General features: G+C 50.7%; 5 protein-coding genes across 5 annotated transcripts in view; all 5 read right to left on the reverse strand.

The window, feature by feature from the left end:
• The window catches only part of LOC147648009 (serine/threonine-protein kinase PAK 3-like), a 5,870-nt gene extending 4,978 nt beyond the window's left edge, over positions 1–892 (reverse strand). The window contains exon 1 of the mRNA XM_086867996.1: positions 652–892. Within this exon, the coding sequence (XP_086724122.1) occupies positions 652–730 (79 nt within the window). The 5' untranslated portion in view covers positions 731–892. The remainder of the gene's footprint in view (positions 1–651) is intronic.
• Positions 893–8,898: 8,006 nt separating this feature from the next.
• Positions 8,899–14,767, reverse strand: LOC147648010 (serine/threonine-protein kinase PAK 3-like). The gene is made up of 11 exons (XM_086868227.1): positions 14,527–14,767; positions 13,563–13,600; positions 12,925–13,120; positions 12,598–12,661; positions 11,921–11,969; positions 11,495–11,607; positions 11,117–11,234; positions 10,263–10,362; positions 9,779–9,975; positions 9,546–9,683; positions 8,899–9,296 (listed from the first exon to the last, which is right to left on the reverse strand). Exons 1-11 carry the CDS (start codon positions 14,603–14,605, stop codon positions 9,195–9,197), a joined length of 1,194 nt encoding a protein of 397 aa, XP_086724353.1. The 5' UTR covers positions 14,606–14,767; the 3' UTR covers positions 8,899–9,194.
• A 16,604-nt stretch (positions 14,768–31,371) lies between these two features.
• LOC111940928 (serine/threonine-protein kinase PAK 3-like) lies at positions 31,372–37,277 on the reverse strand. Its single transcript, XM_023943832.2, has 11 exons — positions 37,006–37,277; positions 36,046–36,083; positions 35,412–35,607; positions 35,085–35,148; positions 34,408–34,456; positions 33,982–34,094; positions 33,604–33,721; positions 32,750–32,849; positions 32,266–32,462; positions 32,033–32,170; positions 31,372–31,775 (listed from the first exon to the last, which is right to left on the reverse strand). Exons 1-11 carry the CDS (start codon positions 37,082–37,084, stop codon positions 31,674–31,676), a joined length of 1,194 nt encoding a protein of 397 aa, XP_023799600.2. The 5' UTR covers positions 37,085–37,277; the 3' UTR covers positions 31,372–31,673.
• A 7,991-nt stretch (positions 37,278–45,268) lies between these two features.
• Positions 45,269–51,130, reverse strand: LOC147648011 (serine/threonine-protein kinase PAK 3-like). The gene is made up of 11 exons (XM_086868076.1): positions 50,898–51,130; positions 49,938–49,975; positions 49,300–49,495; positions 48,973–49,036; positions 48,296–48,344; positions 47,870–47,982; positions 47,492–47,609; positions 46,644–46,743; positions 46,160–46,356; positions 45,926–46,063; positions 45,269–45,668 (listed from the first exon to the last, which is right to left on the reverse strand). The coding sequence occupies exons 1-11, from the start codon at positions 50,974–50,976 to the stop codon at positions 45,567–45,569; spliced, it is 1,194 nt and encodes a 397-aa protein (XP_086724202.1). The 5' UTR covers positions 50,977–51,130; the 3' UTR covers positions 45,269–45,566.
• Positions 51,131–59,153: 8,023 nt separating this feature from the next.
• On the reverse strand, positions 59,154–65,010 carry LOC147648012 (serine/threonine-protein kinase PAK 3-like). Its single transcript, XM_086868263.1, has 11 exons — positions 64,783–65,010; positions 63,823–63,860; positions 63,185–63,380; positions 62,858–62,921; positions 62,181–62,229; positions 61,755–61,867; positions 61,377–61,494; positions 60,529–60,628; positions 60,045–60,241; positions 59,811–59,948; positions 59,154–59,553 (listed from the first exon to the last, which is right to left on the reverse strand). The coding sequence occupies exons 1-11, from the start codon at positions 64,859–64,861 to the stop codon at positions 59,452–59,454; spliced, it is 1,194 nt and encodes a 397-aa protein (XP_086724389.1). The 5' UTR covers positions 64,862–65,010; the 3' UTR covers positions 59,154–59,451.
• Between the last annotated feature and the right edge of the window lie 3,040 nt (positions 65,011–68,050).

Raw genomic sequence — 68,050 nt, forward strand, 5'->3', positions numbered from 1 at the left:
CAGAGCTTCTGTTCTGCCCAGAAGCACAAGCAGCTTTTCACATCAATTGCATGCAGGGATTCCCATGCATTGGCTGAAGACACTAGCTCAGCCAAGCGGCCCCAAAGGGCCCCTCAGCTGTGGCAGCCCTCTGCTCGAGCAGCCCGGGAACAGCTCCCGGCTTCAGCAGCAAAGCCTAACTGGCTTTGGAGTTTGCGCTTGGTGGCCAAGGCAATCGCTCTCTTTGGCACACCAGAAAGGCTCAAGCCACACAGCCAAGGCTTCTCACGGCAGGAGTTGGAGCAAAAGACGCTTTCCCTCAGCCCTGGAGAGAATCCCGGAGTTTTAACAGGTCCTACTGAGCATCTCTCCTTCGAGTCTGCAATTTGCAGCTTGAAGCAGCAAGCTGAGGAAATGACAGACTGCGCTGCCACGCGCTCTCCCGTGGAGAGAGCACGGCCGCAGCAGGTTCCAATGCAAATACTCTCCGCCCTGCAGCGAGTACAGACACCCCCTTTGCAGCCGATGCCCCTGGCAGGAGCTTTAGCAAAGGAAAGCTGGCATCTTCATGGCAATTTTGTTGCCAGCTATACTGGCTCCCTCCATGGGCATAATGAGCAGAGTGAAGCACAAGTCAAGGAGATGTTCCCTCCAGGAGTGAGCTTTCCTTACCTGTCAGGTGAGCCAGGAAGTAGCCAGAATATGCCACGGAGAAAACACTGCAAACCACGGCACAGACTTGCTCGATCATTTTAGCAGTGCTGTGTGGGTTTGCACAATGCGCAATGGCACCCAAGGGAAATAGCAAGACTCCTCTCGGGGTGCAGGCCGTCTGCTGAGAACTCCTTGCTCACAAGGGTCCTCCTGCAGCGAGCCAGCGAGCGCAAGAGCTGCCCTGGAACAACGGGGCCTTGCGCGCACCGGGACAACGCCGCGCTGACGGCACTGTGACGTGGCAGCGCTCCCTTGACCTCACAATAGCAGCAGCTCTGGCTTTGCTGCTGTCGTTGTGCCCGGCAACCCAATCTTGTTTCCAGCCGAGGCAAAAGAGGAGCCTGGGAAATTGCCCTCAGTCATAAAGCAGCCAAAGAAATCCTTACAGGGCGTGCTGCAGTGTTCCAGGCTTGCTGGGGCAGCTCAGCAAATGCAGCCATCCTGCAGCTCCCTAGCCCAAGGAGAGGCCTGGGAAGGAAGAAGGATGTCAAGAAAGCAAAGCAAACCCCACTTCTGGGCCCCAAGGCTATGACGAAGAGCAAGTGTGCTTCTTCCGGCTGGCCTCTTAGTTGCTTCTCAAAAGCCGAACTTTTGCTCTGAGAATTAAACCCTCTGATCTTGTTTTCATAGTTTTTACCCACTTTCTGAGGATATTATCTATAAACATAGATGTTCATCCATTCCATTAAAGGTATGCCTTGTAATAGATATTTCTCACGACCAGTGTGGTTGGGAAGGCAGTAACCTACCTGTCCAAGCCCTGGTCGTTGTCGAGGATCACTAAATACTGAAACAACGGAATAAATCTCTCTCTTTTTCTATCACACATTGAGCTGTGTTTGTGGGAATCATTCTGTGTCCAACATCGACACCGAACTTCTTCCATGACACGTGGGGGACAAAAGAAGCAAAGCAAATGAATTTCCAGCAGTATTGCAGTGCGCAGCTGCTTCTTGAGCACGAAGGTGCCTGCTGACCTTTGCTGTGACTGCGCTGGGAGCCCGAGCTCCATTTGTGGCAGGGAGGTGTTGGCTTATCTCCTGACACCAAGCTCCTCTCCTCCCTCGTGCCATTTCTCTGGCAAATGAAGGGCAGAGAACACCCAGAGGAGCTGTCGGCTGATTCTTGGGCTGCCTCAGTTTTGTTGTGTTGGAGCTCGGGTAGCAGCCACCGCTCTGCAATGCCACGCAGATGTGGAGCCCAAAGAAGGCCCCTTTTGAACGGTCCAAATCCCCACTCTCTCACAGATGTTTGCCCAGGCTCCATGCTCCCTGCAAGATTCCTTGCAGACATTTGGATGGCCACAGCCCAAAGCAAAGGAGATGCCGTCGTTCCCTTCTCTGGCAAAGGCCCGAGTTAAACGCAGGGTGCAGCTGCATGGACTGGCTGGGAGAGGGGGAAAAAGGGAATGCAATGCAAGTCTCTGGAAATCAACTCTGCTCCCGGTGGAATGATGATCCGAGGCTTAGCTTACTTTCCTGCTGACTCAGCCCAGACACATGCCCTGCTGCTGGGGGGCAGCACAGTGTCTTGGAGGAGCTTTCCACTGGGCTCTTCACACTTGGCATGCTGAGGGGGGCATTTGAAACTTTCAGCAATTGCTGAATGGCTCGGCTCTACCCTGCAATTCTAGTGCTGCAAATCTGCAGTAGTTCGCCAGAAGAAATGGATCCTCCATTTGAAAGCATCTCTTTGGCCCCAGTTTCTAGGTGCTGCGCTGACCGAGAGACGGGACTCTAAAGGAGGGCAGCTAAAAGTAGCTTAAGCAGGAAGCTTTGCTAAAGGAAATGCAAGGCCGAGCAAAAAGAAGTCCGAGGTTGATTGGAAGTGCAAGCAGAAAAAAGGTTGAAGTGGTTTCTTGAAGTGCTTGAAGTCACTGAAGTCATCTCTTGATTTCAAGGTTCAGATGATGTCCCATTGCAGCCCCAAGCAGTGAGAGCCCTAAGTAGTGAGAACCCCAAGCAACAAATTTCCCATCCCTTACAGAATCATTTGTGTTCCAAAACCACATGGTTTTAAACACATTGATACTTTGAAAGCTTGTGCCTTGATAGAGAACATGCTGTTCTTTGCCCAGCTCTTCCCTTCTCATCAACGGGTGCCTATGCCATGGGCTGTAGCTCTGCAAGGCCAGGACAGAAGCTCAAGTGTGCTCTCTGTTGCGTCCCCCATTTGTTTTCCCATACCCAGGCAGCTCACATCAAGCAGCTGTAGGGCTGAAGGGCTGTAGGGCTGAGGGAAGGAAGAAGGACACCTCAGCACGGAAAAGCATGTGCAGGGCCTTGAGTAGAGCGCTTTGGTGCCCCAGAGGTTTACAGGAGGGAAGCCTTAGGAAGCCTTAGTGCCATTGCAGCCCTCCTTTCCTCTCCCATGCCAAGTGATGGCCTGGAGCGGGGGACAAGCAGGGACTGCTCCCTCCTGCTGCCCCGCCATCAGCTGCAGCTGGCCCTGGGGGACACCAGGTCACGGGGGACAACATCTCTACAGGGCAGGTGGGCTGGGCTGGGGCAGGGCCCCAGTGTGAGGGGGAGAGCCTTGGGCCGCTGGCAAGCAGCACAAAGCCACGAAGGCCACAGCTCGGCCGGAGCGCACAGCTCCGAAGGCACCGTCTGCCTTAGGTGCGGTGTGGCAAGGAAAGGAAGGTGGCAGAGCTCTGGAGGCTTTTGGGTTTTTATTGCCAGTCTTGCTGAAATCCAGGGCAGAAACAGAGCCTCTTCTGGCTACTTCATCATCTTCACCTTCATCATTCTCTCCTCTGGGTGGCCTGTTCAGGCTGACAGCTCGTAGCACGTGCATGCTCCGCTTCTACTGAGTCCCAGCTTTTGCTTTGATAGCTTCATTCTCACTATGACAATTCTCTCTTTTCTCCTAAAAGGCTACTCCTGAGCTTCCCTACAACAACAAAACTCTACTCTTATCTAAACATTATTGAAGCTTGCTATGCTCTAGCGTCCTCACTAAAAGCAGCTAAGGTAAGAAACGGACAAAACCTTAGCTGAGCGTGGCTCAGCTCCTCATAAAGAGCAGCGGATGGCTGACTCTCTGCCTAAACACCATCCATCCCTAGCTGCCGGCCAATAGAGGTTGTGGTGGGCGCAAGGGGACGCCAGCGGCCAATGAGAGATGTGCACCTTGGGGGCGGAGCCAAAGCCGAGGAGGCGGGTAGGGCGTGGAAAGGGGCAGAGTCACATGGGGCGAGTCAAGGGGAAGGGGGCGTGGTGAGCGTTGTCTCCACACGTGTTGTGTCCCCCGCAGGGCTGTGACTGGAGGGGACACTCGGTGACCCCTGATGGCCCTCATGTGTCACCTGCAGGGCAGTAAACTTACACTCTAACACCACCCTGAAAACCAGGCCAAGGTGCTGAGAGACACATCCAGTCATAAGAAACTCAGGCGGAAATCTTGGTCGAGTTACTTTTCCTTCGAGGCGCTTGTGAAGGGTCTGCTCTGTTTACCAGCTGAAAACTCTGATTTCTGTCTTAAACTTAACCCAAATCAGTTCATTGCCACTTGTGCGTATGGACACTTGATTTCTTTGCACTTTTTACATTGAATCCCTGGTGTTTATTCCCTCTGTGTTTCCAGCCTGCCTCACTATCCCCTACAAGGAGGGATAACATGATTTTGGGGATCCGAAGGCAGAGGGGTGAGGTGTTGATGGCCTGGCGGTCCTGATGAGCCCACCCCACTCACAAGGGGTGTCATTACCATGGGGATCCCATGGAGAGGGGGTGTAATCACTACAGGAGGGACTCAGAATTTGGGGAGGTGTCGTAGTTTTAAACTAAGAAAATTACTTATTTCTTGCTGTGAGATATGGATTAGAAGAAGAGCAAAACAGGCATAAAACTTAAAAGGAAAAAAAAAAATAATTTATTGACAAACTACAATAATAAGAACACCACAATGAACTTCCAGAAAAACCTTTTCATCTTCTATCTACCCACTATTTTTTTGTTCACATGATAACAGAGACAAAAACTTTGGAACTTTGATGGTTAAAACAGTCCCAATTCTTGCTACAGTCTTTTCACCAGTCTCTGGAGAGAAACAGAAGTTTCTTCCTGTTAATTTATGGAGTTTCTCACAAGAAAACTATTTTTGTTATAGTTTTCCATTGCCCTAATGTCAGCTGCCCAGAGCTGCTATTATTAGAGCCCACTCCTCCCATTTTCACATCACTCTGAAGTGTGTATGAGCCATGAGCCTAGGGATAGCATTTTTAAGGATAAGTTATTCAAAGGCAAAAAAAGTCTTCTTCATCTGTTTCTGTGAGCTTCACGAAAAAACAGTTTTCTCATTGCCTCTCAAGGCTTCAAATCTCTCAGCACTTCACTATACCATAATTACTCTACTTTTTACTCAAAATTTACACTTTGAACACTTTATTCCTCCCTAGATACTGTATCATGAATTAAAGGAGTTCTTTTCAGGACTTCATTGTCCATCTCCATAGTTTTAACAGAGAGATATTTCAGCTTAATTAAAGCATCTGCTTAATTCTCTACCTCTTCTGAAGCTTCTTTTCTTTCCTGTCACTGGTAGTTTATAAAGTCTCTTTTCATGTTGATCTCTCTCTCTCTCTCTCTCTGGATAAAAAGATTAATCCGCAAGTCTCATCTGAGTAATAAAAGAGTTAAAATCTTGCCCAGGCTTTTGTAGATGCTTTGGGGATCTCTGCCGAACAGGAGCTGAAGCCGTCTGCGATGGAAGGTTCTTCATAGCTGCTCTGAAGAGTGTGGTCGCTGTCTCTGCTTGCTGCAGGTCCAGAGCCTCTCTCCTTCACTCGGCAGTTTCTAGTGAATTTAGTTACAGCAAAACCTGCAGCCGAGCCAGAGATGGGCCCAGCCCGGGCTTGGGGAAAGCCTTCCCCAGGCCCTCCCCATCTCCCGGCCAGGAGACAGAGCAGGCCCGGCTCCCGTCCCCGCCCAACCGCATGGCCTGGGCAGGGAACGGGAGGCCTGGAGCTCTGCCACCCTTCACAGCCAGGAAAACAAAGAGAACCAAGAGAGTTCTGGTTTTACACTTTAAGGTAGGGTTCACAAGTTGATCTCACTTTTCAATGGCCTAAACTGCTGTCAGTTCTCAGCAATGACCGATAATTGGTCAGGAGAAAAGACTCCAGGCAGTTCCCAGCAACTCCAACTTCCTTAAAGGTAAAGTAACTCCATGACAGGAGGTTAATGCTCCCGAGTGTCCTGATGTCCTGTGTCCCCCGTGGCCTGACCCCCAAACCGGGGGTTGCCATAGTTCTGGGAGTCCTACTGAGCTCAAGCTCCCCTCAGGAATCAAGTGTCCCAAACCTGTGGGTGCTGCAAAGTTCAGGAGACAAATAGGAAAAGACAGGATCCTGGTTGTGGGGGTCCCACAGCCACCCCAAGTGTCCCAGAGGTCCTGCCAGGCCCAGCATGCCCAGGACAGAGGGTCCCATGGGGGTCCCAGAGCCATTCTTCTGCTACCCCAGCAGGCAGGAACAGCAGCCAGGGGGTCAACATTTGCCCTTGCTTCCACCCATTTGTTCTTGGGGAAGCCACCACACCCCACAGGGAAGCCATCGCCCGCAGCCCTGTGTAAGAGACGGTCCGAAGATTCTCCCATTTGTCTCACGACTGCCGCAAGGAAAGACCCTGAATATCACCAGGGACTCGGTACAGGGGCTCTGGCCTGCTTGAGGTGGATGTTTGCCAAGTGATTGTTTGCAGGTGTGCTGGCTGTGCTGACTTGGTACACTGACCTCGTTCCTGCTGGCGTTACTTACTTCTTGCTGTGAGATATGGATTAGAACAAGAGCAAAACAGGCTCAAAACTTAAAAGGAATAAAGGAAGTTTATTAACAAAACTACAAGAATAAGAACACCAGAATAAACCTCCAGAAAACCCTTTTATCCCCCACTACCCACCATTCCCTTGTTCACATGACAACATAGAGACAAACAACTTTGGAACTTTGGTGTTTAAAACAGTCCCAATTCCTGCTAGAGTCTTTTCATCAGCCTTTGTAGAAAAACAGAAGTCTTCTTCTGCTAATCTGTGGAGTTTCTCACAAGAAAACTATTTTTCTGTTATAGTTTTCCATTTTTTCTGATGCCAGCTGCACGGAAATCCTGCCACCAGTTCACTCTTCCCATTTCACATCACTCTGAGGTGTGTATGGGTCAGTGAGTCTAGGGATGTCATTTTTTAAGGATGAGTTATTCAAAGGCAAAAGTTCTCTTCATCTGTCTCGGTGAGCTTCTCTGGAAAACAGTTTTCTCATTGCCCTCAAGGCCTCAAATCTTCACTTCACTCTGTTCCAGCACCTCACTGTATTACAATTACTCTCCCTTTTGCTCAAAATCCACACTTTGAACACTCCATTCCTCCCAATATAGTCTTTCATGAATAAAAGGAGTCTTTTCAAAACACAATTGTCCATCTCCATAACTTTAACAGAAAAATATTTCAGCTTACAAAGCATCTCCTTATTCTCTCTTCCCCATCTAAAACTTAACTCTTTTCTTCATTGTCTTCTTCATGTTGATTCTCTCTCTCTCTCTCTCTTGAAAAAAGGAGTAATCTGTACGTTTTATCCAGGTTGTAAAAGAATTAAAGTCTTGGAAAAGCTGCGAGTGTTCATGGTGTGAGGTTTCAGTTCAGCAGCAGAAACTGAAAACTAAGCCAGGCTGGCCGGCTCTGTTTCTCCCCCCGCCGCCCTCTGCGGCCTTGTCCGGCCTGGACGGGGGGAGGAGGCCGAGACAGAGCCTCGTTACCTTGTCAGAAGCCAGAAACCCAAAGAGAACTAGAGAGCTCTGGCTTTAAATCTTCAGGTGGTGTTCAAAAGTTGATCTCACTTTTCAATGGCCAAAACTGCTGTCAATTCTTAGAAATGACTGATAATTGGTCAGGAGAAAAGACTTCCATCAGCCACCAGCAGCTTCAACTTCCATAGCTCCCAGAGCTATCTTAAAGGTAAAGTCACCCATGACAGTGATGAAACTTAAAAGATGACAGCCAAGGCAAATCAACAGATACACTGCTACTGTGTGAAGAGGAAAGAGACTTGCAGATTCACTTCAAAGCTGCACGGAAAGCTTCTCTACTTTTTTCAGTTGCTTCAAATTTTAAATGGCAAAATATTGGAATACTTCAACTTATTTTTATTAGTTCTAGAATAAAGACAATCAAAAGCATATCCTGCTTCCATGAAGTGAAGCAGAAGAAGCCATTAGACTAAGCCAAATTGTGTTTAGAAGGCGGAGACAGCCTTAGAGGTAAGAGGAGTGGAGAGGTGTGGCAATTGGGCATGTGGGCACCACTCAAGGAGCATCCAGTCCATAAGCAGCCCCTGGCTGTGGGTGTCTGAGCACACAGAGTCCAAATGGAGTGAGAGCTTGGTGGGGAAAGTGCTGGGGGGTGAGCTGTGGGTAGTGGGGACCTGTTTGATGAGCTCCTCCGTCCAACTGGTCACTGATAGGTGTGACACGTTGTGTGCTATCCAACAGGCGGCAACAGCAGCTGGGCCAAGATGTGGGAAGAGGCCAAGCATGCAGCAGAGTGGGAACCATGCTGTAGGCCTTGGCGGCAGCCCACACCTGTAGGGCATGAGGTTGGCCCAGAGGGTCCCTGGAGTGTGTGTGGGGTGAAAAGGGAGGAAATGAGGAGCAGGGAGGAAGGGCCAGATGTCACTAGGAGAATGCCATTATATGCCACTGGTGACATATTGAGAAGAGAGTGGGAACAAAATCGTAATTCGTGCAGATCACCCTCACATCTTCAGAACCAGAGGCCACCAAGAAGGACTGCACATCTGCCTCCTGGTGTTGTCCTGAATGTGACTTCATTACCTGATGTACATTACCTGGGAGTGTCTCTCACCAGCCCATGGGCATTCCCCAGTTCAGGTTCGCAAACCTGTTCACCTCAGCCTATTCTTTGGGCCGCTGACAGGGACTGTCCAGCTCAGCTACACCATGGAAGGGAAGGGAGCCACCCAACACTCTGCATATTTGAGAGTTTTCTTGCCAGGCCGGTTGAAATAAATGTATGAAACAAAGTATCCTCTAATTCTACATCTTCATCATTCTGTACTCCAAGTGACCTCTTCATCCTCACTGCTTGTGACACAGGTATGACCCAGTTCCACGGCATAACAGCTTTTCCTCTCGCAGCTTATATACAACTAGGAAAATACATCCATTTCCAGAAAAGAAAGCACAGAGATACCTCTGTTAATAACAATTTATTCCAAGGAAAACAATCTTCCACTATCTCCATTTTCTAAAATCTATAGCTCTAAGAAGTTGCTCCCTATTTTCCCTAAATTATAAACTAAGCATTTGAGAAAAAAAAAAACGAAAAACGGAGGTATGAACTAAAAACAGCTAAATGGACAAATTCCATGCAACAAAAACTTCCAAACAAATGAACACCTCCTTAAAAAACTGAATGGATGGCTGACTCTCTGTCCAAACACCATCCATCCCCTTTGAACTCCTTGTGGCTGGCGCGGCACAAAGGCTTCCTCAGGCGCAAGCCTCTCCTCTCCGGTCTTCCTGCGCTTGCTTGGCTGAGAGGATCAGAGCAGCCAGGCTGGAGGCAGGCTGGCCTGAGGTCACAAACGGATGCTGCCCAGAGAGAAAACAAACAGGAAAGGGAGCCTTACTTTCCAAGATGACAGATTTCTCTTCAGCCTCTGGCACTCAAGCACCATTCCTGGGCTAGCAGCAAGACACAGCAAGAGGAGCCAGAGCAGCCTCTGCCCCTGCGCCTTCCTGCGCCGCTCACCTGGCTCAGCCAGGCCCACGTGGCCCTTTCATCCCTTCCTGCGGCTGTCCTCAGCTCCCAGGGCTTCTTGCCGCTTCCCTTTTGCTTACCTGCAGGAGCTCCTGGGCAGACCAGCGCCTGTCTTGGTCCGCCTGCAGGCAGCAGCGCAGAAAGTCGCGCAGGAGAGCCGAGTGGTGCCTGGGCTTTTGCAGTTTTGGGGGCCCGTTCCTTTCGATCAGTTCAAAAACCTACGAGAAAGGCAAGGGGACAAAGCTCAAGCTGCTCCTTTCCTAGGCACAACAGCTCTCTCCACACACAGCCCCCTTGGGAAGCTGCAGCTTACCCTGAACTTGGGCTCCCTCTGGTAAGGAGCTTCCCCTTCCACCATCTCCAGCCCCGTGATGCCCAGGGACCAGATGTCCACTTTGGGGCCGTAGGCTTCTCCTCTCACCACTTCTGGTGCCATCCAGCTGGGAGTGCCGACGCTGGAGTGGCAGCTGCTGCACTCAGGGCTGAGCCGAGCACAGAGACCAAAGTCAGCTGAGGAGAAAGACAAAGCCTGTCAAAGACAGCGACCGCTGGCAAACCAGCCACAAGCATTGCCCATTCCAAGCCTGACAAGGCCATGCTCGATCTTTATCCGGGCTGGAAAAGCTGCGGTGCTCTGCTTCCACACGTCTGCAGCCCGGGAAATGAGAAACTTCACTTGAGAACTGCCCTCAGCATGCCCCTGCTGGCCAAGCAGCGCTTCTGGGCGACTGGCAGTCACCCCAAAAGCAGCCCCACAGCACATGCTGGCTACGCTGCGCCTGACCGGCCATACCCACCCAATTTGACCGATCCGTCGGTGCCCATAAGAACGTTGCTGCTCTTGATGTCTCTGTGGATGACTCGGCGGGAATGAAGGAAATGCAGACCTTGCAGGCACTGAGAGAGAAAGGAGGGAGGCAAAGGGAAAAAGTTCAGGCCACCAGATTTCATGCCACAAGAAAGGAAAGGGCTGGAGGAGATTGACAGCTTTCTCAGGGAATTTGTGAGCACAGCATCATGCTGTCAGCAAGAGGAAGAGTTTGCTGCTTCAGCACTCTTACAAGTGTTTTCTGTCTTCTGAAGCAAAGGCATCTGAGCTTCCAAGAGCCCCTCCTGCCTTTGGTAGGAAGCACGGGACTTTTGGCTGTATCTTTGACTGGACCAGTGGCATGGCAAAGATTTTATTGGCAGAGCTGCGGCAGCAGAGGAGGAAGCAGCACGATAGACCTGTTGCAGAATCCAGTGCCATCTGGGCTGCAGTGCTATCCTTTGAAGCTCAGCACATCCCTTCTAATCCCTTTAGAAATTCAGCCAGCAGCACGCTGCCTTGGAGCAGCAAGGGGCTCAGGAGAGACAGACACGCTCCAGGCAAACGCAGAGAGGCAGAGGTGCCAAGAGGAAACAAGTGAAAGCAAGCGAGTGAGCGAGCACGAGCGTCAGAGGACAGACGCCACATAAGAGAGTGAGAAGAGAGCCTGGACAAGTGCGGGGACAACGGCAGGCAGTTCCCTTCAGATGCTCGCTCTTCTCCTGGTGTCGTGACAGCAGCACCAAAACAAAGGTGTGAGCAAGAAACCTCTGCTCTTCTTCCCCACCGGCTGACAAGGACCATCCTGTGCAGGCCAGGGCCGGCACAGGCGCCATCCCTCACCTCCCGACAGACAGCGCCTATCTGTCCTTCCTCCAGGTACACTGCCCTGAGCACATCAAACAGCGTGCCGCCGTCCATGAACTCCATCGCCAGCCAGAGTTCCTCGTTGACGAGGTAGCTGCAAGAAGAAAAAGCACGGCATGGAGAGAGAGCAACGGGCGCAGCTCAGTCACCCGAGGGCCTGAGCCAGGCTTTTGCCACTGCTCTCCAAGCTACATGTGCCAGAAGAGATTCTTGCACACCAAGGGCAACCTTCTCCCATGTGCTGGACACGACTAGAGAAAGCACAAGCAGCTCTGCTTTGTGCCCCTGACCAAAGGGCTTGCTCATTTCTGCCTTGCACTATCTGAAGGAACGCTGACATGCCAACAGCCCAACCTGTCTAAGTAGATGACAATATTGGGATTCCTGTTGTCCCTCATGGCCACGATTTCATTGACAGCCAGCTCCTCGCAATCCTCCTCTTCCAACATCATTTTCTTGATGGCCACCTAAAAGGAAATAGAGGACAGCTCACTTGACCAGTTGCTCCTTGCAGCAGATCACAAGGAACACGGAGTGAGTGCTTGTGCAACGACGCAGCCGAGCTCTGCCAAACTGCCTTGTTACTAGACAGCAGAGCTTAAGACAAGCACCAAATCCCATCCCCAATGCAGCATTCTGCACACTGAGCCCAATCTGTGCTTCTGACGAGCAGCCTCTGCTGCAGAGACGGAGCGGCCGGCCAAAGCTCCAGCCACGGTTTCCAGCAGCGGGGGAAGCACTCCGGAGCTGCACAATCCGCCGGGGCTGCTGACCCTTTACCTGTTTGCCTGTGCTGGCGTCCAGGGCTCTATAAACAGCTCCAAAGCCCCTAGAAAGAAAAGGGCAGCAGAAAAAGCCCTTTAGTCCCTGGCATTGAAAGCCAGCCTAGGCAGGGGATCTCCCCACGCTGCCTGCTGCACTCTTTCCAAAGAGCCTGGCTGCAGTGTCTCTTCAGCCAAGAGCACATCAGCCCAGCCGCCCTGGGACCTTCAGGGTGTCCAAGAGAACACTCGGGTCTAACATGAAGACCAAGAGCTGCTGCAAATCTCCAAGGCACACACGCACTTGCTTCCGAAGCAAACGCACAAGAAAGTGGGGCTCTTAAGCCTGTGTGTCTGTGTGTGTGTGTGGGTGTATAAAGTGGACAAGACAGACTTTGGAAACACTGTCTTTGAGAACTATTATCTGGCAGCTCTTGTTTGGCAAGGTGCTCTGCTGGCCCATCAAGCTTGCAGGGCCAGCAGATCCTCCAGCTCCTGCTCCTTGCCACAAGCAAGACACTGCCAGCACCAGGTTGTCTTGGATGATGCCATCTGCTTGCTCTTGACTCGGCAGTCATGAGAGGTGGCAGGAGGAAAAGCCAGCGCTGGACCGTGTTTGGACTTGGCGCTGGATATGGCAGCAGCGAAAGCCCTGGCCCACGCTGTTGTACAAGGAGCAGACCTTGTCACGCTTACCCTCGTCCAAGTTCTTCAAGGGCCGTGTATTTGCTCCTTGGCTCACCCGGGCTCACAACGCTCCCTGAAAGACAGAAGCAGTGCAAGGCGCACTGCAGAGACGCCGCTTTCCAGACCATCCAAAATGCAGCCCCCACTGCCAGTCGGCAGCTTGAGAGCTCCCTGGGGCCGAGCCACTGGCTAAGTGCCAGCCTTGTGCTCAAGCAGAAACAATCGCTGCCTGTGTCTTTGCCGCAGAAGGCAGCTCAGGCAGAGGCAAGCCAATCCCATCTGCCTGAAAGAACAGCAGCATTCTACTCTAACCCGCCAGAAATGCAGCAGACGTACTCAGTCTCATCAGCCTCTGCTCCTCTCTCGTCTCGGCCGGCTGGGCGGGGCTGCCGGACCCAGTGCCGGCAGCTGCGGGAGCCTTTTGGGGCCGTGGAGGGACAGCAGCTGGGGGCTTGATGTGCTCTTGCTCCTCTTCAGCCTCTTCCTCCACAAGAGAGGGAGCCAGAGGAGGTGCCGACCCTGCCCTTGAGCCCTGCAGACAGACAGCAGTGAGACACACTGGCAGCAGCCAATCCTTCAGGAGCTGCTTGCTCTTCAGCTGCCCAAGCACCTGGACTAAGGGGAAATCCTAGACTTTGATACAAATGGCATTCTGAGCCATCCAAAGCCTATGGAGATGGCTGAATTGGGTGCTCCTCCATCTTGCCATGCATTTCATCTTGCACCCCGGCTACAATCAGCAAGACACCTTTTGGGCTGCCACACTTGGCTTTCCTCTCTTGGAAGGCTCTTAATGGGAAAATTAGGAAAGAGCCAGTGCTGCCTTTGCTCCCGCTGATGCCAACAGGCAGCTGGGCTTTCCTTCAGCCTCCCCGCCTGCCGCTCTCCACTCCAGTGCAACAGGCCAAGCTCACAGCTTGCTGCACAATTCTTACACGCCAGCAAGGTCAGAGGCTCCTTTGCCACTCACTCACCAAAGGACACGCTTGTCTCCATCCACGGGTGAAGTGACCTGCAGCCAGCAAGGGGAAAGGAAGCAGAGGCCCTCAGAGAAGCGCCTGTGCTGGCGACTCCCACCAGACAAGTCAGTCCCAACAGAGAGCATTTCCCTTCCCCAACATCCCTCCCATCTGAGGGGACCAAGAGCTCTGTCCCACAGCAAGCAAGCAAGCAAGCAAGCAAGCGAAGGACAAGGACACCGTACTATGCTCTGTCTACATTTGGATGTCTTTTGCCAGGGGAGAAATAGAAAGAGAGGCATGGAAATGCCAGTTGTTCATTAACAGCCAGAGCTTCTGTTCTGCCCAGAAGCACAAGCAGCTTTTCACATCAGTTGCATGCAGGGATTCCCATGCATTGGCTGAAGACACTAGCTCAGCCAAGCGGCCCCAAAGGGCCCCTCAGCTGTGGCAGCCCTCTGCTCGAGCAGCCCGGGAACAGCTCCCGGCTTCAGCAGCAAAGCCTAACTGGCTTTGGAGTTTGCGCTTGGTGGCCAAGGCAATCGCTCTCTTTGGCACACCAGAAAGGCTCAAGCCACACAGCCAAGGCTTCTCACGGCAGGAGCTGGAGCAAACGACGCTTTCCCTCAGCCCTGGAGAGAATCCCGGAGTTTTTACAGGTCCTACTGAGCATCTCTCCTTCGAGTCTGCAATTTGCAGCTTGAAGCAGCAAGCTGAGGAAATGACAGACTGCGCTGCCACGCGCTCTCCCGTGGAGAGAGCACGGCCGCAGCAGGTTCCAATGCAAATACTCTCCGCCCTGCAGCGAGTACAGACACCCCCTTTGCAGCCGATGCCCCTGGCAGGAGCTTTAGCAAAGGAAAGCTGGCATCTTCATGGCAATTTTGTTGCCAGCTATACTGGCTCCCTCCATGGGCATAAGGAGCAGAGTGAAGCACAAGGCAAGGAGATGTTCCCCCCAGGAGTGAGCTTTCCTTACCTGTCAGGTGAGCCAGGAAGTAGCCAGAATATGCCACGGAGAAAACACTGCAAACCACGGCACAGACTTGCTCGATCATTTTAGCAGTGCTGTGTGGGTTTGCACAATGCGCAATGGCACCCAAGGGAAATAGCAAGACTCCTCTCGGGGTGCAGGCCGTCTGCTGAGAACTCCTTGCTCACAAGGGTCCTCCTGCAGCGAGCCAGCGAGCGCAAGAGCTGCCCTGGAACAACGGGGCCTTGAGCGCACCGGGACAACGCCGCGCTGACAGCACTGTGACGTGGCAGCGCTCCCTTGACCTCACAATAGCAGCAGCTCTGGCTTTGCTGCTGTCGTTGTGCCCAGCAACCCAATCTTGTGTCCAGCCGAGGCAAAAGAGGAGCCTGGGAAATTGCCCTCAGTCATAAAGCAGCCAAAGAAATCCTTACAGGGCGTGCTGCAGTGCTCCAGGCTTGCTGGGGCAGCTCAGCAAATGCAGCCATCCTGCAGCTCCCTAGCCCAAGGAGAGGCCTGGGAAGGAAGAAGGATGTCAAGAAAGCAAAGCAAACCCCACTTCTGGGCCCCAAGGCTATGACGAAGAGCAAGTGTGCTTCTTCCGGCTGGCCTCTTAGTTGCTTCTCAAAAGCCGAACTTTTGCTCTGAGAATTAAACCCTCTGATCTTGTTTTCATAGTTTTTACCCACTTTCTGAGGATATTATCTATAAACATAGATGTTCATCCATTCCATTAAAGGTATGCCTTGTAATAGATATTTCTCACGACCAGTGTGGTTGGGAAGGCAGTAACCTACCTATCCAAGCCCTGGTCGTTGTCGAGGATCACTAAATACTGAAACAACGGAATAAATCTCTCTCTTTTTCTATCACACATTGAGCTGTGTTTGTGGGAATCATTCTGTGTCCAACAACGACACCGAACTTCTTCCATGACACGTGGGGGACAAAAGAAGCAAAGCAAATGAATTTCCAGCAGTATTGCAGTGCGCAGCTGCTTCTTGAGCACGTAGGTGCCTGCTGACCTTTGCTGTGACTGCGCTGGGAGCCCGAGCTCCATTTGTGGCAGGGAGGTGTTGGCTTATCTCCTGACACCAAGCTCCTCTTGTCCCTCGTGCCGTTTCTCTGGAAAATGAAGGGCAGAGAACACCCAGAGGAGCTGTCTGCTGATTCTCGGGCTGCCTCAGTTTTGTTGTGTTGGAGCTCGGGTAGCAGCCACCGCTCTGCAATGCCACGCAGATGTGGAGCCCAAAGAAGGCCCCTTTTGAACGGTCCAAATCCCCACCCTCACAGATGTTTGCCCAGACACATGGGCAGCACAGTGTCTTGGAGGAGCTTTCCACTGGGCTCTTCACACTTGGCATGCTGAGGGTGGCATTTGAAACTTTCAGCAATTGCTGAATGGCTCGGCTCTACCCTGCAATTCTAGTGCTGCAAATCTGCAGTAGTTCGCCAGAAGAAATGGATCCTCCATTTGAAAGCATCTCTTTGGCCCCAGTTTCTAGGTGCTGCGCTGACCGAGAGACGGGACTCTAAAGGAGGGCAGCAAAAAGTAGCCTAAGCAGGAAGCTTTGGCCAAAAGAAATGCGAGGCCAAGCAAGAAGAAGTCCAAGGTTGATTGGAAGTGCAAGCAGAAAAGAGGTTGAAGTGGTTTCATGAAGTCCTTGACGTCATCTCTTGATTTCAAGGTTCAGATGATGTCCCATTGCAGCCCCAAGCAGTGAGAGCCTGTCATGGAGTTACTTTACCTTTAAGGGAGTTGGAGTTGCTGGGAACTGCCTGGAGTCTTTGCTCCTGACCAATTATCGGTCATTGCTGAGAATTGACAGCAGTTTAGGCCATTGAAAAGTGGGATCAACTTGTGAACCCTACCTTAAAGTGTAAAAGCAGAGCTCTCTTGGTTCTCTTTCTTTCCTGGCTGTGAAGGGTGGCAGAGCTCCCGGTTTCCCGTTCCTTGCCCAGGCCATGCGGCCGGCGGGGGACTGGGCCCGTTCTGCTGTGCCTCCCGGCCGGGAGATGGGGCCTGTGGAAGGTTTTCCCCGGGCTCTGGTCGGGCCGGGCTGGGCCCATCTCTGGCTCGGCTGCAGGTTTTGCTGTAACTACATTCACTAGAAACTGCCGAGTGAATAAGGAGAGAGGCTCTGGACCTGCAGCAAGCAGAGACAGACACACTCTCCAGAGCAGCTATGAAGAACTTTCCATCGCAGACGGCTCCAGCTCCTGTTCGGCAGAGATCACTAAACCACCTACAAAAGCCTGGGCAAGATTTTAACTCTTTTATTACCCAGATGAGACTTGCGGATTAATCTTTTTATCCAGAGAGAGAGAGAGAGAGTGATCAACATGAAAAGAGACTTTATAAACTACCAGTGACAAGAAAGAAAAGAAGCTTCAGAAGAGGTAGAGAATTAAGCAGATGCTTTAACTAAGCTGAAATATCTTTCTGTTAAAACTATGGAGATGGACAATGAAGTCCTGAAAAGAACTCCTTTAATACATGATACAGTATCTAGGGAGGAATAAAGTGTTCAAAGTGTAAATTTGAGTAAAAAGCAGAGTAATTATGGTATAGTGAAGTGCTGGGAGATTTGAAGCCTTGAGAGGCAATGAGAAAACTGTTTTCTAGTGAAGCTCACAGAAACAGATGAAGAAGTCTTTTTTGCCTTTGAATAACATCCTTAAAATGCCATCCCTAGACTCATGGCTCATACACACTTCAGAGTGATGTGAAAATGGGAGGAGTGGGCTCTGATAACAGCAGCTCTGGGCAGCTGACATTAGGGCAATGGAAAACTATAACAAAAATAGTTTTCTTGTGAGAAACTCCATAAATTAACAGGAAGAAACTTCTGTTTCCCTACAAAGGCTGGTAAAAAGACTGTAGCAAGAATTGGGACTGTTTTAACCACCAAATTTCCAAGTTTTTTGTCTCTGTTATCATGTGAAAAAGGAAAAGTGGGTAGATAGGGGATGAAAAGGTTTTTCTGGAAGTTTATTCTGGTGTTCTTATTATTGTAGTTTGTCAATAAACCTTTTTTTTTTCCCTTTTAAGTTTTATGCCTGTTTTGCTCTTGTTCTAATCCATATCTCACAGCAAGAAATAAGTAATTTTCTTAGTTATTGGTTTAAAAGCACGACAGAGCCCTAAGTAGTGAGAGCCCGAAGCAACAAATTTCCCACCACTCACAGAATCATTTGTGTTCCAAAACCACATGGTTTTAAACACCTTGATACTTTGAAAGCTTGTGCCTTGATAGAGAACATGCTGTTCTTTGCCCAGCTCTTCCCTTCCCATCCACGGGTGCCTATGCCATGGGCTGTAGCTCTGCAAGGCCAGGACAGAAGCTCAAGTGTGCTCTCTGTTGCGTCCCCCATTTGTTTTCCCATACCCAGGCAGCTCACATCAAGCAGCTGTAGGGCTGTAGCGCTGAGGGAAGGAAGAAGGACACCTCAGCACGGAAAAGCATGTGCAGGGCCCCAGACCCCCTTGAGTAGAGCGCTTTGGTGCCCCAGAGGTTTACAGGAGGGAAGCCTTAGAAAGCCTTAGTGCCATTTCAGCCCTCCTTTCCTCTCCCATGCCAAGTGATGGCCTGGAGCGGGGGACAAGAAGGGACTGCTCCCTCCTGCTGCCCCGCCATCAGCTGCAGCTGGCCCTGGGGGACACCAGGTCACGGGGGACAACATCTCTACAGGGCAGGTGGGCTGGGCTGGGGCAGGGCCCCAGTGTGAGGGGGAGAGCCTTGGGCCGCTGGCAAGCAGCGCAGAGCCACGAAGGCCACAGCTCGGCCGGAGCGCACAGCTCCGAAGGCACCGTCTGCCTTAGGTGCGGTGTGGCAAGGAAAGGAAGCTGGCAGGGCTCTGGAGGCTTTTGGGCTTTTATTGCCAGTCTTGCTGAAATCCAGGGCAGAAACAGAGCCTCTTCTGGCTCCTTCATCATCTTCACCTTCATCATTCTCTCCTCTGGGTGGCCTGTTCAGGGTTAGGGTTAGCTCGTAGCACGTGCATGCTCAGCTTCTACTGAGTCTCAGCTTTTGCTTTGATAGCTTCATTCTTACTATGACAATTCTCTCTTTTCTCCTAAAAGGCTACTCCTGAGCTTCCCTACAACAACAAAACTCTGCTCTTAGCTAAACATTACTGAAGCTTGCTATGCTCTCGCGTCCTAACTAAAAGCGGCTAAGCTAAGAAAAGGACAAAACATTAAATTTTCCTCTGCGTGGCTCAGCTCCTCATAAAGTGCAGGGGATGGCTGACTCTCTGCCTAAACACCATCCATCACTAGCTGACGGCCAATGAGAGGTGGCGGTGGGCATGAGGGGACACCGCCGGCCAATGGGAGATGTGCGGGGTGTTTGGAGGCGCAGCCGAAGCCGAGGGGGTGGTTACGGCATGGAAAGGGGCGGAGTCATATGGGGCAAGTCAAGGGTAACGAGGCGTGGTCAGCGTTGTCCCCTACGGGGCTGTGGCTGGAGGGGACACTCGGTGACCCCTGATGGCCCTCATGTGTCACCTGCAGGGCAGTAAACTTATGCTCTAACACCACCCTGACAACCAGGCCAGGGCACCGAGAGACACATCCAGTCACAAGAAACCAAGGTCAAAATCTTGGTAGAGTTTCTTTTCCTTAACGGCACTTGTGAATGGCCTGCTCTGTTTATCAGCTGAAAACTCTGATTTCTGCCTTAAACTTAACCAAAATTGGTTAATTGACACTTGTACTTACGGACACTTGATTTCTTTGCAACCCTTACACTGAGTCCCTGGTGTTTATTTCCCCAGTGGTTCCAGCCTGCCTCAGTATCCCCTACAAGGAGGGATAACATGGTTTTGGGGATCCGAAGGCAGAGGGGTGAGGTGTTGATGGCCTGGGGGTCCTGATGAGCCCACCCCACTCACAAGGGGTGTCATTACCATGGGGATCCTGTTACAATGGGGTTAAATGTTTCTGAAAATATTTCTTATAATCATGGAAAAGTAGGCCACAAGAATGCTTGGTATTATGGATGGTGTAGCAAGCTGAAATGTTTATGGTAATGGGAGCTGGTCCTTGGGGTCTCCAAGATACCCACCCAGAGATAAGATTCATACATGTTCGTAAAAGGATGAGCTAACTCTCATGAAACAATATCAATAAAGTTAATGAAGATTTAATAATGAAGCAATATTGATAAGCTTGTTATAGTGATTACAGCTACAGCTGAAATTGTAGAAACATGTGCACTTTGGACAAAGACGATGGAGCTAGATTTGGGTTGCTGATACCCCTAGTTCCCACACACTTCAATAAAGCACCTGCATATAATCAAACCATGATTATGTGTGTTCCTGAACGCTGACATTTTGGTGACCCAGATGGGACCCTGTGAGTGCTGCTGAGCGAGTTCACGACCCGATCACGCTCCAGCCGGCACCGAGGGATTCTCGGGGAGCCCATCAGCCGTGACCGTCTCTGCCGCTCACAGCGTCCCTCTGAGAGAGGTAGGGTGCTTTTCAGTCTGCTCTGGTGCCTGCCGATAAGACACAGTGAAATCTCCGCACGGTTGGGCTGGAGGAATTCCTGGTATTGCCCAGGCGCCGTCTGTCAGACAAGTGCGAAAGCTTTGCAGATTCAGCATCAGTGGTGTGTGCTGTATTGTAACTGTAACATGGAGAAGCTTAAAGGGATTTGAGGTGGCAGTGGCCCTATACCACGTACTTCTCCTCTGGGGTGCTTATTGGCACATTGGAAACTGGGTAACTTTGGGCAAGATTTACATAAAGTTGATTGATTATTGTAATATCAGGTGGCCAGGATATGACCTGGACAGTGGGGAGAAGTGGCCGAGAAATGGATTTTTGCAGTGTAACACCATTTTACAGTTGATGTTGTTCTGTAAGTCAGAGGGAAATTGGGATTAAGTTCTGTAGGTTGATTTGCTTTTCTATTTGCGAGACAAGCCAGAATGGAAGGCTGAGTGTGGATTGATGGCAGTTAAGGCATGTGTGAGTGATAAATGTGAGGTTTGTGTAAAAGGAAAAAGTTGTTCAGAGCACCTGGCACTAGAAGAAAGTTTGCGTCGGGGGAGAGAGATGGTTGTTGATTTACAAGTGGTTTCAGCAGAACCAACAGGACCTGATTCTGTTTTGTCTGCCCCCACTTCACCCAATCCTCTTTCACCTAACCCTATCTCGCCTCACCCCACTTCACCTTTCCCTCTTTATCCTCCTCTACCGCTGTTGGGGAGGGGGAAACAGGGAAACCTTAGGAATGTGATTGTTTGGCAGAAGATTCTGAAAATATGAAGGTTAGAATCAAAGTAGAAATGAAAGCCTGCTTTGAGTCATAGGATACAGAGTACTGGTTACTATATAACCAAAGAAAATAGCCTAGCCAGCTAGAGGAGAATCCTGTTGATAAAACAATGTCCTTCTCCTGATGGAAAGTCCAAAGGTCATGAAGCAAGGAAAGAACTTGTAAAGCTTGTAGAGCCTAAAATGCAACACTGTATGTAAAATCTCTAGTGGGTGTATCTCGTAGTGATTGGTTACTGAGAATTAGAATATTCACTATAGAAAAAGATATATTGGATTGTAACAAGAACTTTGCTTGCTTAACCTCTCTCATACCTCTTGGCTCTTCTCTCTTACCCCTTTACCCCTCTCACAGCTCCTCTCTCCCCATCTCTTACCTCTTCCATTCTTTCCTTCTCTTATTCTTACCCTCTTGGATTTTCCCCTCTTATCCCCCTCTCTCATAAGCCACCCTGGTTTTTCCCTCATTCCCTCTGTTGCTCTTACGCCCTCCCTCCCCTTTTCCAACCTCTCCTCCCTGCTCTCCACGCTCTCACCTACCCCTCCAACCTGACCACGTGAGCGCCGAGGCTGGTGGCTGACACAGGTCTCCCTTCTTTTTAGCCTTATAATAAATTGCTTATACTTGAACTGGAGACTTCTCCAGTTTGATCCTGGAGAAGTCTCTCACCGCAAGAGAGTTTTTACACAGCAATATACTGCCTTCACCTGATCTTTCTTCTCCAGGAGATGATCAAAATCTAACTGTGATACAAAGGAATGTGAAAAATGCTGGGCAGGGGGATAGCAGTAGCGGTATAATAATGATGATAATAAATCAACAACACCGGTGTCCCATCGGACTCGGTCACAGCTTGCTCCGGTTCTGGGTAGAAGGGGAGAAGATTTGGGCAGACAAAGGCGGACTGTGATAGTCCCCTTGGGACAAGGAGTAGGAGTAGAGGGGCCAGTGTTTGTGAATGTTCCTTTTTCACCCGCAGACTTGATAATTTGGAAACAATCAGCTGGAACTTAGAGAGAAAATCCTGATCAAGTAGCAAGGGTGGTAAAAATGATTATGAAAACTCAGAATGAAGATTGGGAAGATATACAAGTAATATGGGATAATTGAATGGACTCTGTTGAGAAAGAGATGGTGCTTAGAGCAGCCAAGGAGAAGGTGAGAGAAGATCTCAGAATTGGGGTGGTGACAGGGACTTTGGATGAGAACTTTCCGATCGAGGATCCAGGGTGGGATCCCAGTGCCTTTGGGGACATGCGGAGGCTGAAGAGATATCAAGAGTGGCTCCAGATAGAGGTTGGGAATGCTATAGCTAAGGCTGTGAATTGGTCTAAATTGTATGAGGTAAGAGAGGAAAAGAAAGAATCCCCTGCTGCATTTTTGGAAAGGCTTAAGGAGGCAGCGTGAAAGTCTACAGATCTTCAATTAGAAAGAGAACAAGTGAATGTTCAGCTTGTGTTCATTTTTCTTGGGCAGTCGCAGGATGATATTAGGAGAAAATTGCAGAAGTTAGAAGGAGAGGACTTCAGGAATTTGAATAAATTACTTGAAGTGGCTTGGAAAGTATACAATAAGAGGGCAAAGGAAGTTAGTAAAAAGCAGCAGCAAAATCTTTTGGCAGTGATCCAAGGAAGAGAGAATCCAGGTTTCAGAGAACGTGGCAGAGGTGGTCGAGGACTGGGGAGGGGAGGACTTGGCAGAGGACGAGGGGGATGGGTTTTGCCAAGATTAGGGTTAAATCAATGTGCTTATTGTAGACAAGAGGGGCACTGGAAAAATGAATGCCGGAATTGGTTTAACCAGGGCAATCAGTTCAATCAGAATCAGGATGCTTCAAATTTAATGGTGCTGGGGGAGTACAGCAGCTGACACGAATCGGAGCAACAACCAATACCAGAACCTTTAGTAACTATACAATTGGGAGATAAAGAAGTAAAATTTCAGGTGGATATGGGGGCTACATATTCTGTGCTAAATGATGTAAAAGGGCAAATTGGAGACAAAACAGCAAGAATAGTGGGAGCCACAGGGAAGGAGGAGAATCGACCATTCCTGCAACCCCTGGATTTGTGTTTTGGAAACAAAGTGTCAACACATGAATTTTTATATATGCCTGAGTCTCCAATTCCACTTTTAGGATGAGATTTATTGCAAAACTTGATGGCAGTGATAACTTTTGAGAACGGGGAACTTTTAATGAAAATGCCTGATTCAAAGACAGGACAAATATTAAAGATAAAACCAGTCCCTGCTATCTCTTGGGAAGTAGAGGATGCAGTAATTCCCTCTGTATGGGTGTCATGGAGTTACTTTACCTTTAAGGGAGTTGGAGTTGCTGGGAAGTGCTTGGAGCCTTTTCTCCTGACCAATTATCGGTCATTGCTGGGAATTGACAGCAGTTTAGGCCATTGAAAAGTGGGATCAACTTGTGAACCCTACCTTAAAATGTAAAAGCAGAGCTCTCTGAGTTGTCTTTGTTTCCTGGCTGTGGAGGGTGGTGGAGCTCCAGGCCTCCCGTCCCTGCCCAGGCCATGCGGTTGGGCGGGGATGGGGCCGGGCCTGCCCCGTCTCCAGGCCGGGAGATGGGGGGGCCTGGGGAAGGTTTTCCTCGAGCCCGGGCCGAGCCAATCTCTGGCTCGGCTGCAGGTTTTGCTGTAACTACATTCACTAGAAACTGCCCAGTGAAGAAAGGAGGAGGCCCTGGACTTGCAGCGGGTTGGAGCAGAGACTACACGCTCCAGAACAGCCATGAGGAACTTTCCATCGCAGACGGCTCCAGCTCCTGTTCGGCAGAGATCTCCGAACCATCTACAAAAGCCTAGGCAAGATGTTAACTCTTTCATTACCCAGATGAGACTTGCGGATTAATCTTTTTATCCAGAGAGAGAGAGAGAGAGAGATCAACATGAAAAGAGACTTTATAAACTACCAGTGACAGGAAAGAAAAGAAGCTTCAGAAGAGGTAGAGAATTAAGAAGATGCTTTAATTAAGCTGAAATATCTCCCTGTTAAAACTATGGAGATGGACAATGAAGTCTTGAAAAGAACTCCTTTAATTCATGATATAAGATCTAGAGAGGAATAGTGTTCAAAGTGTAAATTTGAGTAAAGAGTAATTGTAGTATAGTGAAGTACTGGGAGATTAAAAGCCTTGAGAGGCCATGAAAAAAACTGTTGAGAGATTTGAAGCCCTGAGAGGCCATGAGAAAACTGTTTTCTGGTGAAGCTCACAGAAACAGATGAAGAAGACTTTTTTTGCCTTTGAATAACTTATCCTTAAAAATGCTATCTCTAGACGCATGGCCCATACACACTTCAGAGTGATGTGAAAATGGGAGGAGTGAACTCTAATAATAGCAGCTCTGAGCAGCTAACATTAGGGCAATAGAAAACTATAACAAAAATAGTTTTCTTGTGAGAAACTCCATAAATTAACAGGAAGAAACTTCTGTTTCTCTATAAAGATTAGTAAAAAGACTAGCAAGAATTGGGACTGTTTTAACCATCAGAGTTCCAGAGTTTTTGTCTCTGTTGTCATGTGAACAAGTGAATAGTGGGTAGATAAGAGATGGAAAGGTTTTTCTGGAAGTTTATTCTGGTGTTCTTATTATTGTAGTTTGTCAATAAAATGTCTTTTTTTTTTTTCCCTTTTAAGTTGTATGCCTGTTTTGCTCTTATTCTAATCCATATCTCACAGCAAGAAGTAAGTAATTTTCTTAGTTAGTGGTTTAAAACCACGACAATGGGAAACAGACATACCAGGAAAATCTAAATTGGCACAACCAGTACATGGAGAATGAAAGGAAGGAGCAAAAGCTGTACAGGTTAAACAGTATCCCATAAAGCCAGAAGCATGGCAAGGAATAGTAAAGATTATTGAAAAATTCTGAAGTACCAAATTTTAGAAGAATGTGAATCAGAATTTAATACACCGTTATTTCCAGTGAAGAAACCAAATGGCGAGTACAGACTTGTACAGGATTTGAGAGCAATAAATGGAATAACTAAAGGTATTTACCCAGTGGTAGATAATCCCTACACATTGTTAACATCTGTGAAAGGGAAATATAAACGGTTTACTGTACTTGATTTAAAAGATGCCTTTTTCTGCATACCCCTTGACAAAGAAAGTAGGAAACTGTTTGCCTTTGAGCAGGAAAATCCAGAAAATGGAAGGAAAACCCAGCTCACCTGGACACGACTCCCACAACGATACAAGAACAGTCCAACACTATTTGGAAGCCAGCTGGCTAAAGATCTGGAGATTTGGATTGAAAAAGGGCAAGTTCTGAGAGAACAATACCTGCTGTTACAGTATGTTGATGATACACTGAAAATTACAGAGGAAAAGACAACCTGCATAGAGGTAACAATTGAAATTTTAAATCAGCTGGGAATGGGAGGATATAAGGTATCTAAAGAGAAGGCACAAATTGCCCAGCAGACTGTGATTTACCTGGGATGTGAAATACCACAAGGGCCATGTAAGCTGGGTACTAATCGTATTCAAGCTATTTGTGCCATTCCAGAGCCCCAGAACCTGCCTGAGCTGCGAGTCTTCCTTGGGATGACAAGAGCGGTGCTGCCTGTGGATCATGGACTATGGACTAATTGCAGAGCCCCTGTATGAAGCCCAGAAGACACAGCTGATTACCTGGGGCAGACCAGAGAAGGAGGCCTTCCTCAAACTGAAGGAAGCATTGACAACGGATTTGGTATTAAGGTTGCCTGGTTTGTCCAAAGAGTTTCAGCTGTTTGTACATGAAAGACTACACGTAGCACTGGGAGTGCTGACCCAATGTTTGGGAAGCTGGAAAGGGCCGGTAGGCTGCTTCTCCAAACAACCTGACAACGTGAGTGCCGGATGGCCTTCATGCCTTTGGGCAGTTGCAGCCACTGTGATGCTGATCCAAGAAGCCAGGAAACTCACGATGGGTAGACACATAAATGTCTATGTGCCACACATGGTAACCACTGTTTCACAACCAAAGGGGGGCCATTGGCTATCTCCAAGCAGAAAGATGAAATTCCAGGTAATCCTGACTGAGCAGGATTCCTGCAGTCCACAACTTAAGGATCTCATCCAGGGAAGCCGCAGGGTTCTGGGGACCAGAATGGAACACCAACGAGACGGGGCTTTGTTCATGAAACCATTTATTCGGCATTCATATATTCCCATATTCATGTATGGGAACAAACTCAGATCCAGAACAGAGAGCCCCGAACAGAGGCTGAGCATGGGTTTTTGAGGGACAGAACTCTTGAGGGTCTCCACCCTTGAGGGTGAGAGACCCTTCAGGGTCAGGAACCACTAGAAACACAGCAAGGGAGAAACCCCCCAGGGACTCAAACCTAATCAGAACTCCTGGGCCTCTCCCCACAAGGGGTTTGGGGTGGGACAATGTACCTCTTTATTTTCCTCGACGCACGTGGCCACATCTGCTCCTTTTTTCTTTTTTTTTTTCAAATTTGAATTAGAAGCTTAAAATGTTTCTAAAACTTACACTCTAAAATCTCACCTCCTTCCCAGAGCACCCGATTTGCTTTGTGGGACACTAATACTCAATAACAAAACACATTCAGCAAACAAACAAAAAAAACAAAATTAAAAACACTTAAACATCGGTAAACAGTGATGGTATTCAATACAAATATAATGTTTTTTTAGTTCAGTCTCTTGCAGTTCGGGATTTTCTTTCAGGAATGGTGCAGCTCTTAGATCTCCTCTCATGAGGAGCAGAGTTCTTAGATCTCCAGCTTCGGCTCTGGTTCCAAAGGTGTAGGTGTCGCCTCTTTAGATGTTCTTGGTGAAACGCTGGCTTTCCAGCTCCGGTTCCAGTTTTGATTTCCCCAGAGGGGGTGTTGCCCACAATGGAAAAGGCACAGCCCCCAGGGATGGAGAAGCCGATGAAGGGGGTGGGACCGCAGCAGGAGTTCCTGGGGGAAGGGAAGGTTCAGGGCCAGAAAAGAAGGAGCAAGGTGGGAAACAAGGGATCCCAGACCGTGTGGCCAGTGGCATCTTAGGAAGGGGGGGTGGTCCGGGACGGACTTTCCCAGAGAGGGAACAGGGAATATGGAAAGACAGGGGTGAAGGAGGACACGGAACGGCGGGCAGACGGCAGCAGACCTGCATCACTCTGAATGTTCTCCGTCCCTTGCCTGCCTTCAGGAAAACAGGGGATGGGATGGCAGAGAGACACCGGGGTGACGGGGAGACGGCAGCAACCCTGAGCCATCTTGGCATTTTTCACCCTTTGTCCTGCCCTTAGAAACATAGGAGACGGGAAGATACAGGGAGGTATACACCAAAAACAAATGAGAAACTTCAGAGAAGACAAAAAAAGTCCACAGGAAAAGCCATACCGTCCATAATCGTCCATAATGTTAATGTCATCCATAAAGGTCCTTCTCATGTATATAAAAAAAACCAAAACCATCTATAATACTTTTTTTTGTGTGATTTAGATGTTTGTCCCAGCGTCTGGTCTCTCGGCTCCCCCACCTCTGTAAGCCCTGTTTTTCCCCCATGCCCGAGGCACTCTCAACGGGGCCCTCCTGCCAGGTCTCTCGAGTCCTCCTTTCTTAGGCGGGGGTCTCGCCGGCTCTCAAGCCATCAGCCGGGGACTTACGGGGTGTCCATGGATTTGAATACAGAAGTCATTTGTGTACTTTTCAATTTGCTGAGTTTCAGCTAATGTTCAATTCTCCATGTCTTGGGACACAGATGAGAAAGGATTTTCTACACTGACAGGTAAGAGCAAAGGTGCCGTTTTTCCAGTCAGCATTGAACAGTAGGATCACAGGTCAAACACATCACACAAATAGAAATTCAGTATGGATCTCTAGCAGATTTTGTATCTATATATACAGTATAGAGACTTTGTATCTATACTGTAAAAATTTACACTAAGATAAATTCTTATAACTAGATAAAATATGACCAGGTAATAAGGAACCACTTCTGAGCCTGAGTGTCTGCAAAGTGGGAATTTGGGGTGACTAACCCACTTGGAGTCACTCACTTTCAAGTCACCTACTTTGCACAAAGGCTTTTAACTCCTTCTTCAATTCAAGGCTTCCACTTTAGATCAGAATGATACAAAGCAAACACTACTCCCGAAGCACCAAGATAATAACAATAGGCACCTTATGATCTAGGGCTGGGTGTGTTCAATGTAAAAGCAAAGAGGTAGATTCTTAGAGATTGCCTTGTAAAACCTGCACGGAATTTCTAGAGGGAAAGCAAGGAAGAAAGAGTATTTTTCCAGCTGCTAGATTGATACTAGCAAAGGTATCCCATTCTTAGGAAGACAAGGCCCCTCAAGGAAGTAGAGCAAGCCTTGGCAAATTCACTGAAAAGTTCCAGTATTCCTCTGGGTAGCTGATAACATGAAAGAATCAAACTATGTTTTTGGCTGTGAGCAAGGAAAGGAGGAGAGTTAGTCTCATATGCAGATCCTAGAATATTAGATGAGGGCTCTGTTCTTAATTTAATTTATTTTAAAATAATTTCTCTTCTTCTCCCTTTACCCACCTCAACATACACTACTCTTCAGAACTTGAATTTTCATTCAATGTGTTCCTTTCTTATTTCAGTGGCTGACTATAAAGTACAAAACTTGTATCTTGGTAAAGCCATATGGCCAAACTGAGAAAGAAATTAGTATTTGGACATGCAGCTTTCTGAAGGGGAGAAAGAAAAGTGTGGACAAGAAGAAGCCTAAGTTTTCAACACCTGAAGCACGCAAAAATAACATGTCTTGTGATATTGTCCCACAATGTTACAGAGTTCAAACTACCATGACTCATTAGCATCTGGACTTCATTGCTCATTATGCTTAGAAATGATGCTTGAAGGCACTTCATATCAAAGATACAGTTCCTGTAAATTACTGTCTATACAGATCAAAATCCTACAAAAAATCCATGTCCAAACCAGCAATAGTGAGACTTTTCTCTTTGGCAGTGGCTTAGGTGCTCCTGGAAATCACCAGGCCTAGACACCAAGATGTGTATTCAGGGGAGGGAGAGAAGCCTCATGCTTAGCTCTGACTGTGACCTTTGCTAGCAGATCTTCTTAGCAGTTAATCAACTATGTTTATCCTGCTGTGAGCCAGAGGCAGGATGGGAATCAAAGTCTAGCTGACAGAAGATGACAAGACCCTCTGCCTTTCCGGAAGAGGAAAAACAAAATACCGTGAATTTGCCTTGGGTTGAGAGCCTTTTTTTACAGATCTATAGACAACTGATGGTCGTGGTTTTAAAGAAGTAACTGAAAAATTACTAGAAAACTTACTTATTTCTTGCTGTGAGATATGGACTAGAACAAGAGCAAAACAGGCTTAAAACTTAAAAGGAATAAAGAAAGCTTATTAACAAAACTACAAGAATAAGAACACCAGAATAAACCTCCAGGAAACCCTTTTATCCCCCACTACCCACCATTCCCTTGTTCACATGACAACATAGAGACAAACAACTTTGGAACTTTGGTGTTTAAAACAGTCCCAATTCCTGCTAGAGTCTTTTCATCAGCCTTTGTAGAGAAACAGAAGTCTTCTTCTGCTAATCTGTGGAGTTTCTCACAAGAAAACTATTTTTCTGTTATAGTTTTCCATTTTTTTCTGATGCCAGCTACCTGGAAATCCTGCCATCAGTTCACTCCTCCCGTTTCACATAACTCTGAGGTGTGTATGGGTCAGTGAGTCTAGGGATGTCATTTTTTAAGGATGAGTTATTCAAAGGCAAAAGTTCTCTTCATCTGTCTCGGTGAGCTTCTCTGGAAAACAGTTTTCTCATTGCCCTCAAGGCCTCAAATCTTCACTTCACTCTGTTCCAGCACCTCACTGTATTACACTTACTCTCCCTTTTACTCAAAATCCACACTTTGAACACTCCATTCCTCCCCATATAGTCTTTCATGAATTAAAGGAGTCTTTTCAAAACACAATTGTCCATCTCCATAACTTTAACAGAAAAATATTTCAGCTTATAAAGCATCTCCTTATTCTCTCTTCCCCATCTAAAACTTAACTCTGTTCTTCACTGTCTTCTTCATGTTGATTGTCTCTCTCTCTCTCTCTCTGTTGCTCTGGGAGAAAGGAGTAATCTGTACATTTTATCCAGGTAGTAAAAGAATTAAAGTCTTGGAAAAGCTGCGAGTGTTCATGGTGTGAGGTTTCAATCCAGCAGCAGAAACTGAAAACTAAGCCAGGCTGGCCGGCTCTGTTTCTCCCCGCCCCTCCCCTCTGCGGCCTTGTCCGGCCTGGACGGGGGGAGGAGGCCGAGACAGAGCCTCGTTACCTTGTCAGAAGCCAGAAACCCAAAGAGAACTAGAGAGCTCTGGCTTTAAATCTTCAGGTGGTGTTCACAAATTGATCTCGCTTTTCAATGGTCAAAACTGCTGTCAATTCTTAGAAATGACTGATAATTGGTCAGGAGAAAAGACTTCCATCAGCCACCAGCAGCTTCAAATTCCATAGCCCCCAGAGCTATCTTAAAGGTAAAGTCACCCATGACAGTGATGAAGCTTAAATGATGACAGCCAATGCAGATCAACAGATACATTGCTACTGTGTGAAGAGGAAAAACACTTGCAAATTAACTTAAAAGAGGAGTGGAGAGGTGTGGCAATTGGGCATATGGGCACCACTCAAGGAGCATCCAGTCCATAAGCAGCCCCTGGCTGTGGGTGTCTGAGCACACAGAGTCCAAATGGAGTGAGAGCTTGGTGGGGAAAGTGCTGGGGGGTGAGCTGTGGGTAGTGGGGACCTGTTTGATGAGCTCCTCCGTCCAACTGGTCGCGGATAGGTGTGGCACGTTGTGTGCTATCCAACAGGCGGCAACAGCAGCTGGGCCAAGGTGTGGGAAGAGGCCAAGCATGCAGTAGAGTGGGAACCATGCTGTAGGCCTTGGCGGCAGCCCACACCTGTAGGGCATGAGGTTGGCCCAGAGGGTCCCTGGAGTGTGTGTGGGGTGAAAAGGGAGGAAATGAGGAGCAGGGAGGAAGGGCCAGATGTCACTAGGAGAATGCCATTATATGCCACTGGTGACATATTGAGAAGAGAGTGGGAACAAAATTGTCATTCCTGCAGATCACCCTCACATCTTCAGAACCAGAGGCCACCAAGAAGGACTGCACATCTGCCTCCTGGTGTTGTCCTGAATGTGACTTCATTACCTGATGTACGTTACCTGGGAGTGTCTCTCACCAGCCCATGGGCATTCCCCAGTTCAGGTTCGCAAACCTGTTCACCTCAGCCTATTCTTTGGGCCTCTGACAGGGACTGTCCAGCTCAGCTACTACACCATGGAAGGGAAGGGAGCCACCCAACACTCTGCATATTTGAGAGTTTTCTTGCCAGGCCGGTTGAAATAAATGTATGAAACAAAGTATCCTCTAATTCTACATCTTCATCATTCTGTACTCCAAGTGACCTCTTCATGCGGACTGCTTGTGACACAGGTATGACCCAGTCCCACGGCATAACAGCTTTTCCTCTCGCAGATTATATACAACTAGGAAAATACATCAATTTCCAGGAAAGAAAGCTCAGAGATACCTGTATTAATAACAGTTTATTCCAAGGAAAACAATCTTCCACTATCTCCATTTTCTAAAATCTATAGCTCTAAGAAGTTGCTCCCTATTTTCCCTAAATTATAAACTAAGCATGTGAGAAAAAAAAACCCAAAAAACGGAGGTATGAACTAAAAACAGCTAAATGGACAAATTCCATACAACAAAAACTTCCAAACAAATGAACACCTCCTTAAAAAACTGAATGGATGGCTGACTCTCTGTCCAAACACCATCCATCCCCTTTGAACTCCTTGTGGCTGGCGCGGCACAAAGGCTTCCTCAGGCGCAAGCCTCTCCTCTCCGGTCTTCCTGCGCTTGCTTGGCTGAGAGGATCAGAGCAGCCAGGCTGGAGGCAGGCTGGCCTGAGGTCACAAACGGATGCTGCCCAGAGAGAAAACAAACAGGAAAGGGAGCCTTACTTTCCAAGATGACAGATTTCTCTTCAGCCTCTGGCACTCGAGCACGATTCCTGGGCTAGCAGCAAGACACAGCAAGAGGAGCCAGAGCAGCCTCTGCCCCTGCGCCTTCCTGCGCCGCTCACCTGGCTCAGCCAGGCCCACGTGGCCCACAGTCCCCTTCATCCCTTCCTGCGGCTGTCGTCAGCTCCCAGGGCTTCTTGCCGCTTCCCTTTTGCTTACCTGCAGGAGCTCCTGGGCAGACCAGCGCCTGTCTTGGTCCGCCTGCAGGCAGCAGCGCAGAAAGTCGCGCAGGAGAGCCGAGTGGTGCCTGGGCTTTTGCAGTTTTGGGGGCCCGTTCCTTTCGATCAGTTCAAAAACCTACGAGAAAGGCAAGGGGACAAAGCTCAAGCTGCTCCTTTCCTAGGCACAACAGCTCTCTCCACACACAGCCCCCTTGGGAAGCTGCAGCTTACCCTGAACTTGGGCTCCCTCTGGTAAGGAGCTTCCCCTTCCACCATCTCCAGCCCCGTGATGCCCAGGGACCAGATGTCCACTTTGGGGCCGTAGGCTTCTCCTCTCACCACTTCTGGTGCCATCCAGCTGGGAGTGCCGACGCTGGAGTGGCAGCTGCTGCACTCAGGGCTGAGCCGAGCACAGAGACCAAAGTCAGCTGAGGAGAAAGACAAAGCCTGTCAAAGACAGCGACCGCTGGCAAACCAGCCACAAGCATTGCCCATTCCAAGCCTGACAAGGCCATGCTCGATCTTTTTCCGGGCTGGAAAAGCTGCGGTGCTCTGCTTCCGCACGTCTGCAGCCCGGGAAATCAGAAACTTCACTTGAGAACTGCCCTCAGCATGCCCCTGCTGGCCAAGCAGCGCTTCTGGGCGACTGGCAGTCACCCCAAAAGCAGCCCCACAGCACATACTGGCTACGCTGCGCCTGACCGCCCATACCCACCCAATTTGACCGATCCGTCGGTGCCCATAAGAACGTTGCTGCTCTTGATGTCTCTGTGGATGACTCGGCGGGAATGAAGGAAATGCAGACCTTGCAGGCACTGAGAGAGAAAGGAGGGAGGCAAAGGGAAAAAGTTCAGGCCACCCGATTTCATGCCACAAGAAAGGAAAGGGCTGGAGGAGATTGACAGCTTTCTCAGGGAATTTGTGAGCACAGCATCATGCTGTCAGCAAGAGGAAGAGTTTGCTGCTTCAGCACTCTTACAAGTGTTTTCTGTCTTCTGAAGCAAAGGCATCTGAGCTTCCAAGAGCCCCTCCTGCCTTTGGTAGGAAGCACGGGACTTTTGGCTGTATCTTTGACTGGACCAGTGGCATGGCAAAGATTTTATTGGCAGAGCTGCGGCAGCAGAGGAGGAAGCAGCACGATAGACCTGTTGCAGAATCCAGTGCCATCTGGGCTGCAGTGCTATCCTTTGAAGCTCAGCACATCCCTTCTAATCCCTTTAGAAATTCAGCCAGCAGCACGCTGCCTTGGAGCAGCAAGGGGCTCAGGAGAGACAGACACGCTCCAGGCAAACGCAGAGAGGCAGAGGTGCCAAGAGGAAACAAGTGAAAGCAAGCGAGTGAGCGAGCACGAGTGTCAGAGGACAGACGCCACATAAGAGAGTGAGAAGAGAGCCTGGACAAGTGCGGGGACAACGGCAGGCAGTTCTCTTCAGATGCTCGCTCTTCTCCTGGTGTCGTGACAGCAGCACCAAAACAAAGGTGTGAGCAAGAAACCTCTGCTCTTCTTCCCCACCGGCTGACAAGGACCATCCTGTGCAGGCCAGGGCCGGCACAGGCGCCATCCCTCACCTCCCGACAGACAGCGCCTATCTGTCCTTCCTCCAGGTACACTGCCCTGAGCACATCAAACAGCGTGCCGCCGTCCATGAACTCCATCGCCAGCCAGAGTTCCTCGTTGACCAGGTAGCTGCAAGAAGAAAAAGCACGGCATGGAGAGAGAGCAACGGGCACAGCTCAGTCACCCGAGGGCCTGAGCCAGGCTTTTGCCACTGCTCTCCAAGCTACATGTGCCAGAAGAGATTCTTGCACACCAAGGGCAACCTTCTCCCATCTGCTGGACACGACTAGAGAAAGCACAAGCAGCTCTGCTTTGTGCCCCTGACCAAAGGGCTTGCTCATTTCTGCCTTGCACTATCTGAAGGAACGCTGACATGCCAACAGCCCAACCTGTCTAAGTAGATGACAATATTGGGATTCCTGTTGTCCCTCATGGCCACGATTTCATTGACAGCCAGCTCCTCGCAATCCTCCTCTTCCAACATCATTTTCTTGATAGCCACCTAAAAGGACATAGAGGACAGCTCACTTGACCAGTTGCTCCTTGCAACAGATCACAAGGAACACGGAGTGAGTGCTTGTGCAACGACGCAGCCGAGCTCTACCAAACTGCCTTGTTACTAGACAGCAGAGCTTAAGACAAGCACCAAAGCCCGTCCCAAATGCAGCATTCTGCACACTGAGCCCAATCTGTGCTTCTGACGAGCAGCCTCTGCTGCAGAGACGGAGCGGCCGGCCAAAGCTCCAGCCACGGTTGCCAGCAGCGGGGGAAGCACTCCGGAGCTGCACAATCCGCCGGGGCTGCTGACCCTTTACCTGTTTGCCTGTGCTGGCGTCCAGGGCTCTATAAACAGCTCCAAAGCCCCTAGAAAGAAAAGGGCAGCAGAAAAAGCCCTTTAGTCCCTGGCATTGAAAGCCAGTCTAGGCAGGGGATCTCCCCACGCTGCCTGCTGCACTCTTTCCAAAGAGCCTGGCTGCAGTGTCTCTTCAGCCAAGAGCACATCAGCCCAGCCGCCCTGGGACCTTCAGGGTGTCCAAGAGAACACTCGGGTCTAACATGAAGACCAAGAGCTGCTGCAAATCTCCAAGGCACACACGCACTTGCTTCCGAAGCAAACGCACAAGAAAGTGGGGCTCTTAAGGCTGTGTGTCTGTGTGTGTGTGTGTGTGTATAAAGTGGACAAGACAGACTTTGGAAACACTGTCTTTGAGAACTATTATCTGGCAGCTCTTGTTTGGCAAGGTGCTCTGCTGGCCCATCAAGCTTGCAGGGCCAGCAGATCCTCCAGCTCCTGCTCCTTGCCACAAGCAAGACACTGCCAGCACCAGGTTGTCTTGGATGATGCCATCTGCTTGCTCTTGACTCGGCAGTCGTGAGAGGTGGCAGGAGGAAAAGCCAGCGCTGGACCGTGTTTGGACTTGGCGCTGGATATGGCAGCAGCGAAAGCCCTGGCCCACGCTGTTGTACAAGGAGCAGACCTTGTCACGCTTACCCTCGTCCAAGTTCTTCAAGGGCCGTGTATTTGCTCCTTGGCTCACCCGGGCTCACAACGCTCCCTGAAAGACAGAAGCAGTGCAAGGCGCACTGCAGAGACGCCGCTTCCCAGACCATCCAAAATGCAGCCCCCACTGCCAGTCGGCAGCTTGAGAGCTCCCTGGGGCCGAGCCACTGGCTAAGTGCCAGCCTTGTGCTCAAGCAGAAACAATCGCTGCCTGTGTCTTTGCCGCAGAAGGCAGCTCAGGCAGAGGCAAGCCAATCCCATCTGCCTGAAAGAACAGCAGCATTCTACTCTAACCCGCCAGAAATGCAGCAGACGTACTCAGTCTCATCAGCCTCTGCTCCTCTCTCGTCTCCGCCGGCTGGGCGGGGCTGCCGGACCCAGTGCCGGCAGCTGCGGGAGCCTTTTGGGGCCGTGGAGGGACAGCAGCTGGGGGCTTGATGTGCTCTTGCTCCTCTTCAGCCTCTTCCTCCACAAGAGAGGGAGCCAGAGGAGGTGCCGACCCTGCCCTTGAGCCCTGCAGACAGACAGCAGTGAGACACACTGGCAGCAGCCAATCCTTCAGGAGCTGCTTGCTCTTCAGCTGCCCAAGCACCTGGACTAAGGGGAAATCCTAGACTTTGATACAAATGGCATTCTGAGCCATCCAAAGCCTATGGAGATGGCTGAATTGGGTGCTCCTCCATCTTGCCATTTCATCTTGCACCCCGGCTACAATCAGCAAGACACCTTTTGGGCTGCCACACTTGGCTTTCCTCTCTTGAAAGGCTCTTAATGGGAAAATTAGGAAAGAGCCAGTGCTGCCTTTGCTCCCGCTGATGCCAACAGGCAGCTGGGCTTTCCTTCAGCCTCCCCGCCTGCCGCTCTCCACTCCAGTGCAACAGGCCAAGCTCACAGCTTGCTGCACAATTCTTACACGCCAGCAAGGTCAGAGGCTCCTTTGCCACTCACTCACCAAAGGACACGCTTGTCTCCATCCACGGGTGAAGTGACCTGCAGCCAGCAAGGGGAAAGGAAGCAGAGGCCCTCAGAGAAGCGCCTGTGCTGGCGACTCCCACCAGACAAGTCAGTCCCAACAGAGAGCATTTCCCTTCCCCAACATCCCTCCCATCTGAGGGGACCAAGACCTCTGTCCCACAGCAAGCAAGCAAGCAAGCAAGCGAAGGACAAGGACACCGTACTATGCTCTGTCTACATTTGGATGTCTTTTGTCAGGGGAGAAATAGAAAGAGAGGCATGGAAATGCCAGTTGTTCATTAACAGCCAGAGCTTCTGTTCTGCCCAGAAGCACAAGCAGCTTTTCACATCAATTGCATGCAGGGATTCCCATGCATTGGCTGAAGACACTAGCCCAGCCAAGCGGCCCCAAAGGGCCCCTCAGCTGTGGCAGCCCTCTGCTCGAGCAGCCCGGGAACAGCTCCCGGCTTCAGCAGCAAAGCCTAACTGGCTTTGGAGTTTGCGCTTGGTGGCCAAGGCAATCGCTCTCTTTGGCACACCAGAAAGGCTCAAGCCACACAGCCAAGGCTTCTCACGGCAGGAGTTGGAGCAAAAGACGCTTTCCCTCAGCTCTGGAGAGAATCCCGGAGTTTTTACAGGTCCTACTGAGCATCTCTCCTTCGAGTTTGCAATTTGCAGCTTGAAGCAGCAAGCTGAGGAAATGACAGACTGCGCTGCCACGCGCTCTCCCGTGGAGAGAGCACGGCCGCAGCAGGTTCCAATGCAAATACTTTCCACCCTGCAGCGAGTACAGACACCCCCTTCGCAGCCGATGCCCCTGGCAGGAGCTTTAGCAAAGGAAAGCTGGCATCTTCATGGCAATTTTGTTGCCAGCTATACTGGCTCCCTCCATGGGCATAAGGAGCAGAGTGAAGCACAAGGCAAGGAGATGTTCCCTCCAGGAGTGAGCTTTCCTTACCTGTCAGGTGAGCCAGGAAGTAGCCAGAATATGCCACGGAGAAAACACTGCAAACCACGGCACAGACTTGCTCGATCATTTTAGCAGTGCTGTGCGGGTTTGCACAATGCGCAATGGCACCCAAGGGAAATAGCAAGACTCCTCTCGGGGTGCAGGCCGTCTGCTGAGAACTCCTTGCTCACAAGGGTCCTCCTGCAGCGAGCCAGCGAGCGCAAGAGCTGCCCTGGAACAACGGGGCCTTGCGCGCACCGGGACAACGCCGCGCTGACGGCACTGTGACGTGGCAGCGCTCCCTTGACCTCACAATAGCAGCAGCTCTGGCTTTGCTGCCGTCGTTGTGCCCAGCAACCCAATCTTGTGTCCAGCCGAGGCAAAAGAGGAGCCTGGGAAATTGCCCTCAGTCATAAAGCAGCCAAAGAAATCCTTACAGGGCGTGCCGCAGTGCTCCAGGCTTGCTGGGGCAGCTCAGCAAATGCAGCCATCCTGCAGCTCCCTAGCCCAAGGAGAGGCCTGGGAAGGAAGAAGGATGTCAAGAAAGCAAAGCAAACCCCACTTCTGGGCCCCAAGGCTATGACGAAGAGCAAGTGTGCTTCTTCCGGCTGGCCTCTTAGTTGCTTCTCAAAAGCCGAACTTTTGCTCTGAGAATTAAACCCTCTGATCTTGTTTTCATAGTTTTTACCCACTTTCTGAGGATATTATCTATAAACATAGATGTTCATCCATTCCATTAAAGGTATGCCTTGTAATAGATATTTCTCACGACCAGTGTGGTTGGGAAGGCAGTAACCTACCTATCCAAGCCCTGGTCGTTGTCGAGGATCACTAAATACTGAAACAATGGAATAAATCTCTCTCTTTTTCTATCACACATTGAGCTGTGTTTGTGGGAATCATTCTGTGTCCAACAACGACACCGAACTTCTTCCATGACACGTGGGGGACAAAAGAAGCAAAGCAAATGAATTTCCAGCAGTATTGCAGTGCGCAGCTGCTTCTTGAGCACGAAGGTGCCTGCTGACCTTTGCTGTGACTGCGCTGGGAGCCCGAGCTCCATTTGTGGCAGGGAGGTGTTGGCTTATCTCCTGACACCAAGCTCCTCTCCTCCCTCGTGCCATTTCTCTGGCAAATGAAGGGCAGAGAACACCCAGAGGAGCTGTCTGCTGAATCTCGGGCCGCCTCAGTTTTGTTGTGTTGGAGCTCGGGTAGCAGCCACCGCTCTGCAATGCCACGCAGATGTGGAGCCCAAAGAAGGCCCCTTTTGAACGGTCCAAATCCCCACCCTCACAGATGTTTGCCCAGGCTCCATGCTCCCTGCAAGATTCCTTGCAGACATTTGGATGGCCACAGCCCAAAGCAAAGGAGATGCCGTCGTTCCCTTCTCTGGCAAAGGCCCGAGTTAAATGCAGGGGGCAGCTTCATGGACTGGCTGGGAGAGGGGGAAAAAGGGAATGCAATGCAAGTCTCTGGAAATCAACTCTGCTCCCGGTGGAATGATGATCCGAGGCTTAGCTTACTTTCCTGCTGACTCAGCCCAGACACATGCCCTGCTGCTGGGGGGCAGCACAGTGTCTTGGAGGAGCTTTCCACTGGGCTCTTCACACTTGGCATGCTGAGGGGGGCATTTGAAACTTTCAGCAATTGCTGAATGGCTCGGCTCTACCCTGCAATTCTAGTGCTGCAAATCTGCAGTAGTTCGCCAGAAGAAATGGATCCTCCATTTGAAAGCATCTCTTTGGCCCCAGTTTCTAGGTGCTGCGCTGACCGAGAGACGGGACTCTAAAGGAGGGCAGCTAAAAGTAGCTTAAGCAGGAAGCTTTGGCTAAAGGAAATGCAAGGCCGAGCAAAAAGAAGTCCGAGGTTGATTGGAAGTGCAAGCAGAAAAGAGGTTGAAGTGGTTTCTTGAAGTGCTTGAAGTCACTGAAGTCATCTCTTGATTTCAAGGTTCAGATGATGTCCCATTGCAGCCCCAAGCAGTGAGAGCTCTAAGTAGTGAGAACCCCAAGCAACAAATTTCCCATCCCTTACAGAATCATTTGTGTTCCAAAACCACATGGTTTTAAACACATTGATACTTTGAAAGCTTGTGCCTTGATAGAGAACATGCTGTTCTTTGCCCAGCTCTTCCCTTCTCATCAACGGGTGCCTATGCCATGGGCTGTAGCTCTGCAAGGCCAGGACAGAAGCTCAAGTGTGCTCTCTGTTGCGTCCCCCATTTGTTTTCCCATACCCAGGCAGCTCACATCAAGCAGCTGTAGGGCTGAAGGGCTGTAGGGCTGAGGGAAGGAAGAAGGACACCTCAGCACGGAAAAGCATGTGCAGGGCCCCAGACCCCCTTGAGTAGAGCGCTTTGGTGCCCCAGAGGTTTACAGGAGGGAAGCCTTAGGAAGCCTTAGTGCCATTTCAGCCCTCCTTTCCTCTCCCATGCCAAGTGATGGCCTGGAGCGGGGGACAAGCAGGGACTGCTCCCTCCTGCTGCCCCGCCATCAGCTGCAGCTGGCCCTGGGGGACACCAGGTCACGGGGGACAACATCTCTACAGGGCAGGTGGGCTGGGCTGGGGCAGGGCCCCAGTGTGAGGGGGAGAGCCTTGGGCCGCTGGCAAGCAGCACAGAGCCACGAAGGCCACAGCTCGGCCGGAGCGCACAGCTCCGAAGGCACCGTCTGCCTTAGGTGCGGTGTGGCAAGGAAAGGAAGCTGGCAGAGCTCTGGAGGCTTTTGGGTTTTTATTGCCAGTCTTGCTGAAATCCAGGGCAGAAACAGAGCCTCTTCTGGCTACTTCATCATCTTCACCTTCATCATTCTCTCCTCCGGGTGGCCTGTTCAGGCTGACAGCTCGTAGCACGTGCATGCTCCGCTTCTACTGAGTCCCAGCTTTTGCTTTGATAGCTTCATTCTCACTATGACAATTCTCTCTTTTCTCCTAAAAGGCTACTCCTGAGCTTCCCTACAACAACAAAACTCTACTCTTATCTAAACATTATTGAAGCTTGCTATGCTCTAGCGTCCTCACTAAAAGCAGCTAAGGTAAGAAACGGACAAAACCTTAGCTGAGCGTGGCTCAGCTCCTCATAAAGAGCAGCGGATGGCTGACTCTCTGCCTAAACACCATCCATCCCTAGCTGCCAGCCAATAGAGGTTGTGGTGGGCGCAAGGGGACGCCAGCGGCCAATGAGAGATGTGCACCTTGGGGGCGGAGCCAAAGCCGAGGAGGCGGGTAGGGCGTGGAAAGGGGCAGAGTCACATGGGGCGAGTCAAGGGGAAGGGGGCGTGGTGAGCGTTGTCTCCACACGTGTTGTGTCCCCCGCAGGGCTGTGACTGGAGGGGACACTCGGTGACCCCTGATGGCCCTCATGTGTCACCTGCAGGGCAGTAAACTTACGCTCTAACACCACCCTGAAAACCAGGCCAAGGTGCTGAGAGACACATCCAGTCATAAGAAACTCAGGCGGAAATCTTGGTCGAGTTACTTTTCCTTCGAGGCGCTTGTGAAGGGTCTGCTCTGTTTACCAGCTGAAAACTCTGATTTCTGTCTTAAACTTAACCCAAATCAGTTCATTGCCACTTGTGCGTATGGACACTTGATTTCTTTGCACTTTTTACATTGAATCCCTGGTGTTTATTCCCTCTGTGTTTCCAGCCTGCCTCACTATCCCCTACAAGGAGGGATAACATGATTTTGGGGATCCGAAGGCAGAGGGGTGAGGTGTTGATGGCCTGGCGGTCCTGATGAGCCCACCCCACTCACAAGGGGTGTCATTACCATGGGGATCCCATGGAGAGGGGGTGTAATCACTACAGGAGGGACTCAGAATTTGGGGAGGTGTCGTAGTTTTAAACTAAGAAAATTACTTATTTCTTGCTGTGAGATATGGATTAGAAGAAGAGCAAAACAGGCATAAAACTTAAAAGGAAAAAAAAAAAATAATTTATTGACAAACTACAATAATAAGAACACCACAATGAACTTCCAGAAAAACCTTTTCATCTTCTATCTACCCACTGGTTTTTTGTTCACATGATAACAGAGACAAAAACTTTGGAACTTTGATGGTTAAAACAGTCCCAATTCTTGCTACAGTCTTTTCACCAGTCTCTGGAGAGAAACAGAAGTTTCTTCCTGTTAATTTATGGAGTTTCTCACAAGAAAACTATTTTTGTTATAGTTTTCCATTGCCCTAATGTCAGCTGCCCAGAGCTGCTATTATTAGAGCCCACTCCTCCCATTTTCACATCACTCTGAAGTGAGTATGAGCCATGAGCCTAGGGATAGCATTTTTAAGGATAAGTTATTCAAAGGCAAAAAAAGTCTTCTTCATCTGTTTCTGTGAGCTTCACGAAAAAACAGTTTTCTCATTGCCTCTCAAGGCTTCAAATCTCTCAGCACTTCACTATACCATAATTACTCTACTTTTTACTCAAAATTTACACTTTGAACACTTTATTCTTCCCTAGATACTGTATCATGAATTAAAGGAGTTCTTTTCAGGACTTCATTGTCCATCTCCATAGTTTTAACAGAGAGATATTTCAGCTTAATTAAAGCATCTGCTTAATTCTCTACCTTTCCTGAATCTTCTTTTCTTTCCTGTCACTGGTAGTTTATAAAGTCTCTTTTCATGTTGATCTCTCTCTCTCTCTCTCTGGATAAAAAGATTAATCCGCAAGTCTCATCTGAGTAATAAAAGAGTTAAAATCTTGCCCAGGCTTTTGTAGATGGTACGGTGATCTCTGCCGAACAGGAGCTGGAGCCGTCTGCGATGGAAGGTTCTTCATAGCTGCTCTGCAGAGTGTGGTCGCTGTCTCTGCTTGCTGCAGGTCCAGAGCCTCTCTCCTTCTTCACTCGGCAGTTTCTAGTGAATGTAGTTACAGCAAAACCTGCAGCCGAGCCAGAGATGGGCCCAGCCCGGGCTTGGGGAAAGCCTTCCCCAGGCCCTCCCCATCTCCCGGCCTGGAGACAGAGCAGGCCCGGCTCCCGTCCCCGCCCAACCGCATGGCCTGGGCAGGGAACGGGAGGCCTGGAGCTCTGCCACCCTTCACAGCCAGGAAAACAAAGAGAACCAAGAGAGTTCTGGTTTTACACTTTAAGGTAGGGTTCACAAGTTGATCTCACTTTTCAATGGCCTAAACTGCTGTCAGTTCTCAGCAATGACCGATAATTGGTCAGGAGCAAAGACTCCAGGCAGTTCCCAGCAACTCCAATTTCCTTAAAGGTAAAGTAACTCCATGACAGGAGGTTAATGCTCCCGAGTGTCCTGATGTCCTGTGTCCCCCGTGGCCTGACCCCCAAACCGGGGGTTGCCATAGTTCTGGGAGTCCTACTGAGCTCAAGCTCCCCTCAGGAATCAAGTGTCCCAAACCTGTGGGTGCTGCAAAGTTCAGGAGACAAATAGGAAAAGACAGGATCCTGGTTGTGGGGGTCCCACAGCCACCCCAAGTGTCCCAGAGGTCCTGCCAGGCCCAGCATGCCCAGGACAGAGGGTCCCATGGGGGTCCCAGAGCCATTCTTCTGCTACCCCAGCAGGCAGGAACAGCAGCCAGGGGGTCAACATTTGCCCTTGCTTCCACCCATTTGTTCTTGGGGAAGCCACCACACCCCACAGGGAAGCCATCGCCCGCAGCCCTGTGTAAGAGACGGTCCGAAGATTCTCCCATTTGTCTCACGACTGCCGCAAGGAAAGACCCTGAATATCACCAGGGACTCGGTACAGGGGCTCTGGCCTGCTTGAGGTGGATGTTTGCCAAGTGATTGTTTGCAGGTGTGCTGGCTGTGCTGACTTGGTACACTGACCTCGTTCCTGCTGGCGTTACTTATTTCTTGCTGTGAGATATGGATTAGAACAAGAGCAAAACAGGCTCAAAACTTAAAAGGAATAAAGGAAGTTTATTAACAAAACTACAAGAATAAGAACACCAGAATAAACCTCCAGAAAACCCTTTTATCCCCCACTACCCACCATTCCCTTGTTCACATGACAACATGGAGACAAACAACTTTAGAACTTTGGTGTTTAAAACAGTCCCAATTCCTGCTAGAGTCTTTTCATCAGCCTTTGTAGAAAAACAGAAGTCTTCTTCTGCTAATCTGTGGAGTTTCTCACAAGAAAACTATTTTTCTGTTATAGTTTTCCATTTTTTCTGATGCCAGCTGCACGGAAATCCTGCCACCAGTTCACTCTTCCCATTTCACATCACTCTGAGGTGTGTATGGGTCAGTGAGTCTAGGGATGTCATTTTTTAAGGATGAGTTATTCAAAGGCAAAAGTTCTCTTCATCTGTCTCGGTGAGCTTCTCTGGAAAACAGTTTTCTCATTGCCCTCAAGGCCTCAAATCTTCACTTCACTCTGTTCCAGCACCTCACTGTATTACAATTACTCTCCCTTTTGCTCAAAATCCACACTTTGAACACTCCATTCCTCCCCATATAGTCTTTCATGAATTAAAGGAGTCTTTTCAAAATACTATTGTCCATCTCCATAACTTTAACATAAAAATATTTCAGCTTACAAAGCATCTCCTTATTCTCTCTTCCCCATCTAAAACTTAACTCTTTTCTTCATTGTCTTCTTCATGTTGATTCTCTCTCTCTCTCTCTCTCTCTCTTGAAAAAAGGAGTAATCTGTACGTTTTATCCAGGTAGTAAAAGAATTAAAGTCTTGGAAAAGCTGCGAGTGTTCATGGTGTGAGGTTTCAGTTCAGCAGCAGAAACTGAAAACTAAGCCAGGCTGGCCGGCTCTGTTTCTCCCCCCGCCGCCCTCTGCGGCCTTGTCCGGCCTGGACGGGGGGAGGAGGCCGAGACAGAGCCTCGTTACCTTGTCAGAAGCCAGAAACCCAAAGAGAACTAGAGAGCTCTGGCTTTAAATCTTCAGGTGGTGTTCAAAAGTTGATCTCACTTTTCAATGGCCAAAACTGCTGTCAGTTCTTAGAAATGACTGATAATTGGTCAGGAGAAAAGACTTCCATCAGCTACCAGCAGCTTCAACTTCCCTAGCTCCCAAAGCTATCTTAAAGGTAAAGTCACCCATGACAGTGATGAAACTTAAAAGATGACAACCAAGGCAAATCAACAGATACACTGCTACTGTGTGAAGAGGAAAGAGACTTGCAGATTCACTTCAAAGCTGCACGGAAAGCTTCTCTACTTTTTTCAGTTGCTTCAAATTTTAAATGGCAAAATATTGGAATACTTCAACTTATTTTTCTTAGTTCTAGAATAAAGACAATCAAAAGCATATCCTGCTTCCATGAAGTGAAGCAGAAGAAGCCATTAGACTAAGCCAAATTGTGTTTAGAAGGCGGAGACAGCCTTAGAGGTAAGAGGAGTGGAGAGGTGTGGCAATTGGGCATGTGGGCACCACTCAAGGAGCATCCAGTCCATAAGCAGCCCCTGGCTGTGGGTGTCTGAGCACACAGAGTCCAAATGGAGTGAGAGCTTGGTGGGGAAAGTGCTGGGGGGTGAGCTGTGGGTAGTGGGGACCTGTTTGATGAGCTCCTCCGTCCAACTGGTCGCTGATAGGTGTGGCACGTTGTGTGCTATCCAACAGGCGGCAACAGCAGCTGGGCCAAGATGTGGGAAGAGGCCAAGCATGCAGCAGAGTGGGAACCATGCTGTAGGCCTTGGCGGCAGCCCACACCTGTAGGGCATGAGGTTGGCCCAGAGGGTCCCTGGAGTGTTTGTGGGGTGAAAAGGGAGGAAATGAGGAGCAGGGAGGAAGGGCCAGATGTCACTAGGAGAATGCCATTATATGCCACTGGTGACATATTTGAGAAGAGAGTGGGAACAAAATCGTAATTCGTGCAGATCACCCTCACATCTTCAGAACCAGAGGCCACCAAGAAGGACTGCACATCTGCCTCCTGGTGTTGTCCTGAATGTGACTTCATTACCTGATGTACATTACCTGGGAGTGTCTCTCACCAGCCCATGGGCATTCCCCAGTTCAGGTTCGCAAACCTGTTCACCTCAGCCTATTCTTTGGGCCTCTGACAGGGACTGTCCAGCTCAGCTACACCATGGAAGGGAAGGGAGCCACCCAACACTCTGCATATTTGAGAGTTTTCTTGCCAGGCCGGTTGAAATAAATGTATGAAACAAAGTATCCTCTAATTCTACATCTTCATCATTCTGTACTCCAAGTGACCTCTTCATGCTGACTGCTTGTGACACAGGTATGACCCAGTTCCACGGCATAACAGCTTTTCCTCTCGCAGCTTATATAGAACTAGGAAAATACATCCATTTCCAGAAAAGAAAGCTCAGAGATACCTCTGTTAATAACAATTTATTCCAAGGAAAACAATCTTCCACTATCTCCATTTTCTAAAATCTATAGCTCTAAGAAGTTGCTCCCTATTTTCCCTAAATTATAAACTAAGCATTTGAGAAAAAAAAAAACGAAAAACGGAGGTATGAACTAAAAACAGCTAAATGGACAAATTCCATACAACAAAAACTTCCAAACAAATGAACACCTCCTTAAAAAACTGAATGGATGGCTGACTCTCTGTCCAAACACCATCCATCCCCTTTGAACTCCTTGTGGCTGGCGCGGCACAAAGGCTTCCTCAGGCGCAAGCCTCTCCTCTCCGGTCTTCCTGCGCTTGCTTGGCTGAGAGGATCAGAGCAGCCAGGCTGGAGGCAGGCTGGCCTGAGGTCACAAACGGATGCTGCTCAGAGAGAAAACAAACAGGAAAGGGAGCCTTACTTTCCAAGATGACAGATTTCTCTTCAGCCTCTGGCACTCGAGCACGATTCCTGGCCTAGCAGCAAGACACAGCAAGAGGAGCCAGAGCAGCCTCTGCCCCTGCGCCTTCCTGCGCCGCTCACCTGGCTCAGCCAGGCCCACGTGGCCCACAGTCCCCTTCATCCCTTCCTGCGGCTGTCCTCAGCTCCCAGGGCTTCTTGCCGCTTCCCTTTTGCTTACCTGCAGGAGCTCCTGGGCAGACCAGCGCCTGTCTTGGTCCGCCTGCAGGCAGCAGCGCAGAAAGTCGCGCAGGAGAGCCGAGTGGTGCCTGGGCTTTTGCAGTTTTGGGGGCCCGTTCCTTTCGATCAGTTCAAAAACCTACGAGAAAGGCAAGGGGACAAAGCTCAAGCTGCTCCTTTCCTAGGCACAACAGCTCTCTCCACACACAGCCCCCATTGGGAAGCTGCAGCTTACCCTGAACTTGGGCTCCCTCTGGTAAGGAGCTTCCCCTTCCACCATCTCCAGCCCCGTGATGCCCAGGGACCAGATGTCCACTTTGGGGCCATAGGCTTCTCCTCTCACCACTTCTGGTGCCATCCAGCTGGGAGTGCCGACGCTGGAGTGGCAGCTGCTGCACTCAGGGCTGAGCCGAGCACAGAGACCAAAGTCAGCTGAGGAGAAAGACAAAGCCTGTCAAAGACAGCGACCGCTGGCAAACCAGCCACAAGCATTGCCCATTCCAAGCCTGACAAGGCCATGCTCGATCTTTTTCCGGGCTGGAAAAGCTGCGGTGCTCTGCTTCCGTGTGGCTGCAGCCGGGGAAATCAGAAAGTTCACTTGAGAACTGCCCTCAGCATGCTCCTGCTGGCCAAGCAGCGCTTCTGGGCGACTGGCAGTCACCCCAAAAGCAGCCCCACAGCACATACTGGCTACGCTGCGCCTGACCGGCCATACCCACCCAATTTGACCGATCCGTCGGTGCCCATAAGAACGTTGCTGCTCTTGATGTCTCTGTGGATGACTCGGCGGGAATGAAGGAAATGCAGACCTTGCAGGCACTGAGAGAGAAAAGAGGGAGGCAAAGGGAAAAAGTTCAGGCCACCAGATTTCATGCCACAAGAAAGGAAAGGGCTGGAGGAGGTTGACAGCTTTCTCAGGGAATTTGTGAGCACAGCATCATGCTGTCAGCAAGAGGAAGAGTTTTCTGCTTCAGCACTCTTACAAGTGTTTTCTGTCTTCTGAAGCAAAGGCATCTGAGCTTCCAAGAGCCCCTCCTGCCTTTGGTAGGAAGCACGGGACTTTTGGCTGTATCTTTGACTGGACCAGCGGCATGGCAAAGATTTTATTGGCAGAGCTGCGGCAGCAGAGGAGGAAGCAGCACGATAGACCTGTTGCAGAATCCAGTGCCATCTGGGCTGCAGTGCTATCCTTTGAAGCTCAGCACATCCCTTTAGCTAGAAATTCAGCCAGCAGCACACTGCCTTGGAGCAGCAAGGGGCTCAGGACAGACAGACACGCTCCAGGCAAACGCAGAGAGGCAGAGGTGCCAAGAGGAAACAAGTGAAAGCAAGCGAGTGAGCGAGCACGAGCGTCAGAGGACAGACGCCACGTAAGAGAGTGAGAAGAGAGCCTGGACAAGTGCGGGGACAACGGCAGGCAGTTCCCTTCAGATGCTCGCTCTTCTCCTGGTGTCGTGACAGCAGCACCAAAACAAAGGTGTGAGCAAGAAACCTCTGCTCTTCTTCCCCACCGGCTGACAAGGACCATCCTGTGCAGGCCAGGGCCGGCACAGGCACCATCCCTCACCTCCCGACAGACAGCGCCTATCTGTCCTTCCTCCAGGTACACTGCCCTGAGCACATCGAACAGCGTGCCGCCGTCCATGAACTCCATCGCCAGCCAGAGTTCCTCGTTGACCAGGTAGCTGCAAGAAGAAAAAGCACGGCATGGAGAGAGAGCAACGGGCACAGCTCAGTCACCCGAGGGCCTGAGCCTGGCTTTTGCCACTGCTCTCCAAGCTACATGTGCCGGAAGAGATTCTTGCACACCAAGGGCAACCTTCTCCCATGTGCTGGACACGACTAGAGAAAGCACAAGCAGCTCTGCTTTGTGCCCCTGACCAAAGGGCTTGCTCATTTCTGCCTTGCACTATCTGAAGGAACGCTGACATGCCAACAGCCCAACCTGTCTAAGTAGATGACAATATTGGGATTCCTGTTGTCCCTCATGGCCACGATTTCATTGACAGCCAGCTCCTCGGAATCCTCCTCTTCCAACATCATTTTCTTGATAGCCACCTAAAAGGACATAGAGGACAGCTCACTTGACCAGTTGCTCCTTGCAACAGATCACAAGGAACACGGAGTGAGTGCTTGTGCAACGACGCAGCCGAGCTCTACCAAACTGCCTTGTTACTAGACAGCAGAGCTTAAGACAAGCACCAAAGCCCGTCCCAAATGCAGCATTCTGCACACTGAGCCCAATCTGTGCTTCTGACGAGCAGCCTCTGCTGCAGAGACGGAGCGGCCGGCCAAAGCTCCAGCCACGGTTGCCAGCAGCGGGGGAAGCACTCCGGAGCTGCACAATCCGCCGGGGCTGCTGACCCTTTACCTGTTTGCCTGTGCTGGCGTCCAGGGCTCTATAAACAGCTCCAAAGCCCCTAGAAAGAAAAGGGCAGCAGAAAAAGCCCTTTAGTCCCTGGCATTGAAAGCCAGTCTAGGCAGGGGATCTCCCCACGCTGCCTGCTGCACTCTTTCCAAAGAGCCTGGCTGCAGTGTCTCTTCAGCCAAGAGCACATCAGCCCAGCCGCCCTGGGACCTTCAGGGTGTCCAAGAGAACACTCGGGTCTAACATGAAGACCAAGAGCTGCTGCAAATCTCCAAGGCACACACGCACTTGCTTCCGAAGCAAACGCACAAGAAAGTGGGGCTCTTAAGGCTGTGTGTCTGTGTGTGTGTGTGCGTGTATAAAGTGGACAAGACAGACTTTGGAAACACTGTCTTTGAGAACTATTATCTGGCAGCTCTTGTTTGGCAAGGTGCTCTGCTGGCCCATCAAGCTTGCAGGGCCAGCAGATCCTCCAGCTCCTGCTCCTTGCCACAAGCAAGACACTGCCAGCACCAGGTTGTCTTGGATGATGCCATCTGCTTGCTCTTGACTCGGCAGTCGTGAGAGGTGGCAGGAGGAAAAGCCAGCGCTGGACCGTGTTTGGACTTGGCGCTGGATATGGCAGCAGCGAAAGCCCTGGCCCACGCTGTTGTACAAGGAGCAGACCTTGTCACGCTTACCCTCGTCCAAGTTCTTCAAGGGCCGTGTATTTGCTCCTTGGCTCACCCGGGCTCACAACGCTCCCTGAAAGACAGAAGCAGTGCAAGGCGCACTGCAGAGACGCCGCTTCCCAGACCATCCAAAATGCAGCCCCCACTGCCAGTCGGCAGCTTGAGAGCTCCCTGGGGCCGAGCCACTGGCTAAGTGCCAGCCTTGTGCTCAAGCAGAAACAATCGCTGCCTGTGTCTTTGCCGCAGAAGGCAGCTCAGGCAGAGGCAAGCCAATCCCATCTGCCTGAAAGAACAGCAGCATTCTACTCTAACCCGCCAGAAATGCAGCAGACGTACTCAGTCTCATCAGCCTCTGCTCCTCTCTCGTCTCCGCCGGCTGGGCGGGGCTGCCGGACCCAGTGCCGGCAGCTGCGGGAGCCTTTTGGGGCCGTGGAGGGACAGCAGCTGGGGGCTTGATGTGCTCTTGCTCCTCTTCAGCCTCTTCCTCCACAAGAGAGGGAGCCAGAGGAGGTGCCGACCCTGCCCTTGAGCCCTGCAGACAGACAGCAGTGAGACACACTGGCAGCAGCCAATCCTTCAGGAGCTGCTTGCTCTTCAGCTGCCCAAGCACCTGGACTAAGGGGAAATCCTAGACTTTGATACAAATGGCATTCTGAGCCATCCAAAGCCTATGGAGATGGCTGAATTGGGTGCTCCTCCATCTTGCCATGCATTTCATCTTGCACCCCGGCTACAATCAGCAAGACACCTTTTGGGCTGCCACACTTGGCTTTCCTCTCTTGGAAGGCTCTTAAAGGGAAAACTAGGAAAGAGCCAGTGCTGCCTTTGCTCCCGCTGATGCCAACAGGCAGCTGGGCTTTCCTTCAGCCTCCCCGCCTGCCGCTCTCCACTCCAGTGCAACAGGCCAAGCTCACAGCTTGCTGCACAATTCTTACACGCCAGCAAGGTCAGAGGCTCCTTTGCCACTCACTCACCAAAGGACACGCTTGTCTCCATCCACGGGTGAAGTGACCTGCAGCCAGCAAGGGGAAAGGAAGCAGAGGCCCTCAGAGAAGCGCCTGTGCTGGCAACTCCCACCAGACAAGTCAGTCCCAACAGAGAGCATTTCCCTTCCCCAACATCCCTCCCATCTGAGGGGACCAAGACCTCTGTCCCACAGCAAGCAAGCAAGCAAGCAAGCGAAGGACAAGGACACCGTACTATGCTCTGTCTACATTTGGATGTCTTTTGTCAGGGGAGAAATAGAAAGAGAGGCATGGAAATGCCAGTTGTTCATTAACAGCCAGAGCTTCTGTTCTGCCCAGAAGCACAAGCAGCTTTTCACATCAGTTGCATGCAGGGATTCCCATGCATTGGCTGAAGACACTAGCTCAGCCAAGCGGCCCCAAAGGGCCCCTCAGCTGTGGCAGCCCTCTGCTCGAGCAGCCCGGGAACAGCTCCCGGCTTCAGCAGCAAAGCCTAACTGGCTTTGGAGTTTGCGCTTAGTGGCCAAGGCAATCGCTCTCTTTGGCACACCAGAAAGGCTCAAGCCACACAGCCAAGGCTTCTCACGGCAGGAGCTGGAGCAAACGACGATTTCCCTCAGCCCTGGAGAGAATCCCGGAGTTTTTACAGGTCCTACTGAGCATCTCTCCTTCGAGTCTGCAATTTGCAGCTTGAAGCAGCAAGCTGAGGAAATGATAGACTGCGCTGCCACGCGCTCTCCCGTGGAGAGAGCACGGCCGCAGCAGGTTCCAATGCAAATACTCTCCACCCTGCAGCGAGTACAGACACCCCCTTTGCAGCCGATGCCCCTGGCAGGAGCTTTAGCAAAGGAAAGCTGGCATCTTCATGGCAATTTTGTTGCCAGCTATACTGGCTCCCTCCATGGGCATAAGGAGCAGAGTGAAGCACAAGGCAAGGAGATGTTCCCCCCAGGAGTGAGCTTTCCTTACCTGTCAGGTGAGCCAGGAAGTAGCCAGAATATGCCACGGAGAAAACACTGCAAACCACGGCACAGACTTGCTCGATCATTTTAGCAGTGCTGTGCGGGTTTGCACAATGCGCAATGGCACCCAAGGGAAATAGCAAGACTCCTCTCGGGGTGCAGGCCGTCTGCTGAGAACTCCTTGCTCACAAGGGTCCTCCTGCAGCGAGCCAGCGAGCGCAAGAGCTGCCCTGGAACAACGGGGCCTTGCGCGCACCGGGACAACGCCGCGCTGACGGCACTGTGACGTGGCAGCGCTCCCTTGACCTCACAATAGCAGCAGCTCTGGCTTTGCTGCCGTCGTTGTGCCCAGCAACCCAATCTTGTGTCCAGCCGAGGCAAAAGAGGAGCCTGGGAAATTGCCCTCAGTCATAAAGCAGCCAAAGAAATCCTTACAGGGCGTGCCGCAGTGCTCCAGGCTTGCTGGGGCAGCTCAGCAAATGCAGCCATCCTGCAGCTCCCTAGCCCAAGGAGAGGCCTGGGAAGGAAGAAGGATGTCAAGAAAGCAAAGCAAACCCCACTTCTGGGCCCCAAGGCTATGACGAAGAGCAAGTGTGCTTCTTCCGGCTGGCCTCTTAGTTGCTTCTCAAAAGCCGAACTTTTGCTCTGAGAATTAAACCCTCTGATCTTGTTTTCATAGTTTTTACCCACTTTCTGAGGATATTATCTATAAACATAGATGTTCATCCATTCCATTAAAGGTATGCCTTGTAATAGATATTTCTCACGACCAGTGTGGTTGGGAAGGCAGTAACCTACCTATCCAAGCCCTGGTCGTTGTCGAGGATCACTAAATACTGAAACAACGGAATAAATCTCTCTCTTTTTCTATCACACATTGAGCTGTGTTTGTGGGAATCATTCTGTGTCCAACAACGACACCGAACTTCTTCCATGACACGTGGGGGACAAAAGAAGCAAAGCAAATGAATTTCCAGCAGTATTGCAGTGCGCAGCTGCTTCTTGAGCACGAAGGTGCCTGCTGACCTTTGCTGTGACTGCGCTGGGAGCCCGAGCTCCATTTGTGGCAGGGAGGTGTTGGCTTATCTCCTGACACCAAGCTCCTCTCCTCCCTCGTGCCATTTCTCTGGCAAATGAAGGGCAGAGAACACCCAGAGGAGCTGTCTGCTGATTCTCGGGCCGCCTCAGTTTTGTTGTGTTGGAGCTCGGGTAGCAGCCACCGCTCTGCAATGCCACGCAGATGTGGAGCCCAAAGAAGGCCCCTTTTGAACGGTCCAAATCCCCACCCTCACAGATGTTTGCCCAGGCTCCATGCTCCCTGCAAGATTCCTTGCAGACATTTGGATGGCCACAGCCCAAAGCAAAGGAGATGCCGTCGTTCCCTTCTCTGGCAAAGGCCCGAGTTAAACGCAGGGGGCAGCTTCATGGACTGGCTGGGAGAGGGGGAAAAAGGGAATGCAATGCAAGTCTCTGGAAATCAACTCTGCTCCCGGTGGAATGATGATCCGAGGCTTAGCTTACTTTCCTGCTGACTCAGCCCAGACACATGCCCTGCTGCTGGGGGGCAGCACAGTGTCTTGGAGGAGCTTTCCACTGGGCTCTTCACACTTGGCATGCTGAGGGGGGCATTTGAAACTTTCAGCAATTGCTGAATGGCTCGGCTCTACCCTGCAATTCTAGTGCTGCAAATCTGCAGTAGTTCGCCAGAAGAAATGGATCCTCCATTTGAAAGCATCTCTTTGGCCCCAGTTTCTAGGTGCTGCGCTGACCGAGAGACGGGACTCTAAAGGAGGGCAGCTAAAAGTAGCTTAAGCAGGAAGCTTTGGCTAAAGGAAATGCAAGGCCGAGCAAAAAGAAGTCCGAGGTTGATTGGAAGTGCAAGCAGAAAAGAGGTTGAAGTGGTTTCTTGAAGTGCTTGAAGTCACTGAAGTCATCTCTTGATTTCAAGGTTCAGATGATGTCCCATTGCAGCCCCAAGCAGTGAGAGCTCTAAGTAGTGAGAACCCCAAGCAACAAATTTCCCATCCCTTACAGAATCATTTGTGTTCCAAAACCACATGGTTTTAAACACATTGATACTTTGAAAGCTTGTGCCTTGATAGAGAACATGCTGTTCTTTGCCCAGCTCTTCCCTTCTCATCAACGGGTGCCTATGCCATGGGCTGTAGCTCTGCAAGGCCAGGACAGAAGCTCAAGTGTGCTCTCTGTTGCGTCCCCCATTTGTTTTCCCATACCCAGGCAGCTCACATCAAGCAGCTGTAGGGCTGAAGGGCTGTAGGGCTGAGGGAAGGAAGAAGGACACCTCAGCACGGAAAAGCATGTGCAGGGCCCCAGACCCCCTTGAGTAGAGCGCTTTGGTGCCCCAGAGGTTTACAGGAGGGAAGCCTTAGGAAGCCTTAGTGCCATTTCAGCCCTCCTTTCCTCTCCCATGCCAAGTGATGGCCTGGAGCGGGGGACAAGCAGGGACTGCTCCCTCCTGCTGCCCCGCCATCAGCTGCAGCTGGCCCTGGGGGACACCAGGTCACGGGGGACAACATCTCTACAGGGCAGGTGGGCTGGGCTGGGGCAGGGCCCCAGTGTGAGGGGGAGAGCCTTGGGCCGCTGGCAAGCAGCACAGAGCCACGAAGGCCACAGCTCGGCCGGAGCGCACAGCTCCGAAGGCACCGTCTGCCTTAGGTGCGGTGTGGCAAGGAAAGGAAGCTGGCAGAGCTCTGGAGGCTTTTGGGTTTTTATTGCCAGTCTTGCTGAAATCCAGGGCAGAAACAGAGCCTCTTCTGGCTACTTCATCATCTTCACCTTCATCATTCTCTCCTCCGGGTGGCCTGTTCAGGCTGACAGCTCGTAGCACGTGCATGCTCCGCTTCTACTGAGTCCCAGCTTTTGCTTTGATAGCTTCATTCTCACTATGACAATTCTCTCTTTTCTCCTAAAAGGCTACTCCTGAGCTTCCCTACAACAACAAAACTCTACTCTTATCTAAACATTATTGAAGCTTGCTATGCTCTAGCGTCCTCACTAAAAGCAGCTAAGGTAAGAAACGGACAAAACCTTAGCTGAGCGTGGCTCAGCTCCTCATAAAGAGCAGCGGATGGCTGACTCTCTGCCTAAACACCATCCATCCCTAGCTGCCAGCCAATAGAGGTTGTGGTGGGCGCAAGGGGACGCCAGCGGCCAATGAGAGATGTGCACCTTGGGGGCGGAGCCAAAGCCGAGGAGGCGGGTAGGGCGTGGAAAGGGGCAGAGTCACATGGGGCGAGTCAAGGGGAAGGGGGCGTGGTGAGCGTTGTCTCCACACGTGTTGTGTCCCCCGCAGGGCTGTGACTGGAGGGGACACTCGGTGACCCCTGATGGCCCTCATGTGTCACCTGCAGGGCAGTAAACTTACGCTCTAACACCACCCTGAAAACCAGGCCAAGGTGCTGAGAGACACATCCAGTCATAAGAAACTCAGGCGGAAATCTTGGTCGAGTTACTTTTCCTTCGAGGCGCTTGTGAAGGGTCTGCTCTGTTTACCAGCTGAAAACTCTGATTTCTGTCTTAAACTTAACCCAAATCAGTTCATTGCCACTTGTGCGTATGGACACTTGATTTCTTTGCACTTTTTACATTGAATCCCTGGTGTTTATTCCCTCTGTGTTTCCAGCCTGCCTCACTATCCCCTACAAGGAGGGATAACATGATTTTGGGGATCCGAAGGCAGAGGGGTGAGGTGTTGATGGCCTGGCGGTCCTGATGAGCCCACCCCACTCACAAGGGGTGTCATTACCATGGGGATCCCATGGAGAGGGGGTGTAATCACTACAGGAGGGACTCAGAATTTGGGGAGGTGTCGTAGTTTTAAACTAAGAAAATTACTTATTTCTTGCTGTGAGATATGGATTAGAAGAAGAGCAAAACAGGCATAAAACTTAAAAGGAAAAAAAAAAAATAATTTATTGACAAACTACAATAATAAGAACACCACAATGAACTTCCAGAAAAACCTTTTCATCTTCTATCTACCCACTGGTTTTTTGTTCACATGATAACAGAGACAAAAACTTTGGAACTTTGATGGTTAAAACAGTCCCAATTCTTGCTACAGTCTTTTCACCAGTCTCTGTAGAGAAACAGAAGTTTCTTCCTGTTAATTTATGGAGTTTCTCACAAGAAAACTATTTTTGTTATAGTTTTCCATTGCCCTAATGTCAGCTGCCCAGAGCTGCTATTATTAGAGCCCACTCCTCCCATTTTCACATCACTCTGAAGTGAGTATGAGCCATGAGCCTAGGGATAGCATTTTTAAGGATAAGTTATTCAAAGGCAAAAAAAGTCTTCTTCATCTGTTTCTGTGAGCTTCACGAAAAAACAGTTTTCTCATTGCCTCTCAAGGCTTCAAATCTCTCAGCACTTCACTATACCATAATTACTCTACTTTTTACTCAAAATTTACACTTTGAACACTTTATTCTTCCCTAGATACTGTATCATGAATTAAAGGAGTTCTTTTCAGGACTTCATTGTCCATCTCCATAGTTTTAACAGAGAGATATTTCAGCTTAATTAAAGCATCTGCTTAATTCTCTACCTTTCCTGAATCTTCTTTTCTTTCCTGTCACTGGTAGTTTATAAAGTCTCTTTTCATGTTGATCTCTCTCTCTCTCTCTCTGGATAAAAAGATTAATCCGCAAGTCTCATCTGAGTAATAAAAGAGTTAAAATCTTGCCCAGGCTTTTGTAGATGGTACGGTGATCTCTGCCGAACAGGAGCTGGAGCCGTCTGCGATGGAAGGTTCTTCATAGCTGCTCTGCAGAGTGTGGTCGCTGTCTCTGCTTGCTGCAGGTCCAGAGCCTCTCTCCTTCTTCACTCGGCAGTTTCTAGTGAATGTAGTTACAGCAAAACCTGCAGCCGAGCCAGAGATGGGCCCAGCCCGGGCTTGGGGAAAGCCTTCCCCAGGCCCTCCCCATCTCCCGGCCAGGAGACAGAGCAGGCCCGGCTCCCGTCCCCGCCCAACCGCATGGCCTGGGCAGGGAACGGGAGGCCTGGAGCTCTGCCACCCTTCACAGCCAGGAAAACAAAGAGAACCAAGAGAGTTCTGGTTTTACACTTTAAGGTAGGGTTCACAAGTTGATCTCACTTTTCAATGGCCTAAACTGCTGTCAGTTCTCAGCAATGACCGATAATTGGTCAGGAGCAAAGACTCCAGGCAGTTCCCAGCAACTCCAATTTCCTTAAAGGTAAAGTAACTCCATGACAGGAGGTTAATGCTCCCGAGTGTCCTGATGTCCTGTGTCCCCCGTGGCCTGACCCCCAAACCGGGGGTTGCCATAGTTCTGGGAGTCCTACTGAGCTCAAGCTCCCCTCAGGAATCAAGTGTCCCAAACCTGTGGGTGCTGCAAAGTTCAGGAGACAAATAGGAAAAGACAGGATCCTGGTTGTGGGGGTCCCACAGCCACCCCAAGTGTCCCAGAGGTCCTGCCAGGCCCAGCATGCCCAGGACAGAGGGTCCCATGGGGGTCCCAGAGCCATTCTTCTGCTACCCCAGCAGGCAGGAACAGCAGCCAGGGGGTCAACATTTGCCCTTGCTTCCACCCATTTGTTCTTGGGGAAGCCACCACACCCCACAGGGAAGCCATCGCCCGCAGCCCTGTGTAAGAGACGGTCCGAAGATTCTCCCATTTGTCTCACGACTGCCGCAAGGAAAGACCCTGAATATCACAGGGACTCGGTACAGGGGCTCTGGCCTGCTTGAGGTGGATGTTTGCCAAGTGATTGTTTGCAGGTGTGCTGGCTGTGCTGACTTGGTACACTGACCTCGTTCCTGCTGGCGTTACTTATTTCTTGCTGTGAGATATGGATTAGAACAAGAGCAAAACAGGCTCAAAACTTAAAAGGAATAAAGGAAGTTTATTAACAAAACTACAAGAATAAGAACACCAGAATAAACCTCCAGAAAACCCTTTTATCCCCCACTACCCACCATTCCCTTGTTCACATGACAACATGGAGACAAACAACTTTAGAACTTTGGTGTTTAAAACAGTCCCAATTCCTGCTAGAGTCTTTTCATCAGCCTTTGTAGAAAAACAGAAGTCTTCTTCTGCTAATCTGTGGAGTTTCTCACAAGAAAACTATTTTTCTGTTATAGTTTTCCATTTTTTCTGATGCCAGCTGCACGGAAATCCTGCCACCAGTTCACTCTTCCCATTTCACATCACTCTGAGGTGTGTATGGGTCAGTGAGTCTAGGGATGTCATTTTTTAAGGATGAGTTATTCAAAGGCAAAAGTTCTCTTCATCTGTCTCGGTGAGCTTCTCTGGAAAACAGTTTTCTCATTGCCCTCAAGGCCTCAAATCTTCACTCTGTTCCAGCACCTCACTGTATTACAATTACTCTCCCTTTTGCTCAAAATCCACACTTTGAACACTCCATTCCTCCCCATATAGTCTTTCATGAATTAAAGGAGTCTTTTCAAAATACTATTGTCCATCTCCATAACTTTAACATAAAAATATTTCAGCTTACAAAGCATCTCCTTATTCTCTCTTCCCCATCTAAAACTTAACTCTTTTCTTCATTGTCTTCTTCATGTTGATTCTCTCTCTCTCTCTCTCTCTCTCTTGAAAAAAGGAGTAATCTGTACGTTTTATCCAGGTAGTAAAAGAATTAAAGTCTTGGAAAAGCTGCGAGTGTTCATGGTGTGAGGTTTCAGTTCAGCAGCAGAAACTGAAAACTAAGCCAGGCTGGCCGGCTCTGTTTCTCCCCCCGCCGCCCTCTGCGGCCTTGTCCGGCCTGGACGGGGGGAGGAGGCCGAGACAGAGCCTCGTTACCTTGTCAGAAGCCAGAAACCCAAAGAGAACTAGAGAGCTCTGGCTTTAAATCTTCAGGTGGTGTTCAAAAGTTGATCTCACTTTTCAATGGCCAAAACTGCTGTCAGTTCTTAGAAATGACTGATAATTGGTCAGGAGAAAAGACTTCCATCAGCTACCAGCAGCTTCAACTTCCCTAGCTCCCAAAGCTATCTTAAAGGTAAAGTCACCCATGACAGTGATGAAACTTAAAAGATGACAACCAAGGCAAATCAACAGATACACTGCTACTGTGTGAAGAGGAAAGAGACTTGCAGATTCACTTCAAAGCTGCACGGAAAGCTTCTCTACTTTTTTCAGTTGCTTCAAATTTTAAATGGCAAAATATTGGAATACTTCAACTTATTTTTCTTAGTTCTAGAATAAAGACAATCAAAAGCATATCCTGCTTCCATGAAGTGAAGCAGAAGAAGCCATTAGACTAAGCCAAATTGTGTTTAGAAGGCGGAGACAGCCTTAGAGGTAAGAGGAGTGGAGAGGTGTGGCAATTGGGCATGTGGGCACCACTCAAGGAGCATCCAGTCCATAAGCAGCCCCTGGCTGTGGGTGTCTGAGCACACAGAGTCCAAATGGAGTGAGAGCTTGGTGGGGAAAGTGCTGGGGGGTGAGCTGTGGGTAGTGGGGACCTGTTTGATGAGCTCCTCTGTCCAACTGGTCGCTGATAGGTGTGGCACGTTGTGTGCTATCCAACAGGCGGCAACAGCAGCTGGGCCAAGATGTGGGAAGAGGCCAAGCATGCAGCAGAGTGGGAACCATGCTGTAGGCCTTGGCGGCAGCCCACACCTGTAGGGCATGAGGTTGGCCCAGAGGGTCCCTGGAGTGTTTGTGGGGTGAAAAGGGAGGAAATGAGGAGCAGGGAGGAAGGGCCAGATGTCACTAGGAGAATGCCATTATATGCCACTGGTGACATATTGAGAAGAGAGTGGGAACAAAATCGTAATTCGTGCAGATCACCCTCACATCTTCAGAACCAGAGGCCACCAAGAAGGACTGCACATCTGCCTCCTGGTGTTGTCCTGAATGTGACTTCATTACCTGATGTACATTACCTGGGAGTGTCTCTCACCAGCCCATGGGCATTCCCCAGTTCAGGTTCGCAAACCTGTTCACCTCAGCCTATTCTTTGGGCCTCTGACAGGGACTGTCCAGCTCAGCTACACCATGGAAGGGAAGGGAGCCACCCAACACTCTGCATATTTGAGAGTTTTCTTGCCAGGCCGGTTGAAATAAATGTATGAAACAAAGTATCCTCTAATTCTACATCTTCATCATTCTGTACTCCAAGTGACCTCTTCATGCTGACTGCTTGTGACACAGGTATGACCCAGTTCCACGGCATAACAGCTTTTCCTCTCGCAGCTTATATAGAACTAGGAAAATACATCCATTTCCAGAAAAGAAAGCTCAGAGATACCTCTGTTAATAACAATTTATTCCAAGGAAAACAATCTTCCACTATCTCCATTTTCTAAAATCTATAGCTCTAAGAAGTTGCTCCCTATTTTCCCTAAATTATAAACTAAGCATTTGAGAAAAAAAAAAACGAAAAACGGAGGTATGAACTAAAAACAGCTAAATGGACAAATTCCATGCAACAAAAACTTCCAAACAAATGAACACCTCCTTAAAAAACTGAATGGATGGCTGACTCTCTGTCCAAACACCATCCATCCCCTTTGAACTCCTTGTGGCTGGCGCGGCACAAAGGCTTCCTCAGGCGCAAGCCTCTCCTCTCCGGTCTTCCTGCGCTTGCTTGGCTGAGAGGATCAGAGCAGCCAGGCTGGAGGCAGGCTGGCCTGAGGTCACAAACGGATGCTGCTCAGAGAGAAAACAAACAGGAAAGGGAGCCTTACTTTCCAAGATGACAGATTTCTCTTCAGCCTCTGGCACTCGAGCACGATTCCTGGCCTAGCAGCAAGACACAGCAAGAGGAGCCAGAGCAGCCTCTGCCCCTGCGCCTTCCTGCGCCGCTCACCTGGCTCAGCCAGGCCCACGTGGCCCACAGTCCCCTTCATCCCTTCCTGCGGCTGTCCTCAGCTCCCAGGGCTTCTTGCCGCTTCCCTTTTGCTTACCTGCAGGAGCTCCTGGGCAGACCAGCGCCTGTCTTGGTCCGCCTGCAGGCAGCAGCGCAGAAAGTCGCGCAGGAGAGCCGAGTGGTGCCTGGGCTTTTGCAGTTTTGGGGGCCCGTTCCTTTCGATCAGTTCAAAAACCTACGAGAAAGGCAAGGGGACAAAGCTCAAGCTGCTCCTTTCCTAGGCACAACAGCTCTCTCCACACACAGCCCCCATTGGGAAGCTGCAGCTTACCCTGAACTTGGGCTCCCTCTGGTAAGGAGCTTCCCCTTCCACCATCTCCAGCCCCGTGATGCCCAGGGACCAGATGTCCACTTTGGGGCCATAGGCTTCTCCTCTCACCACTTCTGGTGCCATCCAGCTGGGAGTGCCGACGCTGGAGTGGCAGCTGCTGCACTCAGGGCTGAGCCGAGCACAGAGACCAAAGTCAGCTGAGGAGAAAGACAAAGCCTGTCAAAGACAGCGACCGCTGGCAAACCAGCCACAAGCATTGCCCATTCCAAGCCTGACAAGGCCATGCTCGATCTTTTTCCGGGCTGGAAAAGCTGCGGTGCTCTGCTTCCGTGTGGCTGCAGCCGGGGAAATCAGAAAGTTCACTTGAGAACTGCCCTCAGCATGCTCCTGCTGGCCAAGCAGCGCTTCTGGGCGACTGGCAGTCACCCCAAAAGCAGCCCCACAGCACATACTGGCTACGCTGCGCCTGACCGCCCATACCCACCCAATTTGACCGATCCGTCGGTGCCCATAAGAACGTTGCTGCTCTTGATGTCTCTGTGGATGACTCGGCGGGAATGAAGGAAATGCAGACCTTGCAGGCACTGAGAGAGAAAAGAGGGAGGCAAAGGGAAAAAGTTCAGGCCACCAGATTTCATGCCACAAGAAAGGAAAGGGCTGGAGGAGGTTGACAGCTTTCTCAGGGAATTTGTGAGCACAGCATCATGCTGTCAGCAAGAGGAAGAGTTTTCTGCTTCAGCACTCTTACAAGTGTTTTCTGTCTTCTGAAGCAAAGGCATCTGAGCTTCCAAGAGCCCCTCCTGCCTTTGGTAGGAAGCACGGGACTTTTGGCTGTATCTTTGACTGGACCAGCGGCATGGCAAAGATTTTATTGGCAGAGCTGCGGCAGCAGAGGAGGAAGCAGCACGATAGACCTGTTGCAGAATCCAGTGCCATCTGGGCTGCAGTGCTATCCTTTGAAGCTCAGCACATCCCTTTAGCTAGAAATTCAGCCAGCAGCACACTGCCTTGGAGCAGCAAGGGGCTCAGGACAGACAGACACGCTCCAGGCAAACGCAGAGAGGCAGAGGTGCCAAGAGGAAACAAGTGAAAGCAAGCGAGTGAGCGAGCACGAGCGTCAGAGGACAGACGCCACGTAAGAGAGTGAGAAGAGAGCCTGGACAAGTGCGGGGACAACGGCAGGCAGTTCCCTTCAGATGCTCGCTCTTCTCCTGGTGTCGTGACAGCAGCACCAAAACAAAGGTGTGAGCAAGAAACCTCTGCTCTTCTTCCCCACCGGCTGACAAGGACCATCCTGTGCAGGCCAGGGCCGGCACAGGCACCATCCCTCACCTCCCGACAGACAGCGCCTATCTGTCCTTCCTCCAGGTACACTGCCCTGAGCACATCGAACAGCGTGCCGCCGTCCATGAACTCCATCGCCAGCCAGAGTTCCTCGTTGACCAGGTAGCTGCAAGAAGAAAAAGCACGGCATGGAGAGAGAGCAACGGGCACAGCTCAGTCACCCGAGGGCCTGAGCCTGGCTTTTGCCACTGCTCTCCAAGCTACATGTGCCGGAAGAGATTCTTGCACACCAAGGGCAACCTTCTCCCATGTGCTGGACACGACTAGAGAAAGCACAAGCAGCTCTGCTTTGTGCCCCTGACCAAAGGGCTTGCTCATTTCTGCCTTGCACTATCTGAAGGAACGCTGACATGCCAACAGCCCAACCTGTCTAAGTAGATGACAATATTGGGATTCCTGTTGTCCCTCATGGCCACGATTTCATTGACAGCCAGCTCCTCGGAATCCTCCTCTTCCAACATCATTTTCTTGATAGCCACCTAAAAGGACATAGAGGACAGCTCACTTGACCAGTTGCTCCTTGCAACAGATCACAAGGAACACGGAGTGAGTGCTTGTGCAACGACGCAGCCGAGCTCTACCAAACTGCCTTGTTACTAGACAGCAGAGCTTAAGACAAGCACCAAAGCCCGTCCCAAATGCAGCATTCTGCACACTGAGCCCAATCTGTGCTTCTGACGAGCAGCCTCTGCTGCAGAGACGGAGCGGCCGGCCAAAGCTCCAGCCACGGTTGCCAGCAGCGGGGGAAGCACTCCGGAGCTGCACAATCCGCCGGGGCTGCTGACCCTTTACCTGTTTGCCTGTGCTGGCGTCCAGGGCTCTATAAACAGCTCCAAAGCCCCTAGAAAGAAAAGGGCAGCAGAAAAAGCCCTTTAGTCCCTGGCATTGAAAGCCAGTCTAGGCAGGGGATCTCCCCACGCTGCCTGCTGCACTCTTTCCAAAGAGCCTGGCTGCAGTGTCTCTTCAGCCAAGAGCACATCAGCCCAGCCGCCCTGGGACCTTCAGGGTGTCCAAGAGAACACTCGGGTCTAACATGAAGACCAAGAGCTGCTGCAAATCTCCAAGGCACACACGCACTTGCTTCCGAAGCAAACGCACAAGAAAGTGGGGCTCTTAAGGCTGTGTGTCTGTGTGTGTGTGTGCGTGTATAAAGTGGACAAGACAGACTTTGGAAACACTGTCTTTGAGAACTATTATCTGGCAGCTCTTGTTTGGCAAGGTGCTCTGCTGGCCCATCAAGCTTGCAGGGCCAGCAGATCCTCCAGCTCCTGCTCCTTGCCACAAGCAAGACACTGCCAGCACCAGGTTGTCTTGGATGATGCCATCTGCTTGCTCTTGACTCGGCAGTCGTGAGAGGTGGCAGGAGGAAAAGCCAGCGCTGGACCGTGTTTGGACTTGGCGCTGGATATGGCAGCAGCGAAAGCCCTGGCCCACGCTGTTGTACAAGGAGCAGACCTTGTCACGCTTACCCTCGTCCAAGTTCTTCAAGGGCCGTGTATTTGCTCCTTGGCTCACCCGGGCTCACAACGCTCCCTGAAAGACAGAAGCAGTGCAAGGCGCACTGCAGAGACGCCGCTTCCCAGACCATCCAAAATGCAGCCCCCACTGCCAGTCGGCAGCTTGAGAGCTCCCTGGGGCCGAGCCACTGGCTAAGTGCCAGCCTTGTGCTCAAGCAGAAACAATCGCTGCCTGTGTCTTTGCCGCAGAAGGCAGCTCAGGCAGAGGCAAGCCAATCCCATCTGCCTGAAAGAACAGCAGCATTCTACTCTAACCCGCCAGAAATGCAGCAGACGTACTCAGTCTCATCAGCCTCTGCTCCTCTCTCGTCTCCGCCGGCTGGGCGGGGCTGCCGGACCCAGTGCCGGCAGCTGCGGGAGCCTTTTGGGGCCGTGGAGGGACAGCAGCTGGGGGCTTGATGTGCTCTTGCTCCTCTTCAGCCTCTTCCTCCACAAGAGAGGGAGCCAGAGGAGGTGCCGACCCTGCCCTTGAGCCCTGCAGACAGACAGCAGTGAGACACACTGGCAGCAGCCAATCCTTCAGGAGCTGCTTGCTCTTCAGCTGCCCAAGCACCTGGACTAAGGGGAAATCCTAGACTTTGATACAAATGGCATTCTGAGCCATCCAAAGCCTATGGAGATGGCTGAATTGGGTGCTCCTCCATCTTGCCATGCATTTCATCTTGCACCCCGGCTACAATCAGCAAGACACCTTTTGGGCTGCCACACTTGGCTTTCCTCTCTTGGAAGGCTCTTAAAGGGAAAACTAGGAAAGAGCCAGTGCTGCCTTTGCTCCCGCTGATGCCAACAGGCAGCTGGGCTTTCCTTCAGCCTCCCCGCCTGCCGCTCTCCACTCCAGTGCAACAGGCCAAGCTCACAGCTTGCTGCACAATTCTTACACGCCAGCAAGGTCAGAGGCTCCTTTGCCACTCACTCACCAAAGGACACGCTTGTCTCCATCCACGGGTGAAGTGACCTGCAGCCAGCAAGGGGAAAGGAAGCAGAGGCCCTCAGAGAAGCGCCTGTGCTGGCGACTCCCACCAGACAAGTCAGTCCCAACAGAGAGCATTTCCCTTCCCCAACATCCCTCCCATCTGAGGGGACCAAGACCTCTGTCCCACAGCAAGCAAGCAAGCAAGCAAGCGAAGGACAAGGACACCGTACTATGCTCTGTCTACATTTGGATGTCTTTTGTCAGGGGAGAAATAGAAAGAGAGGCATGGAAATGCCAGTTGTTCATTAACAGCCAGAGCTTCTGTTCTGCCCAGAAGCACAAGCAGCTTTTCACATCAGTTGCATGCAGGGATTCCCATGCATTGGCTGAAGACACTAGCTCAGCCAAGCGGCCCCAAAGGGCCCCTCAGCTGTGGCAGCCCTCTGCTCGAGCAGCCCGGGAACAGCTCCCGGCTTCAGCAGCAAAGCCTAACTGGCTTTGGAGTTTGCGCTTAGTGGCCAAGGCAATCGCTCTCTTTGGCACACCAGAAAGGCTCAAGCCACACAGCCAAGGCTTCTCACGGCAGGAGCTGGAGCAAACGACGATTTCCCTCAGCCCTGGAGAGAATCCCGGAGTTTTTACAGGTCCTACTGAGCATCTCTCCTTCGAGTCTGCAATTTGCAGCTTGAAGCAGCAAGCTGAGGAAATGACAGACTGCGCTGCCACGCGCTCTCCCGTGGAGAGAGCACGGCCGCAGCAGGTTCCAATGCAAATACTCTCCACCCTGCAGCGAGTACAGACACCCCCTTTGCAGCCGATGCCCCTGGCAGGAGCTTTAGCAAAGGAAAGCTGGCATCTTCATGGCAATTTTGTTGCCAGCTATACTGGCTCCCTCCATGGGCATAAGGAGCAGAGTGAAGCACAAGGCAAGGAGATGTTCCCCCCAGGAGTGAGCTTTCCTTACCTGTCAGGTGAGCCAGGAAGTAGCCAGAATATGCCACGGAGAAAACACTGCAAACCACGGCACAGACTTGCTCGATCATTTTAGCAGTGCTGTGCGGGTTTGCACAATGCGCAATGGCACCCAAGGGAAATAGCAAGACTCCTCTCGGGGTGCAGGCCGTCTGCTGAGAACTCCTTGCTCACAAGGGTCCTCCTGCAGCGAGCCAGCGAGCGCAAGAGCTGCCCTGGAACAACGGGGCCTTGCGCGCACCGGGACAACGCCGCGCTGACGGCACTGTGACGTGGCAGCGCTCCCTTGACCTCACAATAGCAGCAGCTCTGGCTTTGCTGCCGTCGTTGTGCCCAGCAACCCAATCTTGTGTCCAGCCGAGGCAAAAGAGGAGCCTGGGAAATTGCCCTCAGTCATAAAGCAGCCAAAGAAATCCTTACAGGGCGTGCCGCAGTGCTCCAGGCTTGCTGGGGCAGCTCAGCAAATGCAGCCATCCTGCAGCTCCCTAGCCCAAGGAGAGGCCTGGGAAGGAAGAAGGATGTCAAGAAAGCAAAGCAAACCCCACTTCTGGGCCCCAAGGCTATGACGAAGAGCAAGTGTGCTTCTTCCGGCTGGCCTCTTAGTTGCTTCTCAAAAGCCGAACTTTTGCTCTGAGAATTAAACCCTCTGATCTTGTTTTCATAGTTTTTACCCACTTTCTGAGGATATTATCTATAAACATAGATGTTCATCCATTCCATTAAAGGTATGCCTTGTAATAGATATTTCTCACGACCAGTGTGGTTGGGAAGGCAGTAACCTACCTATCCAAGCCCTGGTCGTTGTCGAGGATCACTAAATACTGAAACAACGGAATAAATCTCTCTCTTTTTCTATCACACATTGAGCTGTGTTTGTGGGAATCATTCTGTGTCCAACAACGACACCGAACTTCTTCCATGACACGTGGGGGACAAAAGAAGCAAAGCAAATGAATTTCCAGCAGTATTGCAGTGCGCAGCTGCTTCTTGAGCACGAAGGTGCCTGCTGACCTTTGCTGTGACTGCGCTGGGAGCCCGAGCTCCATTTGTGGCAGGGAGGTGTTGGCTTATCTCCTGACACCAAGCTCCTCTCCTCCCTCGTGCCATTTCTCTGGCAAATGAAGGGCAGAGAACACCCAGAGGAGCTGTCTGCTGATTCTCGGGCCGCCTCAGTTTTGTTGTGTTGGAGCTCGAGTAGCAGCCACCGCTCTGCAATGCCACGCAGATGTGGAGCCCAAAGAAGGCCCCTTTTGAACGGTCCAAATCCCCACCCTCACAGATGTTTGCCCAGGCTCCATGCTCCCTGCAAGATTCCTTGCAGACATTTGGATGGCCACAGCCCAAAGCAAAGGAGATGCCGTCGTTCCCTTCTCTGGCAAAGGCCCGAGTTAAATGCAGGGGGCAGCTTCATGGACTGGCTGGGAGAGGGGGAAAAAGGGAATGCAATGCAAGTCTCTGGAAATCAACTCTGCTCCCGGTGGAATGATGATCCGAGGCTTAGCTTACTTTCCTGCTGACTCAGCCCAGACACATGCCCTGCTGCTGGGGGGCAGCACAGTGTCTTGGAGGAGCTTTCCACTGGGCTCTTCACACTTGGCATGCTGAGGGGGGCATTTGAAACTTTCAGCAATTGCTGAATGGCTCGGCTCTACCCTGCAATTCTAGTGCTGCAAATCTGCAGTAGTTCGCCAGAAGAAATGGATCCTCCATTTGAAAGCATCTCTTTGGCCCCAGTTTCTAGGTGCTGCGCTGACCGAGAGACGGGACTCTAAAGGAGGGCAGCTAAAAGTAGCTTAAGCAGGAAGCTTTGGCTAAAGGAAATGCAAGGCCGAGCAAAAAGAAGTCCGAGGTTGATTGGAAGTGCAAGCAGAAAAGAGGTTGAAGTGGTTTCTTGAAGTGCTTGAAGTCACTGAAGTCATCTCTTGATTTCAAGGTTCAGATGATGTCCCATTGCAGCCCCAAGCAGTGAGAGCTCTAAGTAGTGAGAACCCCAAGCAACAAATTTCCCATCCCTTACAGAATCATTTGTGTTCCAAAACCACATGGTTTTAAACACATTGATACTTTGAAAGCTTGTGCCTTGATAGAGAACATGCTGTTCTTTGCCCAGCTCTTCCCTTCTCATCAACGGGTGCCTATGCCATGGGCTGTAGCTCTGCAAGGCCAGGACAGAAGCTCAAGTGTGCTCTCTGTTGCGTCCCCCATTTGTTTTCCCATACCCAGGCAGCTCACATCAAGCAGCTGTAGGGCTGAAGGGCTGTAGGGCTGAGGGAAGGAAGAAGGACACCTCAGCACGGAAAAGCATGTGCAGGGCCCCAGACCCCCTTGAGTAGAGCGCTTTGGTGCCCCAGAGGTTTACAGGAGGGAAGCCTTAGGAAGCCTTAGTGCCATTTCAGCCCTCCTTTCCTCTCCCATGCCAAGTGATGGCCTGGAGCGGGGGACAAGCAGGGACTGCTCCCTCCTGCTGCCCCGCCATCAGCTGCAGCTGGCCCTGGGGGACACCAGGTCACGGGGGACAACATCTCTACAGGGCAGGTGGGCTGGGCTGGGGCAGGGCCCCAGTGTGAGGGGGAGAGCCTTGGGCCGCTGGCAAGCAGCACAGAGCCACGAAGGCCACAGCTCGGCCGGAGCGCACAGCTCCGAAGGCACCGTCTGCCTTAGGTGCGGTGTGGCAAGGAAAGGAAGCTGGCAGAGCTCTGGAGGCTTTTGGGTTTTTATTGCCAGTCTTGCTGAAATCCAGGGCAGAAACAGAGCCTCTTCTGGCTACTTCATCATCTTCACCTTCATCATTCTCTCCTCCGGGTGGCCTGTTCAGGCTGACAGCTCGTAGCACGTGCATGCTCCGCTTCTACTGAGTCCCAGCTTTTGCTTTGATAGCTTCATTCTCACTATGACAATTCTCTCTTTTCTCCTAAAAGGCTACTCCTGAGCTTCCCTACAACAACAAAACTCTACTCTTATCTAAACATTATTGAAGCTTGCTATGCTCTAGCGTCCTCACTAAAAGCAGCTAAGGTAAGAAACGGACAAAACCTTAGCTGAGCGTGGCTCAGCTCCTCATAAAGAGCAGCGGATGGCTGACTCTCTGCCTAAACACCATCCATCCCTAGCTGCCGGCCAATAGAGGTTGTGGTGGGCGCAAGGGGACGCCAGCGGCCAATGAGAGATGTGCACCTTGGGGGCGGAGCCAAAGCCGAGGAGGCGGGTAGGGCGTGGAAAGGGGCAGAGTCACATGGGGCGAGTCAAGGGGAAGGGGGCGT

This window comes from Cyanistes caeruleus, chromosome Z, assembly GCF_971803275.1.
Source record: "Cyanistes caeruleus chromosome Z, bCyaCae1.hap1.1, whole genome shotgun sequence".
In the NCBI taxonomy this organism is placed as follows: Eukaryota; Metazoa; Chordata; class Aves; order Passeriformes; family Paridae; genus Cyanistes; species Cyanistes caeruleus.

Bases quoted from the DNA above. Each gene is read 5' to 3' on its own strand.
- LOC147648010 (XM_086868227.1), bottom strand. From the start codon at position 14,605: ATGATCGAGCAAGTCTGTGCCGTGGTTTGCAGTGTTTTCTCCGTGGCA. The intron at 12,662-12,924 runs GTACGTCTGCTG...TCTGTCTTTCAG, and splicing joins GCAGAGGCTGATGAGACTGA to GGAGCGTTGTGAGCCCGGGT. The intron at 9,684-9,778 runs GTAAGCTGCAGC...CCTTTCTCGTAG, and splicing joins AGAGGGAGCCCAAGTTCAGG to GTTTTTGAACTGATCGAAAG.
- LOC147648011 (XM_086868076.1), bottom strand. From the start codon at position 50,976: ATGATCGAGCAAGTCTGTGCCGTGGTTTGCAGTGTTTTCTCCGTGGCA. The intron at 49,037-49,299 runs GTACGTCTGCTG...TCTGTCTTTCAG, and splicing joins GCAGAGGCTGATGAGACTGA to GGAGCGTTGTGAGCCCGGGT. The intron at 48,345-48,972 runs GTAAGCGTGACA...TTTTCTTTCTAG, and splicing joins CTTGAAGAACTTGGACGAGG to GGGCTTTGGAGCTGTTTATA.
- LOC111940928 (XM_023943832.2), bottom strand. From the start codon at position 37,084: ATGATCGAGCAAGTCTGTGCCGTGGTTTGCAGTGTTTTCTCCGTGGCA. The intron at 34,457-35,084 runs GTAAGCGTGACA...TTTTCTTTCTAG, and splicing joins CTTGAAGAACTTGGACGAGG to GGGCTTTGGAGCTGTTTATA. The intron at 34,095-34,407 runs GTAAAGGGTCAG...ATGTCCTTTTAG, and splicing joins ACGCCAGCACAGGCAAACAG to GTGGCTATCAAGAAAATGAT.
- LOC147648012 (XM_086868263.1), bottom strand. From the start codon at position 64,861: ATGATCGAGCAAGTCTGTGCCGTGGTTTGCAGTGTTTTCTCCGTGGCA. The intron at 63,861-64,782 runs GTAAGGAAAGCT...TGCTGGCTGCAG, and splicing joins CTTCCTGGCTCACCTGACAG to GTCACTTCACCCGTGGATGG. The intron at 59,949-60,044 runs GTAAGCTGCAGC...CCTTTCTCGTAG, and splicing joins AGAGGGAGCCCAAGTTCAGG to GTTTTTGAACTGATCGAAAG.